This window comes from Condylura cristata, unplaced genomic scaffold, assembly GCF_000260355.1.
Source record: "Condylura cristata isolate star-nosed mole 26May11 unplaced genomic scaffold, ConCri1.0 scaffold00002, whole genome shotgun sequence".
Taxonomy (NCBI): domain Eukaryota; kingdom Metazoa; phylum Chordata; class Mammalia; order Eulipotyphla; family Talpidae; genus Condylura; species Condylura cristata.
In genome coordinates, this window is record NW_004567103.1 from 73,734,290 (window position 1) to 73,806,378 (window position 72,089).

General features: G+C 35.0%; 3 protein-coding genes across 10 annotated transcripts in view; 1 reads left to right on the top strand and 2 right to left on the bottom strand.

The window, feature by feature from the left end:
• The window catches only part of MAP3K19 (mitogen-activated protein kinase kinase kinase 19), a 33,657-nt gene extending 31,624 nt beyond the window's left edge, over positions 1-2,033 (top strand). For all 5 annotated transcript variants that reach the window (XM_004674696.2, XM_004674697.2, XM_012726064.1 and 2 more), the window contains one exon: positions 1,788-2,033. In XM_004674696.2, coding sequence (XP_004674753.1) covers positions 1,788-1,854 — 67 coding nt within the window. In that variant the 3' untranslated portion in view covers positions 1,855-2,033. The remainder of the gene's footprint in view (positions 1-1,787) is intronic.
• Positions 2,034-8,610: 6,577 nt separating this feature from the next.
• On the bottom strand, positions 8,611-45,464 carry CCNT2 (cyclin T2). Of its 3 annotated transcripts, XM_004674699.2 has the most exons (10): positions 45,289-45,464; positions 44,399-44,480; positions 25,714-25,842; positions 24,254-24,314; positions 22,766-22,828; positions 19,682-19,727; positions 17,826-17,989; positions 12,905-12,975; positions 11,249-12,407; positions 8,611-11,147 (listed from the first exon to the last, which is right to left on the bottom strand). In XM_004674699.2, the coding sequence occupies exons 1-10, from the start codon at positions 45,444-45,446 to the stop codon at positions 11,080-11,082; spliced, it is 2,001 nt and encodes a 666-aa protein (XP_004674756.1). In that variant the 5' UTR covers positions 45,447-45,464; the 3' UTR covers positions 8,611-11,079. The 3 variants fall into 3 exon arrangements, 2 of the variants coding, with proteins under 2 accessions (XP_004674756.1, XP_004674755.1); XM_004674698.2 differs by having other exon boundaries at positions 9,462-12,407; XR_001145686.1 differs by lacking the exons at positions 8,611-11,147; positions 11,249-12,407; positions 12,905-12,975 and having other exon boundaries at positions 17,911-17,989; positions 19,363-19,727; positions 45,289-45,455.
• Positions 45,465-53,938: 8,474 nt separating this feature from the next.
• ACMSD (aminocarboxymuconate semialdehyde decarboxylase) overlaps positions 53,939-72,089 on the bottom strand; it is a 61,466-nt gene continuing 43,315 nt past the window's right edge. For both annotated transcript variants that reach the window (XM_004674700.1, XM_012726208.1), the window contains 2 exons: positions 56,658-56,756; positions 53,939-54,001 (listed from right to left, as the gene is read on the bottom strand). In XM_004674700.1, the coding sequence (XP_004674757.1) occupies positions 53,939-54,001; positions 56,658-56,756 (162 nt within the window). The remainder of the gene's footprint in view (positions 54,002-56,657; positions 56,757-72,089) is intronic.

Genomic DNA, 72,089 nt, shown 5'->3' on the forward strand with positions numbered 1-72,089 from the left:
GGGAGAATACTGATACACCTTACCTAACTAGTGTCTATACAAGCTTAACCTCTTGAAATGCTATATAGCAAAGGCACTATGTTCTCTAGAATGTTACATGATGTCTATAACAATACTCCTTGGAGGTATGGATAGTCAGAAGGGGGTAAAGCACTCAAGATTTAGTAGAGACTGTCAGGTACAGACCAAGAACAAGGACAAAACAGAAATAGGGAAGCAGTAAGGTGGGTACTAGGCAGCTCTTAAATTTCCAGTAGTTTAGCTTCATTGCAATAGGAAGTGAACTGGGGACCACAATTGATTTAGGGGAGTAAATGCCATCAAACAAAAAGATCTTTAGGATCTGAATGACCTTGAATGGAAGATGCTTGAGATTGGAAGGCAATTTGTGAATCCAGAGCTTGAACTCTGATGATGCAGGAAGAGGTCTGACTATGAAGAGGATTTCAGAATATCTCAGAGGAAGTTGAATCAGGATTTCCTTCATTATGGAGGATGAATGGGGTTTTGTGATTTTCTTCAATAATACAAGAAATTACAAAACTGTGGATGGGAAACAGGGAAGAATTTGAAAAAGGTCTAAAGAAACGTTTGAAGGATATTAGAACCCAGGAAAACAATTAAGACTGGAGATACACATTTGAAAATCATGAAGTTGCTATTGTCTGAAGCTTAGAGGACTGAAGAATATGTTCTTGCAAATGCTTACTGGAGAAGATTATAGACCCATAGCTTCAAGTCTAATATTTAACAAGGAAAGGAGGGAGGACAGAAATGAGGGAGAAAAGACAATTTGTCCCAAGGTGGGAGAAGAATCAAGAGAAATTCTAAGTCTAACCCAAGATTATTTCAGGAAAGAGGTGGTGAGTATATTCAAAGCTGCATGATAAACTCATTATGTGGTCACGGTTAATTTTGATAGGATATTTTCTGCAGAGAGGAGTGGCCAAATAGTTAAGGATTAAAGATAGTGAAAGTACCTAGATTTGGCTATGTTAGAGAAATCTGGCAGGATGAGATATATAGCAAGGCAGCTAGAAATGATAGGTTAATGAAAGGATATTCATATGAAGAGAAATTTCTGCATATTTTGAAAGCAGGAGAAAGAGCATTCGGAAAAGGTTTTAATTTTGAAGTAGTTTATTGTCACTTTTTTGAAAGTATTTTATTTCTGCTTCATCTGGGTTATTCTTGGTCATTTATTTCCAAAATTGTCAAAAGATGGCCAATTTAACCTAAGAATGCTTTGAGAATAAGTCATTGCAGATAATTATCGACCAACTGTGTGTCTACTTTTTGTTCATCCAATAATTTCACTAGGGGTTACTGTAGTTAATTGCCAAAGCACATTTAAAAGTCTACTCCTTGAAGGGTTTTCAACTCTGAATTCCAGGACTTCTAAATTTGAAAAATTTAACGTCAATTAAAAATGTATTTAATGTACACCCAACAAGATGAATTTTACTGTGTATAAATTACACCCAAACTGAAGTACACTAGAAAAGAAGGGCCTGGTTTTTAATCATAAAAAACATACTTCTTTTTGAGTAATTATTGTGAGTCACTGTTTAAAAGCTTCATCTACTTTATTTAATTCTCTCAACAAGTGAGGTACGATTATTCCTATTTACTGAAGAGTCATTTGCCTAAAATCGCGGAGCTAAAAACTGGGTCTGAACTCAAACTTGTTTGATGTACTTCCATCTTTAAAGTTGGTGTTTTGAATTGAGTAGATCAAGTTGGCAGGCACATTATTGAGTGCTGCTTCTAATGTGTTTTTCCCTTAGGGATCAGCATGAACGACCTTCTGCTGTTCAGCTCCTAAAACACCCCTTCTTGAAGAGAAGTCACTGAACATACATCAAGACTTTCTATTCAGTTCCATTATAGATACTCCATTATTGCTTCATTGTGGGAATGATGGTTAAGGGATCTTTATTTTCCTACAGGAAAGTGAATCTAACCCAATTCAACCAGATCCTGCAGTGCCACGAACTGAAAAACTTTAGTTATTAGCCTTCTCAAACATCAGACATTTCAACCCATGTATATGAGAATAAAATTCTTAACAACAAAAAACCTATTTCAGTGTTTACTGTTTTGATTATGCATTCTCTATTGGTTTATACAATTGCTTATTTTTGGCCTATTATGTCATTAAATTATAAAAACATGGAAACTGTTTTTTTTTTTTTTTACATGGTGAAAAAAGATATTGTGAAGGAGAATGGAGACTAAGTAAGAAAAGTTTAAAACAGTAGAGATGTTGGATTCCAATTACATTTATGGCAATCTTGCCTGGCAGATTAAGAGCATCGAGGTTTACTGATGAGCTAAGTGATTTGACATTAAGCTAAGTGCCTGAACTACCCAGTAGTCTCCATCTACAGAAACTGGGGTATTCAGGGTGACTCAATAAATATCAGGCTGCTTCCTATGTAACCGGTAATATGATCTGAGGTCTTATTTGCAGTTAAGACATTATACCTATAACTAGCTAAACTTAAGCTAGCTGGTGGGATTAAAGTTAGTAAGGGGAGTGTATCAACTCATAAATATTCTTTTTTTTATTACAAAGTATATTTTTACATCATTTTGCACATTTTTTTTTTCCATCTCAATTGTAATCCCGCGGGTTTCCCATCACCAAATCACCCCTGTGCCACCACCCTAGTCGCGTGCATTTCCCTCCCTTCCCCCCCACCCCCCGTTTTTGATTCCATTCCCCACTCCGCCCCCACAGAATGTCTCTGGTATATGGTTGTTCATTATTTTTGTTATTTTCTCGCCTGGTCCATTATACTCCTGCTATGAGTGAAACCATCCGGTATTTTCTTTCTCTTTCTGGCTTATCTCATTAAGCATGATCTTTTCCAGCTCCATCCAAGTTGCTGCAAAAGACATGTTTTTCTTTTTTGGTTGCTGAGTAATATTCCATTGTATATATGTACTACATCTTTCTAATCCAGTCATCTACTTTTGGGCATTTGGGCTGCTTCCATGTTTTTCCAATTGTAAATAAAGCAGCAGTAAACATGGGGGTACAAGTATCTTTTTCAATCAGTGTTTTTGTGTCTTTTGGATAGATACCTAGGAGTGGGATTGCTGGGTCATAGGGAAGCTCCATGTTTAGCAGCTTGAGGAACCTCCAGACAGTTTTCCATAGTGGTTGTACTAGTTTGCATTCCCACCAGCAGTGCAGGAGAGTTCCTTTTGCTCCACATCCTCGCCAACAATTGTTGTTGCTAGTTGTTTGAAGATGTGCCATTCTCACTGGGGTGAGGTGGTATCTCATCGTGGTTTTAATTTGCATCTCCCTTATTACGCAACTCATAAATATTCAGGCACCTTTTTCACTTCACCTGAGTAAAGTACATCCTGCTGAAGTTACTCTTCATTTTCATTTCAGAACACTGATAAACCTCACAAAACTAGGTAAGTTTTCAGAATTATTACAAGTTCTTGTAAATTGGCTAAGCATGTTCAGACATTTTTATTACTGCCGACTCTACCCAACTATTAAATTCTATTGACACTGTTTTATGCTGTGTCCAGATTTTTACTGGCTGCTATCGTTTTAAATGGTGTAACTACAAATTAGAGGTATATTTTAACAATTACAAGCTTGCTTTGTCAAAACCAAGCTGCTTAAGTTTTTGAGACATCGGCATGAAAAGTCCTGCTGAGATAAAAGATTAATTTGGGCCATTATGTTTAGATGAGTTTTGTGTTTCCTTTTCTTCCTTCTCTCTAAATTGTACACTTTTTGTTACTATTTGGTAAGAGTTTAAGGGGTGACTATGTCCCTTTATTTTACTAGTATACCATTTTGTTAAGTTTTGCAAAAGTAGGGCTTAATTTAAAAATGTAAGGTGCATTGGTGGTATAGTGGTGAGCATAGCTGCACTCCAAAAATATATCTTAAGCATTCTTCAAAGTCTAAATATATATATCTGAATTTGGGTTAGTTAAATATTTTCACTCAAGCCTGCTAAATTCCATGGGGAGAGGTCAGGAGTTAAGACAAATATCATGTATAGAAATCACAGTAATTGACACTTGATGTTTGTATTAACAAGACTACACTTCTTCCACTGATATATAATTTTGGAATAGTAAATAGAACCTTCAAAACATGAAATTTTCAGTAGGCAAGCCTTGATCTCAAGTTTTCTTTCTATCTTTATCATTGTGTTTGAGACATGATTGTTTGGAATTATGCTCCTTCCAGACAGGTGAGAGCTGGTAGGGCTAACATTAAGTTCTTTATAGAAAAAAGCACATCATTTAATTCTAAATGTTGTTTGGGTTGGTTGATAGTATTTTTGTTTTATTAATGAACAGGACTCAGAGCTAAATCACTTTCTCAAGTTTATCCAACTGTAGGTGATAGTAGGGACTGTCACCAGATTTGTCTGACTTCAGAACCTTTCCCTCCTGCTACCCAGATTTGTAATTCATTATCAGTTACATTATGAAGTTTTACCTGAGTCAGGCAAAACCCCAGAGGTGCTGATAAATTCACCAGTTCAAGATTTTGACTAAAGGTATGAAAGGCCTTTCATTTAAAAACCAAGTTACCGCCTCCTTGATACTTACATTTCTCAAGCAAAATGCTCCAAGTTTTCAATCATATTCCTAAGTGATTTTCACTAGACACAAATCTCCCTGTATGCTCTGGACTCCAAGCACAACCAAAGGAAATTTAATGCCTCAAGTAAACTTCCAACTTTACATGTCTCCTTGGCTTTAGCCCACACTGTGGACATCCTTCTGTGGCTGTATTAGTAGCATTGCCATAGGAAAGAGAAAGCTCTGGAGTATCGTAGGAGGGTAAGTGAACAATATCCTCTTTTCTTGCTTGTCCTATGCCTTCCAACACCTCAATCTGTTAAATGAGCAATCAAAATACTCTTATCACCTGCCAAGCCATGTCTTCTCCCCCACTTGCCGCACTTGAGTACTGAACTGCTATGTATTACAGAAACATACATAAAAAATAACTTTTCAGATGATTCTGTCAACTTTCAAAGTAGCCAGTATAAGCAGTCTATATTGTCATCAGTAATCAGTGTGTCTATGTATAGCATTTTATTGTAAGAAGTTGAAATAAGAATTAAGCCCTGGAGATTGTTCTATTGCCATTTCTCAAACTTGTGAAAAATCATGGTGGAACTCAAATACGAAATAGTTGCCTTTACAGAATGACCTAAATAAAAAACTACAGGAAAACTGACCTTTGGTATATGCATGTACACTAAGGTCTAATGAGGCTTTTAAAAATGTTTACTGAGATAACACTGTCTCTTTAATTTTATAACAAAGTCACTCAAAAGTGAGGTCCTGCATTGTTTTAGTGGGTGCCATTGGGGAAGGGGGCAGACATATCATATATGAGAACTAAAGTTAAAAAAAAATGTACTATTTTCCACTCACAATACTGAAAACACTAGGGGAAGAGGAAATGAATGAAATACTGATGCAATCACCAATTAGGTTAATGGTTTCACTGACTTTGTTAACATTTTTACAATAAAACTCACTTTATTATATGCTAGTAAAACAAGCCCTTACAGGTGTTACCAACTAAGATGGAGATAAGCATTTAGTGAGATTTCAAAATACTTTACATTTAGGTTTAAAATGCATGAGAGGAAGTAGTAACTTTTCTGTTATTAATCACTGCAGTTGACTTCCATTTTCTTTCAGTGTTAGAAGTAGGAAAATTGGTAGCAGAAAAGGGGTTGAAGGGAGAACAATATTACAGCAATTTATGATTAGCTGTTCTTGTGGATAATTCCACTTCCAAATAATTGGCAATTATTTTTGTTGGGGTAGGTGGGGCTGCTACAAGAGGTTATAAAAAAACATCTCAAAAAGAATGAATATAAAGGAACTTAAACCAGTAAGTTTGCAGCGTTTAATACAAACTCAAGTGTAAGGTATTTGAACAGGCCTTTCATAATTCTCTCCAATATCCAAAATATATTCCAATTTGTCTTCAAGGCCATCTATTCTAGCATTCCTAGATCACCCAAGCCTTAAACCTCCCAATCCTATGAAGAGCCACTATTAAATTTTGTAAGGTAGAAAATTAAGGCAGAGTTAAGTAGTTCACCCATGTTGTCAGTTACTAAGTGGTTAGCTGAAATTGGAATGTGGGCATTTGATCCCAAAGGTCACACAATTCTTGATGATAAATGTAATTACTCAGTCACTTAGAGACCTTTTCTCTTAGGAACCGAGTTATTTCTGATTTGTATCAATAAGTTAAGACATTCTAGAGCCTTGAATTTGTCAACAAATTTTATTAGTAATTCCTTGTATAGGTACTGAGCTAAAGTTCAATGACTAAATTAATTCATGCCGTACACACATATTCCTTCTTCAGATTTTCTATTAGTAAATATCCTATTCACAGGTCTTGGGGATTTTGAGTACATTCCAAAATGAAACCCTTACTCCTGACAGTAAGTGAGCACATGTAAAGGTTTTCAAACCAAGTAAAGCTACTTGGAAAACAAACACTTTAAAAAGAAGAATGTACTCATTATTCAGCAACAGGCAAGTCCAATCAACCCACTATTATAAACAGATTCAGTGAGTCTTCTGCCAAATCTTAAAAATAGTATTTGATAGCCCTCAGAATTTACTTTAGAGATGAACCACAGCAAACCAGTTAAGACATCTTTTTAAGAACAGAATTACTCCTAGCCACACACCCTTCAATGTACCTTGCTTATCAACTTACCTGTATAGGTTTGTAAGTCAGGCAAAACAGACACTGGTAAATTAGAACAGAAAAAAAAAATTACTAAAGCAAAAGCTAGTTGTGCCAAGTTGACACTGTGGAATGAAAAAAAATGAATTGATGGTCTCAAACCTAAAACACTTATGCATTCCAGATCTACTGACATCATCACCCTTATTGTGAAGATACATGTTTCAGGACAAACTTCTTAGAAACAAGTAAACTTATCTGCTTACATGTCAAATTATAGTGACCAAATTTCAGTTATTAATGTACCTATGAACTTGAACTCTCAAATTAACACATTTTTATCCTAACTTGGCAACCTAGGACAGGGACAGAATGTGCTGCTTTTCCCATGCAAAATCACCTGTCTAATCAGCCTATTAGAAAAGGGTACATAAAATGATCATATCCTTGTGTTCAGTTATTGACATGTTTCCCAAAAGTATTTGTACCTTTATTTTTATAGATGCAGTTAGTGAATTCTGTTGTGTCCCAGGGCCTCCTGAACTAGACTGCTGAATCAAGAATTATTTGTATTAAATTTTCAAAATTTCTCAGAAGAGACATCTTAAAAATCACAGCAATTTTAAGCATGGAAGTAGCTAAGAAACAACTGTTTCTCTAGGTAAAACTTGGGAATGGGTAGGTATTTTGATAACAGAATTTTCTTCTGGAGATATTTACCATATTTTAACAAAAAGTCTCACTTACTTCCATAGTAAATGTAAACTCCTAAAAACAGCTTACCCAAGCAAGTATACTTACAAAGCAAGTATACTTAAGAGTATGTAATATTCAAGCACATGTAAGTACTTATGTCTAAGGCTGGTAAAGAAATAAAAAATCAGCAATTTCCAAATATAACCCAAATACATGCTTAAAATAGTTAACTGACAAACATTTTAAACTTAATTTCTCTGATATAGACTTCAACTAGCCATTTCTTTAAAGACAGGGCAAAACCATAAGGTGTCCTATGTAATTATAATTTATTGGTACCAAGTAATGCAAGCACTCATGCCATTCCACATGAAATTAGTTGTCATGGTAGAAATTTTTTTCAACTATGAGAATGTGCATACACAGAAGAATAACAAGATGTACTTGTAATTGCTTTGCAAGATAAGCTTAGAAGTGATCACATGGCTTTTCAGTATTTAAAAATCTGCAACAAGAACTGGACCTATGGTTAAACAAAAAAGTAATGAGGACACTTTAAAGGTCTTACCACCAGTTTTGTAAAGTACATCTGCAAGAATGTTTCTATGAAAAACACTCCTTCGCTTTGGTCCTGAAAAATGTCCTATTTTAAAGTAGCTAAGGCAAATATTTACGGGGCACAGCTCAAAATTGGAAAGTTAGTTGAAAGAGGTAGAAGTAAAGCCAGTCTTTGTAATGTGCTTCTGCATACAGGTTAACAAATCTACTATCTAGGGAAAACACAACTAAAAAACAAATCACTCTTTTATAGGATGTTTAAAGATAATGCTTTTTAATATTTCAAATATTTAAAAAATTTCATCAAAATGAATCACCTTAACAGTACTTTGCACATGTGGAATTTCATACCTAAATTTGATACTATTTTGGTTTATTTATGGCTACTTACAAGAAGACTCAGTAATCAAGTCCATTCATTGGAGTCTTTTTCTTTGGTTGAGCCTATTGGGACCAGGCTGATGAATTATTCAATGCAAATGAGATGGTTAAAACAATATGGTTATGAATTATAAGGGTTTTCATTTAATGGAAATGAAACTTATATGAATTTCCATATTTATTTCCATGTGGTTTTAGGAGTTTATATCCTGATCAGAGGTCAAAGAGTTTGAATAGCTCACACAATCCTGGAAAAATTACAACTGGCTGCCCTTTAATAAATAAAGTCATTGTAAAGAATTACATTTACAGAGTGAAAAGTGAATACATAGCATTTCAAATTTAATTTCGGAAGTACTAATAAGTACTGACCCATAACAATATACACTAGCTACCTTTTTAACTGTCCATCATTAGCACCAATAAAGATTCAACAAAATTACCTTTATTCCCACATCTCAAAACAATTCTGCAAATTCTTAGTGAAGTTTAAGTATAGTCACAGACCTTAAATATTCACATTGTTTTCTATGTCATACTGAAAATAAATTCACTACTTTTCTGGATATTCTTTACAAAATCTTATTAAAATTCCTGGTAGTATCATCCCCAATTACACAGTAGCACAACCACCTATGTGTTTCACATGATAGCTCCTTAGAAGTTTCACATCTAAATTACCAAGAACAAAACCCTTCCCTCCCTCATCTTGCACTTAGCTTAATTCTATACTAGTCCTTGGATTATTGTACCACTGTAAAAGTATAACTGTATCAAAATTACCATGTTTATGGATACAATAATGTCATACAGAGTAACAAAGTTACATGTAATGACACAGATTACTAAAGTTATGCAAGACAAGGACAAATGTTAGGACATGCTAGCTAGGCAAAGTCCCTCCAATGAGGCTCCTAGTATCCTAAGTTCAAAAACATTGACAAAATAATGAACAATTATCTTTAAAAAATTATAAAGTTACTGGCAAATTAGGTAATTGCTAAATAAAAGTAGAGCACAAGATTAAACTCTAATATTTACAACTGCAACGAGTAAAATTACAATTGTGCACATATCAGTGGCTTTGTAACAAAAATAATTCATATACAAAGAGGAAAAAGACAGTTTTCAGCTCAACAGAAGTTGAATTCAACCCATCTCAAAGATAGTCAAGAACTCAAAGATTTACCACAGAGTAAATTCAGTATTAGCTGATAAACAAGAGCCATTATTACTGATAACAATTTTTGACAAGTCAAATTCTATTGTTTGTTCAGAAGTCACAAAACTGTGCAAATTTGACCTCAATATGAATATACTAAAATGTGCAAACAAATGTAAAACCTTTATTAGCCATTCTACCTGGAGGCTGACCATTTCCCCCCCTGTTAGCGCTTCCTGGTAACAGTCACAAGCTACAAATACAGGTACAATGCACAGTCAGCAATCTTTTTATTTATTGTTAGAATATAAAAGAACTGAGAGAGTAATAGGTTTAATTCATTTTTATAAGGAAGACTGTATTTACCTGAAAAAGAAATATGGCATCACACACAAACACACTTCAGGGGAGGTGTATGTTCAAGAATATGGTGTCATTCTGATTGCTAAAGGAAAAGCGATCCCTGCTTACTGTTACAATATGTAGTGTTAAAGTTCTTTAAGAAAAAAACTTACTAACTCTTTACTATGTAAGTTTTTGTGAATTTAGTTTTCAAATCACAGTAATCTACATAACCATTATTAACAGTTCTGTGTTTATAGTACTGCAACAAGCCAACAAACATTTAAATGCACTTCACATCAAGAGTATGTAAACTTTATTTTTTCCTCTTCAAGCCTTCAGAAAATTAGGGGCTATTTGCACAGCCAATCTGGTCAGAACCTTTGAAGGCAAAAATTCAGTGCCTCCCAGTATAAGTGACCATCTATGGCACGGCATCCCCATCTGGTAGTGAAGTGTCCCCCTTCAGTGGCTTCCAGTAAGGCCTAGAGTTTAAGGTTAACATGAAAAAGTGCCACCTTTTTAGATTAGTGATGGACTCTGACGAGATAAAATAAAATTATTCTGTATATTGTTATACTTACAAGCAGCTCCAATCCTGAGTATTTATGGTAATATCTAAACATACAAAAATGTATGTACATTTTTCTCCACTTTCTTGTAAACAGTTGTCAGTATACTGTTTTATCCCTTTGTCATTGAAACATGCAAATCATACATACAAATATAAATACACGAAAGAAAACAATTTACACTCATTCAAAAGCCAAGCAACAAAATAGCTACAGTATTCAAATTATAAATAACAAATGCTTGAGGCATCTTATATTCCTAGAAGCAGCCAGCCATTCCTTCTAATGTTCTTAGCTGCAATTGTAGAAATACTGAGTTTTGCACCTTCCATGCTTTTACAGTATTTATAACACTATCATATGTGGAGATAAAGACTTGTTTACTATAATTCTCTTCTTTTCAGAATGAAGAATAAAGCAGCACTTACAAATATTGAAGCAGTGGCAGCAATAGTGGGTGTTACCACTGCTAGATCAGAAGAAGTTTTCCATTCTAACAAATTTTTAAATAAAAAAAGTAAAGGAAAAAATTGACCTAAACAAATGATTACATGTTCATTCCTTGGGCACTTAACAGCGAGTCCAGCATGTCGAATGTGTCTTTGTAGTCCATATGCTGGCTGTTTGTACTGTACTCGTGATTGACATCAGGACCGTTGGTCTCCACTGGCTTCTTGTCCAGTTTCACGAGGGTGCTGAGATGTCCGTAGCCCACCTGGTATGTGACAGGGGGAGGAGGGGGTAAGGGATGGTTAAAAACAGAGTTGTGAGAGGATATATACTGCTTAACAGAGGAGGAAGAACTAGATGAACTACCTGAACTTTTGGAACTTTTGCTCATTTTGGAGTGATGGTTGTGAGATGCATCATTGATATGCAGCTTCTTTCTTGAAGAGCTGGAACTAGAGGAAATGCCATCACTGCTCAGGCCAACAGGACTCCTCAGAACAGTGGGTGCTATTCCATCAGCACTATGTTTACTGCCACCACTGCTGCTGCCACTGTGTGAGTGGGAATGCTTGTGACTGCTAGGGTGATGGCGGTTTACAGGATGCTCCTTATGCTTCTCCTTGTGGTCTCTGCTAATGTGTGGGCTTGAATGCTTGCTCTTCCCGCTGCCTTCATCAGAAGAGCTGTGTCTTTCGGAGGAAGAAACTTTTATTTTCATTTTCAGTTCTTCCTTACTGGCATTTTTATCAGTGGGTGGTATTGGAATCCGTAACTTTAGTGATCCACTCTTTTCCTTTTTATCTGCCATGTGTTTGTCAGGTTTTTCAGTATTTGTGATTGGAATTTTCATTTTAATGGGAGAAGTTACAGAACTGCTACTGGCTGCCTGTGACTGGATGTGTTTGTGTTGCTGTTCTACCTGGGCAGCTATATAATGATCCCTCACATCCAAATCAAGGGTTTCTAGCTTACGTTTTTCTCTATATTTATCTAAAGACATTTTTTGAGGAATCACTCCAGTAGTAGTAGAAATTGGCCCATGGTGTTTACTGCCCCCTGTTTTATGAGTATATTCTTGCTTAACAGAAGAGTGTTCAGAAATTTTGTCAGGTCTGTGATGTAATCCTGAATGCAGTGATATAGAAGGTCCCTGCTGAAAGTTGAGGTTGTACTGGCTACCAGACAAAGATGTCTCCTGTTTCTGGGAATATATCTGTTCTGTCCTTGCTGATTCTTGATGCTGAGGCCATTCTTGGTGTGATGACAAATTGTATGAGGTACTTGGCATTCCTGTTGCTAGCACTGACAAGTTATCAGATGTATGGCTGTCTTGAACAGAAATATTTCCTGAATTTAGAGGTACTGGTGCAGGAAATGCTGATGTAGATGGTTTCTGAAAACTTGGGTTTGTCGGCACACCAGTAACACTATCTACTAAAATGGAATTCTGGACCAAAGATGAACCAAGAAGTGGCGTCTCTGATACTTGTCCGTCTACTTTTGGTTTCTTAGCCGCCTGATTAGCCTATTTAAATAAAACACACACACAAAAGCAATGACAGCAAAGGAACTTAATACAAATTTTTCTGCTTATAAAAATTCTATATTAAATATATGAAAAAAAAGTCACCTAGGGTCCAAGATTATTACGCCAATAATTATTATTTAGAAGCATAACATAATGCTATCAGAAGTTGAAAGCATTGGCTTTAAAATAGATAAAGGTTAAACTGCAGCTAACATCTGAGAAAGTAATTTAACTTGTCCAGGCTTTAATTTCCAAATTTGTAAAATAAGGAGATTATTTCCATCATAATTCTGTGACACTTAAGAAAATTATAAACTGTTTAGCTAAATCCACTGGACATAGTTGAATAAACTGAGTTAATTAGTTTATGATATACTGTAATTATTTAAAAATATTGGAGATAATATTTGATCAAAAATCAACTATATTTGTAATAATATAATTATTACATGCAGATAATCTGATATTCTATTAAACCCTATCAATTCTCTTACCCTCCAGTTTCGAATCCTCTTCAACCTACTAGGTGTTTTCTCCAATATTTGTAGAAACTCATGTGTTAGCTCTAAAAAAAATTTAAATTTAAGACTTAGAAGGTGCCTTTTTAATTTAAATTTCTCTCAAGTGGGTTGTATTACAAAGTAACCTCTAATATTCATCTATTTCACTATTACATATGTTCCTATATAACTTTTAGTACAAACAAAATTCTGAACTGATATTTTCAAAGATGTCTTTTAAAAGAAAAAAATCACATTTCCTGTGTCCCAATTTTACATTCTTACTCAGAATCTCTTGAAAATTTAATAGCATTGAAAAAAACTGCCCTCAAAAAAAAAAATCTCCAAGCCAAATATCATATCGTTAACTGTTGTTCAACAACAACAACAACAACAATAACAAAAATCTGTTGTGGTCAAGAAGCATCAAGATACTCTTTAATTAGTGAGCAGATGAGGATATTCTATTAAATGAAAAGGATTATTTGTATAATCTTTCCTTTCTGAAGACTTTATCACACGTGTACATATAATTATAATATATATAACGTAATATATATTAAGATTAAAATTATTTCAAAGTTAAATGCCTGTTTATCTCACGATAATTATTAATTACAAAAAGAAAATAGTAAACTTTACAATGGAGAAACCAGCACTTAATCATGTGACCATGTTTAATAGCATTAAGACATGATATGCCCCCCTTGAGTAGCGCACACCCCCATTCTGTGATATTCCTCCTGCTCAAAATACAAGGCTTCTATCTAGCAGTCAGAAAACAACAGACAAACTCCAATAAAAGGAGCATTCTATAAAATAACTATTTTCTTCAAATTGTCAAGGTCATAAAAGAAAACCTTCACATAGACTAAAGAGAGATTAAAGGGGCATGTCATCCAAATGGATGCAATCTCCTGTTACATAAAAACTGAGAAAATTCCAATCTGTAGTTTACTTACTAGTATTATACTAATATCAATTTTTTGCTTTTGGTATTACACACACACACAATGTTAACACCAGAGAAATTAGGTTATGGAATTCTGTACTACTTCACAATTGTTTTAAGTTTAAAATTATTTCAAAGTTAAAGGGAAAAAAAATTCTTCCACTTCTACTCATTGCTTCCTAGCAATCAACACACCACACCACTAACATTAGTAAATTACCCTGGTCATACTTTTATACTAGTTTTTTCTTAAATATAGGATGAAAGATAACCCACTTTTCTAAAGTGGTCTGATGATGATTACATAGACTTATACCCCAAAATAGTGTCATTAATAAAGTTAAAGGCCACTCAGAAAAAAATACTAAAATTAGTCAAAGGAATTATAATATCAATAAATATTAATACCAATTTAGCCACAATATTGGAAGGAACCAATGTCAATATAAATTATAGAGGCTGAGTCACTAATTTCTAGCAGGAACAGTCCCTCTTATAAACTATACGAGGGAAATGCTAAGACATATATTGTCTATATTAAGACAATATAGAATTTGTCTCAATGCAGCAAAGAACATGCAAAAACTGGGCATCACTGTATGTTCACAAGCTATGATAACTAAATCCAATACCCATTTGTTCATATTGAAAAGATATCACTTTTCCAAATAGACACTAGTAAATCTAGCAGACACATAATACTTTTGGGCAATATTAACAAGAAATTGTTTTAACTTCACTTCTTTACCAATTTGGTTGTCAAAGATTACATGCACAGAGTTCTGGTTTAAAACCTGGAATGTATCAAGCATAATTGCAAGCTTTATTTTACTTTCTTAAATATCCCACACAATTATATTTTATACGAGGTACAAAATTATCTGTGAAATAGTCACACATTGTAAATAATAAATCGCATGCACAAGTATCAGAGTATACTATTCAGAAGGCCAAAAAAAACAAACAACAAACAAACCAAAAACAAATGAGGGCTTGCTATTAATTGCTAAAAAAAAAAAATTCTGGGCCCTCCCTGGTGGTGCAATGGGTTAGGATGCAGCACTGCAAGCTAGCTGCTGCCGCTTCAGTGTGACTTTGATTCCCAGCCCTGGAGGATATCCACATGGCATGGCAGACCTCTCCTGACTTACCTGCTGCTCCCCTCAGCAGTGCACTTTGTGATCTGCCTGTTCTGCTTCCTACTCTGTCTCTGGTGAAGCCTCACACCATCCCTGCACCTCTGGCCTGTACCCCAGTTCTGTGTGTGTGCGTGTGTATGTATGTATGTATGTATGTATGTATGTGTGTGTGTGTGTGTGTGTGTAAATAAATAAATAAATCTCTAAAACAATTCTACAAAATAAAATAAAATAATAAAACCATGTCCAGTCAATGTTGGTTTTGGAACAGCCCTTTAAATGAATTATTGCAATAAATACTAAGGCCTCAGATGTCATGTTAAATTCAGATACATCTCAATAGTTTAAATTTTGTTATTTTTGTGATCAAAATTGAGAAGGGGCTCTCACATATTTGTAAAGTTTTTAGTGCGTTGTTTCCAATGGTTTTGCAATAATGAACTGGAACATTTTCAGAATGGTGAAGTAGGGATATGTAGACAATCCCCCTGTTGTGTAAACAAAAAATCATAATAACTTACCTATAGCCTAAAAGCTGTATATAAGACAGATTACTTGCTTTTTGCAGACTTTATTGCCATTTGTATAAACTATTTTTATTATAATTATTCCTGCTTTATCTGACTGGTAAAAATGTGTTGTAGATAACCTAACTTTTAAGTTACAAATGTAAAAAAGCTGCCACATTAATATTTAAAAGATACAATTTAAATTCATAGATATCTTTCCCTCTGGATATGCTTTAAAAAAAACCTGGACATAAAAGATAATTTCATTCATATGTGGAATATAAAGAAACAAAGGAACACACAAACCCAAACAAGCCTAGAAATCTGATTGCAAAGTTAAGTCTATCAGAGGGAGAGGGTTGGTGATAGAAACCCAATGGACTATGCTGGATGATTATGGGAGCCTTTGGTATAGCATACTGTTTATGGTTATACACACTGTTTATGAGACGTAAATCTATATTGCAAAATCAAATGGTGTTATAACAATACAAATATTTTTTGTTGTTGTTGGTGTCTGTAACCAAATTTATCCCTGAGGCCCAGAAGAGGAGAATCAGGGCCCATGAGTCACAGTATTACTGTAGCAGCCTTTTGGGCCCATGTCTGCCATGGTGGGGCAGGCATCGAATTTGACACAGCTGCACATAAAATGAGTTTTGTTTTTTTTTTAAAGAAAACTTGCTCACTTTATCCAGTAGCTTATCAGACTTCTAAAAGGATTAACCCATCCCCCTGCCAAAAAATACTACCTTTGACATTATAGGAAAAGAGCTTAATTATATAGCAGTACTCTGATATATCAATATGTAGTCTGGGATAATTTTTTTCAGAGAAAAGAAACCCCAAAAAAGAGATCTATCAAAAAAGCATTTTATCAAAAAGGGCGACAAATTGGCCAATGGCCCAAATATGGTCTAAATCCTACTTGTTAAAGTTATTTTTTACTGGAATACAGCCACACCCATTTATCTACAAGTCACCTAAGGCTACTTTCCAGTAACAGTGGCAGTTAAAAAGGTACACTAAAAATTATAGTTCACACATTTTAAAACAGTTTAAGGGTTACAGATCCTTTTAAACATCTAAAATTTTACTGGAAGACATCATTCCATTGCCATAAGGTTCTCTCACTTTATGTAAAGATGTCTTAGGCAGCAACAGAAATAAATCCTATTTTCTCATTAACTTAAATTTGATAAAGGACTGAAAAATGACCAGAAAAAGAATAGGTTAAAAACCTAAAATATTAGTTTAGGCTTATCTACTAGGAAAGAGGTATCACCTATTTCTTTTCTTAAATCTATAGCTCTGGTTAAAATGTTTCAATTCCCAAAATCTCCTACCGTTGGACAGCTTCTCTTAACTTCTCAACCACACAATTTTCTTATCAGGAGACCTCCAAATTCCAGGTTCATAAACTATAGAACCTGGAACCTCCAAATTTCCTTCTAAATATTTAAGGATGAAAGGTCATAATGGTATTTTGGCATCACAGCAAAGAAGAGAAAATAGCATTAACATGAAAACACTTCCAGCTCATTCTTCATTTTCTACAATGGATAAATACCCAACTTTTAGTCTAAACATCTGAAACCCAACAAAATTAGTGTACTCATAGCAAAATAAATCGTATTTCCTTGAAAAGTAATGAAAAAGTTTTAGGTGTACTGGTGGCTAATGCATATTCAACTTTTATTTTTCCTCTTTATGCTAATGAATCCTTATCATCATACTGTTATTTGTTCATATACCTACGCTTCTAAATTCTTTCTTCAAACAGTTGAAACAATTATAATCATATTTTAAAAGTATTAAAAAAAAAGATTTATTTATTTACCCCTGAACTGGGGTACAGGCCAGAGGTGCAGGGGCGGTGAGAGGATTCACCAGAGACAGAGTAGGGAGCAGAACAGGCAGACTGACCAAGTACACCTGCTGAGGAGAGCAGCAAGTAAGACAGGAGAGAGACACATCTGCCGCACCATGTGGATCACCTCGCACTGAAGCAGTTGCAGCTAGCTTGCAGTGCTGTGCTTTAAGCCACTGCACCACCAGGGAGAGCCTTTTTAAAGTCTTTATCTTTTGAAATATAAACTGAAATACTGGTAAACGAAATGGTATCTGGAACTAGCAACAAAATCACCAAAAGGGCAAGGACAGAGATATATTAACTGGCCAGAATTTATGAGTATTCCATAGAACAATGAGTAAATGGGAATTCACTATTTTTCAAACTTATACAGATGTAGATAGATTTTTCTAGTGTAAAAAGAAGTGTTGCTTAATGTGAAAAGATAATTTTCTTTACTTACCATCTAGTAATTCTAGAGTAACTGTAGGATCCACATATTCCCACCAATGTTTTCCATCAGTTGACACAGGAATCTCCCAATTGGACCATTTGCAAGCCAAATGAATGCACACACATGCTATCACTGTTGGTTTGTACTGAAGACAGAAGGTTGTAAGATGTAGACTGTTGTGGAGCAGGTGTGAAAATGAAGAGCCATAGAAATTCAAATATGTAAAACAAAGAAAAACATTTACCAGTAAGATTAGAGCAAAATGTAATTATAAAGATACCTTTTAAAATTTAGAGTACAAAATTTATTTTGCTAAATTAAAAACTAATCTACAAAATTTTTAATATATGCTATATAATACTATAAAAAATAAAACTACTATAAAAAATAAACTAAAAAGTATGCAGATAATGAACATTCACCACACTGTCACTCTAGATTATATTAATATTTTATCAAAACTGATATCAGTATCAACTAAGTTAAAAGTATTTTTATTTCTTTATAACAGAATGGAAGATGGTATATTTTCCCATAAATATACACAGATAACAATTTAATTTTTGTAGTATTTTTTGTTTCTTTTGTAATGTCAGGGCAAAAAGTAAACTGACAGTAATTTTAGCATTACATTATAATCAGGTATACCATTTTATGTGGCTCAACAAAGTCACTGGATTTGTTGGAAACATAACATATTTTCTATGCAAAAATGCATCATACTCTTCTGACAATCCAGTAATTCTCATAAGTTAAAAAGAATTCAACACTTATCTAAGTAATCCTATTTTTTTTTATAGCAAAGCCACAGGAAAAACTTACCTTTTGTTGAACAGCATCAATGTTCAATGTTGCTAAGTACTACTAAGTACTAAAGTGCTAAGTACTACTAGGTACTAAAACACTACCGTTCTTCTTCCATTATATGCCAAAAATGGATATGCAATAAATATGTTACAGCTAGCCTTTCTAGCCAAAGATTTAAGTTTGTTTTGTTGCTTATTTGCTCAGAATTTCTGGCAATAGAGGTTAAATCCCAACTACACATACATAAGATAATACATTGGTATCTGCCAATCCAAATATAAAGTAAAACTTGACATGTCACATGAAATTAAGGACCACACAAATCTGGCTTGGTCCTTCCTCCCCCAATGAAAACATTTAAAAAACAAATTTAACAGAATCAGCCCAGAACAAAACCACATATTAGATTATTAAAGCCTTTATAAAATCTATTTCAAATCAGTTTCAGAATCTGAAAATATTTACTAGTCAACCAAAGTCCACACCAATTTTCTTAATATAAACTTAAAAGGAATTTTTTTTTTAAGTAAAAATTGTATTTATGCAAATCCAGACAGTCACAGGACTTTATTACTAATGGGCATTTTCTGGAAAAAACAAAACAAAAAAACCCCCAAGTTACAGAAATTTTATTTATTAAAAACTTTAGATTATTTTAAAATTAAGACTGGATCAATGTGAAACTTAAGAAAATTGTCATTTAACTATAATTGTAAACTTGAAATAGCTTTATACTTACCAAGTTGCTCGAATTTCTACGTTAAGTTTAGCTCTTTGTAATCTTTAGCTGCTATTCAGGCTACCAATTTTAGACTTATGCACTCACATATCGAGAATATGTCATCAGAAAGCACCACTACACTTCACATTGTGCATTTAACCCCTCTGTGCCAAAAGTCCCTTGTACAATACACCGCAAAGCAGACAGGAAGGTACCACCACAGTAGATGGTCCAGTCTCCTGTTGCAACAAGGGTAAGAGACACATTGAGGGGGCCCTGCATTAAAGGAAGCTATAGTGTGCTACAACAGTGCAACAAAGAGGGTCAGGATAACAACCTGTTGGTAGCCATGAAATAGGATGTCTGTGCCAAATCCTTGCTTGCTGTAAGAAAAGAAAAGAAAAAAAAAAAAAAAAAACAAAGACAACACTATCAGCTTTGACATGCTAATAACAAAAAGTTCTCAACATAACAAAAACTTCAAAGATATGTACACAAAAAGTAAATTTTACTTACTACTTACAAATATCACAAGAGCGCCATCATTTTCTATACTACTGAAAATCTTCAACAACATTCACTCAAATGTTTCTTGCTATCCCCCAAAGATCTGAGAAACAAGCCGATTTGCTTTTAGCTAGCCAGTTACAAGGGCTAAACTTGTTACTAAGTTAAGCATCTAGTCAGCTAAAAGTTGCAATAAAGCATTCTCCTGGATTTAAAAAAAAAAAAGAAGAAGAAGAAGAAAAGATTTTTGAAGTCTAATACAAAATACAGAGTTGCCTGCCAGACTTAACCCTCAATCAACATATTTAAATTGTCTTAAGTATGTCATCAAAACAAACCACCCCCCCATACACAGAGCATAAACTGCTCAGTTTTTCATGTTACTAAGCATCAACACAGAATACATAACCTAAAGAAATAAGATGTATGAAACTCCACTGTATTTTTTGGTTACATAATCCAATTAAAGACACCAAGAAGAAATGCAGGTATTCTAGGGGGCATCAAGATGCTTCCATACTAGTTATCAATAAAAAAGCAATTTTTACTATCTTAAGACATTAAAAACTGTCCCCTAATTCCCTTCTGCTTCTTATCCTTCCCAGCAGGAATACCTGAGCTATAGTTTCCTTTTTTTCAAATAACATTAATGATTATTGATATATCTTCCCCTGGCTCAACAAGGATCAGATCACTTAAACTCCACCCCTCTCTAATAAGCCTCAAGTTCCTTCCCCACTCCTATTTTTATTTATGGCACCTGTAATCCCTGCTGCCTAATGTGGATCATCAACATAAGATATATAAAAAGGATTTGGGCTTAGCAGAGTTGTGCTATGGAAGTGTGTCAAAGCATCTTATCGGATGTCTTGGAGGCAGAGTGACTTTAATATGGCATTTCTTTCCTAGTGAGGAGGGAAGGAGAAATCACAGACGTGAAAGATCCCTATAAAATCTTATTAGCCAATTCTGTAGCAAAATAGCATCAGACCAACTTTCTCACCTCCATTTTCTGAATACGTGGAGGGCCTTAACAGAATCAAGTTTATTAATTCTCCCCCCAAAAGAATCAAAATATGTATAGAAGTAAAATTTTACATTGCCATAGCAAATGTATCTAAATCCAATAACCTAATAACAGCCATTGTGCAAGAGGAATAATGTAGGGAATGTTTTGTTAGCTGAAAATTGTAATAGAGCAAAGAAAGACACCAAACGTGAAAGAACATTATTTTAAAAAGAGTGAGAGGTAAGCTATAGTTATCTGAAATATTAGTAAGTCATGGTCAAGTTAAACACATATATGATTTGAGTTAAAATTTAAGAATTGGTCACATTACAAACATTAACAACAAAAAATCAATTTAAATATTTTTGCCTGGATGATAAGATCAAATTTGTAGGTTCTGTAGATACTTTAAAACTTATTCAACTTTGCAAAAGAACTGATGATGTCTTCAGATTCTTTAGATAAGAGAACATATACAAAAATATAAAATTTTGAAAAAGGGCTTAAAAGAAGCTGATTTAAATTTTGAAGTACTAAGCCTAAAAATCTGTTTCAATTACTATTAAGTATGTATATATATTACTCTTCAATATCCTTCATCAAGATCAGTTTTAGAGCAAATTATATGTCTATGCATTATTCAGGTAAATACCCTTTCAAGAAAACAAAACTATACTAAAGTTTCCCCCACCTTAGTTCAACATTGATACTATACAACATTTATACTACACACTTCTATACTACACTGTAATACCAGGGGGTAAGAATATCCCATAAAATATATTCACATTACCATGAAGAACAGGAACCATAATTAAATGTTCTAGTTTACAATAGGTAACGTGTTATCTTAGGGTCAAAAAAATTAAATGGAATTTTAGAAGTCCAATTCTGAATGATGGTACTATAGTATGAGACAACAGTTTATTTTTTTTAATGTAGCTGTTAACAATAAAAATTCTACTTAGGAAATAATAAATTCAATTTAGAATGAATAAAATGAGAATATTTAAACACACGCACACACACACAAATCCAAAGCCTTCAAAAGTGTTATTCATTTTGTTGAGAATAAATCTATAGAATTTTGATGAAACTATAAAATTTCCTTTTCAAAAAGAAAGTAACAGAAAAAGATACACTACCAATTCTAAGTGGTTACCATTAGTATATAACACTCCAAATGGGAAACAGGAAAGTAGAATTATGCAGTAGTATAACATGCAACTGTGTAAAAACACATTTCTAGGGATACAAGAACAGATATACAGATTCATTAAGAGGAGTAGAAAAATGTGTACCACATGCTTTATAAGCAGTAAAAAGCAAGTAATACAAAACTTACTACTCCTGTGTATGAAAGATTTAATAGCTACATCACATAAATATATCATGATGTATAGTTATTTCCCAGTAATACAAAAGGAAACCATTTTTAATAAATGTTTGTGGACAAAATATTTCCCCAAAAGACAATATTTTACCTGAAATATTTAAAGTTGGTGTTCAAATTCTTAAACTATTGTAATTACTTTTCAAGTAGTTAATGAAAGTTTGACATAAAACAGAAATTATTATTTCTGTATATATTTGTTAATTGCTCACATTTTAAACCTTAAATGAAATGGGACTGGCATAGACTAGTAGGAAAGAGGATAGTCCTAATACCTGGAAGCTCTCCAATTTTTTAGAAAAATGAGATGCACACCTAAATTAACAGGAAGTTAATTCACCAGGTAGAGCCACAAATAAAAGTAGGTAGGTAGATACTAAAAAACAATGCTCTAAAATAACATTTCTTACATTTAAAATAGAATGCAAGACTTGAACAAAATAGCATTCAAATGAATTATAGACACTAAAAAGCCTTAATATTTAATTTACCAAGTTTCAAAGATCACTTACCTCTTACTAACTGGGTACATTTCACCACATCTGTGTGTGGGTGTTCAATGGTGATCTCAAAACCTGAAATGAAAAGCACTTTTTTTCCCCAGTCACTTACCATTATGATACCTGCTGAAAAATGCCCTTCATCACATAACTGTAAATGTCTAAGTTATTTTCCATTAAAATATTTTTAAGAACAAAGCTAGAATTTCTCACCACTAATAATGTTCACTGTACCCCCAATGATGGGAAATAATTTCAAAAACAATATTCTAATTATGAAAATAGTAATTTACAGACAAGGGGATTAATTTTTTCAAAATTGTCAGTTATAGAGATTATTTTCAAGTTAAAAACAAATCAAAATCATGAAAATTATTAAACTTGGAGGGAATAACTCAATTATGTATTTCCTATATGTACAACAACTTTATTTTAGAAGGCCAACAAAGAACACTTTTCATAAACATAACTTTTGGTGTCACAGTGTTAGAAACTATTTTTAAAATGACATGATCCTATTATTTTCCCAGTATGCCTTAGGTCAAATGGTTTGATGAGTTAGCTTATAACTTTATTTTATTAATAAAACTGTTAAAGAAAAATGAAACTTGTAGGTATCAAGATTCATTTAAGTACTCTTTCTAGGGCCCTCCCTGGTGGCGTAACGGGTTAAAACACAACACTATGAAGCTATCGCAGCCACTGCTGCACGAGTTCGTTCCCCAACCAAGGTGACCCACATGGCATGGCAGACCTCTCCTAATCTACCCACTGCTCCCCTCAGCAACGTACTTCATCAATCTGCCTGTTCTGCTTCCCACTCTGTCTCTGGTGAATCCTTTTACCACCATACCTCTGGCCTGTACCCCAGTTCTGTATGTATAAATAAAATTACTCTAAAGCCAAAGATGTAATGTTGAAAAACTTTCAAAATCCAATCAACACCCTCCCTTTTAAAAAAGTAGGAGTTCATACCTAACACCTCCACAAGCAGTAAATGACTAACATCCTAATAAACTGGATTCATAATATTATTGTGTGGCCTATTTACATTTTGAATATAATTAAGTTTACAAAATAACCCTTTAAAGAAACTCAGAGGTATATCCTGTAAATCTAAAGTTTCCCTTTAAATGAAATATATTAACGAATTACTAAGTATAAGCTTGGAGAATAAGGACTACACTGTGCATCTGTATAGAATTCTATGTAACAACCCTAAGGTACCAGTTTATCTCCAATGCAAATCCAGAATGAAGTACAATAAGTATCTCAACTACCTAAAAAATATCTAAGAAATCACACTGAAGATTATGTTCACCATTCAATGAAATCATGCCAAATTACATTATATTTTTTAATGAAAAGTTTCCTTATAACCAGGCAGTGTTACTCTAAAACCTTGTGTTAACTAAACTTTTTCAATGATAAATAATTCCAGAAATCCTTTATTTAGAATACTGCATTTTAAGAACACACAAAAATATGTGACATACGTACCTAGGGTTTGTAGCATTATGGTTTCAAGTAAAACCAGTTCTTGAGTCTGTTGAAGGTAAGCCTGGCAGGAAAAGATAATAAGATTAAACTACTTACGATAAACACAATACTACTAACACTACAAGACAATCAAATCTTATGAGAATTAAGACTATGAAAGAACCACAGTAGTCTGGAAGTAAGAAGGAAATAAAATGGTAAGAGGGTGATAGAGAAAACCTGTCTATAGTAAGTTTAAAAGGAATTACTTTTAATATAGAAAATGTAAACAAAGCAAACTTCCAAACAACCTAATGGTAATGACAATATAAGGGATAGGTTGGGGGGGAGGAGGGAGCAAGTTTTCCAGTTTGTAATATAATACTTTACCTAGGCAATGGTACTTCCTGTTCTTAATGTTCTATGAAATACCAAGTAAGATTCTTGTGGGGACACAGAATACCTTTCTCATCAACTTCCCCTCATTCCCCTGCTACAATTACTTAGGCATAAAGGTCATGAAACAATGTCTACCAATTTTTTGATTATGACATTTGACTAAGATGGTTAAAAAAAAAAGTAACACAAAACTATATACACTTATGTAAGGACATACTGCTAAATACAAAGTATAAGCAGCTTTTATTTTATGTATGCTCGATCATGAGGTCACTGAGCCTATTTTTTAGACACTTTCTATTATTTGAATACTTTATATTCACAAGAAATAATTATGATTTTAAAAAGTCAATAGGTTAATATAAACTATCAAAACTAACTCTGAATAACCACACATTCTCTATTATTGAGTGGTTATACTTAACTCCCTCATAGCCATCATTTAGTATAAAAGTTGCTATTATTAAGATATGCTTAACCTAGGCCTTAAAACTTAATCTAAATCAAAATGATATATCTAATAGTTACTTAGCAGTTACAAGTTCCTCATTAATTAATATGTAAGAATTCTAAAAGAACAATTCTGAAGTTTCAGAATTCTAGTTTTTGCTTTAATAGCATATTCTTAAATGATGCCTTCAAACAAAATCGATTAATGTTGATGAAGAATAAATTATTTGGAAACTAGCATTACTTTTTATGTATCACAGAGTTAAGTAGTAGTACATATAATGTATAGACAAAATTTTGTAAAAAGACCAAATCCTTATCTAAGGGTAAATTCAGAGGTTTTCCTATCATTTGCTGACAAATTGATTAAGAAAGTTATTTATCTTTGGTCTCAAATGTACTGAGGTGGAGGTGATATGGTGACTTACTCTCTACATATACTAGTTTTGCTAGGAGGGTAAAAACCAACATATTTACCTATTTACCTATGATCAAAGTCTTGATTCAGAATGACATTCAAATTACATGTAAAACACATGCACAATTATATAAATAATGAAAAGATATTAAAATTAGAAAGAAAAAAAAACAAAAAAAAAAAGAAAAAAGAAAAAAATCCAATTTTTACATACATCGCATTTAGTATCCAGCAGTGGTTCTAGAGGATGAAGACAAGCATGTGCTACTTTGATAACATGTTCAAGTTTTCGGGCCTGTTCTTCCACTTTTGCAGCCAAAAATAATGCAGTAGGCGATATTATCTATAGAAAAGATAAAAATTGGGTGATTTTAAAACAAACTTTGGATAACTCTTCTACTAAGGGAAGGATGTAATATTAATAGTACAAAATACAAGCTGGACTATGATAATACTGATGTTTTAATAATAAAGTTATTAAATAAAACAAATAAAATCTGTCTTATATTTTTGAAAGTTGAACACTAAAGGGAAAAGACACTTTAGCTAATGAAGATAAAGTAATTATTAATGTACATTGTGGAATCAGGCAAAATAGTGAAGCCACTGCATACTCAGATCTTCCCTCTTTTTTAAGCAGTCACCACTTTCTAGAGTTTTTAATTTAACTATAGGTTCATTTGTGGCAAACAGCTACACATTATTACTTAAGAGTGAAAAATAACCCACAAAGGGGGAAAATAATTTAGAGTATGAAACTGTTCCCTAATATCAGCAGTATTAAAATTAGCTTTAAATCTCCCAAAAATAAACAATATGTAATTATATTTAAGATAAAGTAATAGAATAAAAACTGTCAAAAAAAAAAAAGGTCAATAAATTAGAATATTTTAAAAGTTTTAGTAAGTTAAGTTCTTGGCCTAAAAGTACAAGAACACAGACAAGACACTAAGACAGAGAAAAATCAATTTTCTGCAAATATTTACTCAAAAAATAAATAAACCAAGTATTTGCTAACTCAGAAAACAGGCATATCTTAAATTCAATAATTTGAACAGATGTTCTGCTAACTCAGAAAATAGGACATAGGACATTTCTCATTGAAAGATAATTTCTAAGTATCAAGATTCAGGTACATTATTTTTCAAGAGACAAACACCCGAGTTTCACTTTATTTTAGAGGTCACCAATCACGAAGCAGAAATAACATCAGAAAAGAGGGACTAGATGAGCAGAAGGCATATATCAAGCCACAAGATCTGGGTCATTAATATAAAGAGAAATTTCTGATATAGGGAGGGTGGACCTTCTTTGAAAACTTTTAAACCAGATTTTAACATTTTTGCCAAGACATGAAATTTAATCATTGAATTTTAAATAGAGGCCTAATATAGTCCACCTGCATTTGCAGATAAATAAATGCAGTAAGTATAACTTCAAGAAGTTCTCTTCCTGTTGTGTAAATCTTTTAAAAATAGACCTAAGGGTGAATTTGGTTCCAAACAACCAGGAATATTACCTTAAAAGTGAATAATTTCAAGTTGGACTTTTAACTTATTTTCATCTTTAAAAATCAGAACTCTAATAGGGGAAATTTTACAAAGTAAGAATGTTTAGAATAAAATTTAACTTTTATATTAACTTTCTTAGATTTAGAATAAACCAGTTATTTCTTAATTAGATTTAGTATCAAAACTAGTTAATATTCTTGAATTATCAGTTAAATAGCAGTCACCCAGAGCTAGGGATTTTCTGAGATGTAGAAATATAAAGTGACTGAGAATGACAGTATTTCCTTTCAGTTATTTTTTCCAGTTAAAATTTCTTACCAATGCTACCAAATTTGTCTAATCCCTTTTCTATTTTAAAGATTTAACTCAAAGATCAATTCCTCTGAATGTAAAATTGCTTAGAGAAAATGCCTCCCCTCCAGAGGAAAACGAGCACCCCTCTATCAAAGTACTAACACTGGTTCCAACTAGTGGCTTCTTAATTTTGTCTGTGCCACCAGTGTAGAAGCAGCTTGAACACAGGCTGAATTATTCATTCTAATTCCCACTACCTAGAATGGTTCAATAGTTCACCTGCTGTTATTTGCTGAATGTTTATGTGGATAATCTATATTAAAAAGTACCATTATTAACTCAAAGTATGCTAATGCCATAGTATCTAAGAGTCAATACAAAGGTAAAATATGCAAGAAACAGTTAAAAAAAATAAAATATATAAAAATGAAGATAGTCCCTATTTTCCCATAATCTCCCATAAAACAAGTCAAATTACAATAAATTTAACACAATCTTCCTTCCAAACTGCTAGATAATCCAAGATTTCTCTTTTACACACACACACACACACACACACACACACACACACACACACACACACACACACACACACACTATAAAACTTCCAGTAAGTTTTTCTTGGTAAAAGTTTATAGGCTTTCCAGTCATAGCTCCATCTCTTTAAGGTTTCCAATAGTAACAGGAGCAGTAAATCTTAATATAAAAAAATACATTATAATAGTGTTTCTCCTTAGAAAATAGTGCCAATGGAAACAAAGTATGCATATAGTCAATGCTTCTAAGATTCTAAATAATTAAAAAAATTAAGAATTGAGGGAACTAAATAATTATATTCAGGGTAGATTCCTGGTTTATTTACCCACACTTCTCAGAGAATTCTTTCTGTTCCCTCTAAATAGGGCTCAATTCTCACCCTCCTCCAGTGCAACACTAATACCCAACACTCTTCCAAAGTTCCTGGTGAAATCCACTAACTCCATTCACATTTTCCTCCTCTACAGCCTGCAAACATTTTACTCCATCAGGGCTGTAAAAACAAAACAAAACAAAACATCTTTTTAGATAAATACTTTGTGAATATCTATGTGAGGCTTTAATTTTAAGGATGACTAAGTAGGTAAGCAATTTTCATGAGAAGTTGTGTGGTTTATTAAGAAGAAAAGAACTACAAAATTTTGAGGAATGGCAATCTTATCAGTTGGTAAACTTTAAAATGAGTATATCTCTGAAGGCAACAATCACTGGCATATATAAACTTCGTTATAAGCCAAAGAACTCATTCAGTTGATACCAGTGGCCAATTACAAACTGAGATTAATCTACTAGGGCTAGGGATCATGCAATATCCATCTGTGTTCTGGAACCTAGTTTAATAAACTTCTCAAATTACTATAACTAAAGGGAAGAAAAACTGACTTTCAAATAATGTCCAGAATTTGTCACACTGGCAGATATAAAACTATTTCAAGGAATATGACATTTTCAAAATAAGACAAATTTCTACAGAAATACACCATACAAATCATGGAGAGGGGTAGGAAGAGGTGATGAAGCCAGTTGTAGCATAGTAGTCAGATTGTCTCAGTGGAATCCTGGCTCTGTTATCTGACTAGCCTAGGCAAATAACTTATTCTTTGTGACTCAGTTTTAGCATCTGTAAAACGGGAGAAATACTATCCACTTATACAATTGTGGTGAGGTTTAAAAGAATCAATTTATGTAAGTACTAAGAACAGTGGTCCATTGTAATGTGACTCAAATTATCACTATTTTGAAAAAATTGACAGTTTTATATTTTTAGTGTTCTTAAGATAAAGATTTAACACACCTTAAAAAATTCCCTTCCTTGCTCACCTTCTTCCATCCATGGTAAATTTAATGTTTTAAAGGTTCTCTTGTAGTATAAATAAGTAGATTCAAACACTGGAAGCATATGTGACATACTTCAATGGTTATAGTCATCTTCCTTTCTTCCCGCCCCCCTCCCTCTTTTTCTGTTTATGTTTCCACCCTGTACCTTTTAATCTGACTCTCTTTTCTATCTTATCTCTTGCCCATTCCCCCGCCACTGTCACCTTTTGTTTATGATGCCCTCAATGCTCACATTCTTCAATCTCCATTGCTGGCTTCAACCTTAATAGTGGGAGGCAAGAACAGTCTGCTTTCTTAAAATTATATATTTTTTTAATTAAGGCAATTTCTTTTTAGTATGCCCTGTATGATTTAGTAGTATAAATTTATACATTTTCAGATCAGCAAAAGTCACTGTGAATTAACAAAAAACTTAGATAATTTCTAAAGTCACTGAAGATGGTTCTCAGCAGTCAGTTTCAAATAAATCATTCTGATCTTTATTAAACTTTAAATCTCCTAATTGAGGGAGGGAGAGAGGGAAGGAGGTAGTTAGGGAAGAAGGGAGGGAGGGAGAGAGGAAGGGAGAGAAAGAGGGAGGGAGGGAGGAAGGGATGGAAGGAGGGAAGGAAAAAACTGAGGGAGATCTTCCAAGTTTGATTACCAGTCCTATAGGCCAGGGAGGACATTTTCCCTTAAATGTTGCTTCTAGTACCTGTCCTCCCACAAACTATAGGATAACTAGATCCCATGCCTTGAATATGTGTTTCACTAAGAAATATTTAGAGCTTGAATTTAGCTAGGAATCAGAGTTCAAAATCACTTGCCTAAGGATATAGTTAAAGAAAATTGATAATGTATGAATTTAGCAGCTTCACAGAAAGACTAGGAAAAAGGGAAACAGAAACTTAGATATAAGGAAAAATATTGAAGGAAAAATATGAGGGACAGCTACAAATTAAGAAAATAGTTTGTGAAAAATTTTTAAAGTTTTTTTTTTCCATTTATTTACACACAAAAGAACTGGGGTGTAGGCCAGAGTGTGGAGGTGAGAGGATTCACCAACAACAGAGTAGGGAGCAGAAAAGGCAAGACAGAAAGCCTGGGTTAGCTTCCAGGCTAGGGATATAACTCAAGTCAGGGATTGAGTTTATGTCCCAGTGGCTGGCAATAGCTTGACAGCACTTAGACTTTAACCCTTGCACCAACAGAGACCCCAATAAGTGAAAATGTTAATCTGTTAATAAGAAAGATCACCAGGCTCAAGCTTATAAGACCAAAATTTCAATAATCTGTTAAAAGGTGGTTTAAATCTTTAAATATTGCTACAGTGAAAACACTGGCATTATAGCATTATAAAAAAAATGTCATTAACACATCCTGGCATTGTAGTTATTTTCCTCACTATGTAACTATGTGTGAGTGTAATACTATAAAAAAAAAAAAATTAAACTAGGGTTTTAAAAAAACCCAGCAGGCTGGGGGATCTCTGGACATCTAATTATGCTTTCATGAGAATTGGCTTAATAAAGGCTGAAAATTACTAATACTTAGCAATTGCTTAAAAATAGCATTGATTAAAAGACTAGGGCTTGACTTCCACAGAGTAATTACATGTTTAATTAATGTAACATGTTCAAAATATGGCATTTAAAAATTACTATGGGGCCCTCCCTGGTGGCGCAGCGGGTTAAAGCACTGCACTAAGAAGCTTAAGCCACTTCCACATGAGTTCGATCCCCGCCTGCCCCGGAGGAGCATGGCGAGGCAGACCTCTCCTGCCGGCCCGCTGCTCCCCTCAGCAGTGTACTTCGTCGATCTGCCTGTTCTGCTCCCCACTCTGTTTCTGGTGAATCCTCTCACCCTCCACATCTCTGGCCTGTACCCCAGTTCTGTATGAATAAATAAATCTTTAAAAAAAAAATTACTATGAAACATTTCAGCACTATGAATTTGTTTCTAAAATGCAAAAAAAAATCAATCTATACTTTTAAACACCAGTAGCATTTCATAGTGAAGTCTCTACTATCCCTTCTATACTTAGTTGTCATCCCACAATAAATTCTCATTCTGTATTAACGAATAAGTAGAATTAGGTTTCATTTCCAAAAGGTGTGTGTGTTGTATGTATCCATTTCTTTAACAATATTAACTTTGACATATAAATTGTGCATTTTTTCCCAGAATTATCGGGCAAGATAGGAGAGGTCTATTGTGCCATGTAGGTTACCTCCCTGTTGGGGATAGAACTTACGCTGCAGTGGCTGGTGATAGCTTGATAATGCTGTCTTTAACCCCTGTACCACCAGGGAGGTCTCATTCAGAACCATCAATTTGCTTGCTTAGCTAACAATAATTTGAACAGATGTTCAAGTCTACATAAAGTGAAATATATCATTAATTTGAATAGCCTACTCCTATTAAGCACTAAAAACACCAATCACTGAGCAAAGATAACAAAAACTATATAAAACATCTAAGAATGTGGGGAACTTATAAAAAAATCTGGTGTTGTTTCTAAACTATATCACCATTCAAAAGACTACCTCCCCAATTCTTACCATTTCCTTTGCTTGTTCTCAGTTATTTTTTTTCAAGCATCAAAGTACACGAGCTTTTATGATCTTGACCAGAAAAAAAACTATTCAATCATTTAAACTTCTAAATGAGTTGCTACACTACAGTGTGACTTCTAATAGCAATGTTAATTGCTGATGGATACAAATATCCATATTTTCCAATAGTTCACTAATACTATTTTTGATAGTGTGTATCCCCAAAGAGCTGTCAAGCAGAAATATAATGTAAACCACAAATGTAATTGCATTTTTTTTCTAGCAATCAACTAACATAGTGAAGAAACAGGAAATTAATCATACCTCGGTAGTGGATATATAGACATTAAAAAAAGACTTATGTTCAATGGTACTCTGAAAATTCATTAAAATCATAGAAGAGATAAATATGCTTTAAATGGTCAGAGACATCAAAATTGATTATTTCTACATTACTCAAGTTTAAAGGAAACCAATGAGTTTCCTCCCCACACTTAAGTTTCTTAGGAAAAGAACTATCTATGTCTTATTTATAAGAGTGTAAATCCCACCTTTAAATACTGCTTGCCACTAGTACAAACTATTAAAGCTGTAAGTTTAAAATTAAACAATGAACAAGTAGGTGAACTTTTACAGTACTCATTTGTTTCTTTTTGTATAGTAAGCTTAAATCATTTGGAGAACTACATATTACATGTTTCCTTAAATATGATCATACAAGGAACACCTAAAATTCCAACTTACAACCAGAATCTTAACTTATTTCACTATAAAGTAGAAAGATAATGCTACCCAGTACAACAGGGGAAAGGACGTTTCCATCATTTCCCCCATTCCTTAGATGTGTATACATGTTTAAAGTTGAATGTATAGTGATCTAATTAGATTTTCACTTAAAAAATTATCTCAATTGTATGTACTAGAATTACCTTTAAAATTCCCATTTTAAAGAATAGCACTAAGAAATGATCCACAGCCACTGCAGCACAAGTTCTGGCCAGAGAGGTGGCACACGTGGTGCAGCAGACCTCTCCTGTCTCACCCACTGCTCCCCCCTCAGCAGTGTATCAGTCAATCCTGTTCAGTTCCCTACCCTGTGGTAAATCCTCTCACTACCCCCCACTCCCCTCACCTCTGCCTGTACCTCAGTTCAATTTGAGAATAGTAGCTAAATCTATCTGGTAACTCTTTTGCCAAATCCAGTAAGCAAAGGGCCATATGAACTCTGAGAAAGTTAGAAAGGGGTTGAAGTTAACATCTATGAACTTTTCAAATAGATTTCTCAAAGATCTCTTTAAGGACTCCATAGTGAAGAGAAACCTCTGTGAACAAACATAATTGGCAGGAGAGGGTAGTAAAAGGGAAATGATGACAGAAGTGGGAGAGGGGAAAAGAGGAAATCTCAGGAAGCAGCAAGCTTCATTACCTCTGATTACACAAAATAAAGCAAAAATTGTTCTTGATTACAAAAACTACTTTAAAGCACATCTATTCGAAGCTAGTGAAAAAAACTGATCTTTAATAAACTGAACAGAGGGTATTTAATTAGTAAGAAAACAGCTGTCCCGAAAGCAACTAGGTCACACCAGAAAGAACCGCAAATAAATAAATAATAAAAAATCAACAACTGGTAGTGGGGAAACTGGGTATCCACATGCAAAAGAAAGAAACCCACCATAGGTAAACTCATAATAAATCAAATAAATAAATGTAATAATTCAAACTATAAAACTCTTAGAAAGAAATAGGAGAAAAACTTCATGACTTTGGATTTAACAAAGATTGCTTGAATATGACACCCAAAAGTACAAATGATGACCAAAAAAAATTAAATGGATGGCATTAAAATGAAAACCTGTTATGCAGTAAGTAGACTATGAAGAATAAAGGCTGCAGAATGGGAGTGAATGTTTGCAGATAATGTATCTGATAAGAGAGTAGTATCTAGAATATACGAAGAACTTTTATAATTTAATAAAAATACTAATTAAAAAATTGACAGAGGATTGAAACAACATTTCTCCAAAGATACATAGATGCTCAATAAGCATGTGAAAGATGTTCAACAATATCTGGGAAGCAGAAATCAAAATCCAATTAGATACTACTTTATCAGAAAACCAGAAAGTAACAAGACGTGGTAAGAATGTGGAGAAGATGAAAACTTTGTACACTACTTGGTAAGAACGTAAACTGATCTGTCACTTTAGAAAAGATGGCAGTTCTTCAAAAAATTAAACATAGCCATAATGTTACTAGATTTGAGCAGATACTGTACATACACATTTACAGCAGCATTATTCAAAACTAAGTAAAAAGACACCAACACAACCGTCTATCAAAAGACAGCTGGATCAACAAAATGTGACATGCATACACAAAATAATATTATTTAGCCTTAAAAAGGAAAGTAATTCTGACATGCTATATCACATGGATGATAGATGAACACTGACACAGAAAAGAATGATGGTTACCAAAGAGTTGGAAAGGTGGCATGTGATTAATGAGCAGAGCTTCAGTTTGAGAAGATGTATAGTTATCACAACAAAAAGCACAAAGATATTAAAACATCCAAACTAATAGACATCAAGAAAATGATCAAAAAGAAACATAACTCATTAGTCACAAGCTGAAAGAACACATCACATACCTGAATGTACAAGCCCAGCACAACTATAAAGACCTTTTTAATTAATGAATGAATTTTAAAGAAAACAATTTTTTGGCTATTTAGGCTAAAAAAAAAAAGGAAAGAAAAGAAAAATTAGATTACCACCTAGCCAGTAATGTTTTATGCCAGGAAAAAGAAGTTTTTACATCTTAAAGTGCCCCTAAAAATGTGAGCCAATAATTTTATATATAGCAAAACTAACTTTGACTATAAAAGGAAAAGACAAATGAGCAAATAAAAAGATTTAGAGAATACTGTTTCCATAATCTTCAAGAAAGCTCAAAACAAAAATTACTACAGATTTTTAATGTAAGCACCAGTAGCAAACAATAAATGTTAACTACTTGCAGAGCTAAAAATGAAACGAGGATAAAGTTTTCTAATGGTGTTTTACATAATGTACAAAAATATAGTTCAATTTTAAAAGTTGGTGAGAGAGCAAAGACATTTCCTCATAATTTGCAGTTATATAAAGGCATATTTCTCAGTAATTATTTTGGTAGTGGTGAAATTGCTGTTTTTAGACTTATTTGTATAATGGGTGAGTAAGTTAATAAGTGATTATGGAATCAGAATAAACCCAAGTCACTTGAAATGTATACATATTATACCAAGTCCAATTAATGTGGAAATGTGTATTTTACGCACTTAATGTATAAATGAGTAAATACTGACATACTGACATGCAAAGTGAATATACATACTTTCACTATACTACGTAGCTCCTGACTGTTCACTAAAGACACCTAGAAAAAGACTAATGTATTAACAATGAGCATCTCCAGTACCCACGCAATGGTCTGGCAATATCACCCCTACAAAAAAAAAAAAAAAAAAAAAAAACAGCAGAAATTCTTAAATAAATGGCCTTAAATAAAAGGTCCAGCTGTAACAATTTACAATAGCTAAGATATGGAAACAACCTAAATGCCTAAAAACAGATGACTGAGTCAAGATGTGGTGTGTATACACAATACTACTTATCAATCAAAAAAGATAAACTGCCATTCACAACAAAATCCGTATGACCAGAAGTGACTACGCTCAGTGTAGTAAGTTTGAAGAGAAAAATATCATTTCACTTATAGGAGTAACACAGGGAAAATAGGGTCAGTGGGGAAAAAACAAAAATAACAGGCAACCTATAAATTGGAGACATTATGTGGGGAGGGATCAAAGCATGGGAGAGAAGAGAGTAAGAGATTACAGTGATGGTTCATGGGTTTTTTGGTGGGGGTAGTTTTAATGGGGAATATACCTGAGAGGAAAATGACAATGTAAAAAGTATACTAAAAAATGCTCCAGAGCGGCAGAGTAGAAAATATGTAGGATAAACCTAGAATATCTTGCTGTGACAGGTAAGGAGGAAGTCATCTCAGATTGCTATAGCTCAGAGTTACCAAATGGGCCAGCAATTCTACTCTTTGGTGTGTACACCAAAGAAAAACCAAATATGTGTCCATACAAAAAAACACTGAGTGTTCACAGCAGCAATTAATAAAAGTCAAAAAGTGCAAACAGGTCCTCCCTGGTGGTGCAAGGGGTTAAGTCTCAGCATTATGAAGCTATCAGCAGCCACTGCAGCATGAGTTAGATCCCTGACTAGGAGCTAAACCACATGGTGTAGCAGACTTCTCCTGTCTGTCTCACCTGCTGCTCCCCTCAGCAGTGTATTTCAATAGATAGGCTCCCTACTCAATCTCTGGTGAATCCTCTCACACCACCTAGCTCTCACATGCATAAATAAATCTTAAAAAAAAAAAAAAAAAATTAAAAACCCAAATGCCATCAACTGTTGAATGGATATCTAAAATGGTCTGATGGTAGTTCAGCACACACACACACAAAAATAATGATATATGTTACAGCAATTAATCTTGAAAACATTAAGAAGTCAGTAGTAAAGGGCTTTATGTTATATGATTCCATCTGTTCCATCTGCAGGTAATGTCTACAGATAGGCTATAGGAAGGAAAGGAAAAATATAGCTTAAGATGTGAGGTGCTTTCGGGGTAATGAAAATTTCTAAAACTGATGCACAACTCTGTGAGTATATTAAAAATTTCCTGAATTTGGCCCTCCCTGGTGGCGCAGCGGGTTAAAGCACAGCACTGAGAAGCTAGAGCCACCTCTGCATGAGTTCAATTCAAGCCTGCCCTGGAGATGACCACATGGCGTGGCAGACCTCTCCTGGCCCGTCCGCTGCTCCCCTCAGCAGTGTACTTCGTCTATCTGCCTGTTCTGCTCCCACTCTGTCTCTGGGGAAGCCTCTCACCGCCCCTGAGCCTCTGGCCTGTACCCCAGTTCTGTATGTACAAATAAATAAATCTTTAAAAAAAAAAATTTCCTGAATTTTACACTTTTAGTGGGTGAAATGTACGGCATGTGAATTGTATGTCAACAAAGGAGGTACAATATACAGGGAGAATCAAGTTTATATCCTGCCTTTCACATATGAATTGCCCCACTGGGTATCTAAATAGTAGATGAATCATAGCATATCAGTATAAAAATATTTTAATTAATAAATGGATAGGATATAAAATAATTAGAGTATCATCAGTGAATGAATGAAGATATCTGGGTGTCAAAAACCAAAAGTAGCTAACACCACAAAGAGACAATTAGAATTAGGGGATTCCAGATGCAAGAACATAATACCACCTGTAGTCTTCACAAAGGAAATCTAACATGAGTCTGGTGAAATTCTTGGATCCAACTGGCAATGTGCAGGGAACATTAAAAAAGGAACACAATAAACAGTACTATGAATACACAAAATTAGTAAAATTCACTGTTCAAAGCTGTGCAAGTGTAATGCCCTACAACCTTTAATATATAAAATTGAAAGAAAGGGATAGAGATCATCTGTGTATTGAGAAATTAAAAAGACTGTCAGAGACTCTTTGTCCCCAATCATGGGTTATTGGGGGGCAGAACAAGCAGGGTATCAAGGTGGGAGCAGCATCGGAGAGCAGAGATTCCTAGAAAAGGGGAAAAGGGGGAGAAGGAGCGAGGAAGACATGGGAATCCGAGTTGGGTGCAAGTCTTCCTGCTCCGGCTTCAGCAGAGGTTTATTTTACACATTTCAAGCAAGCAGTGGGGTGACATCAGCATATGAATTGGGCTGAGAGATCACTATCATCTTTTCTCTAAGAATAGTCTGGGGTCGTACTGACCTTTAGTTGAGATTATAAGATTATTCTTAAAATCAATCTATCAAGGCACATAGATTTACAAAATTTAAGACTGATACTACTATAGTTACCACGGTGAAGATTAACCAAAATAAAGTCCCTTACACCTTATCTACTACTTAATGGCTTTCATGCTCACTTTGCCTAAATGGTAAAGTGAGGGCAGTCAGGAAGAGGAATTTTTGTAAATCAAGTCACAAAAGGAAGAAATACAGTAAAGTTCTTTGAAGACTAGTTAGAAAGCTTAAGTGAAATTCCTTAAAGTCTAGACAGTAGAAAACCTAATTAGCTCTGAATAGGAGACTTGGGTGAATTTCCTTATTTAAAGACTAGATAGTAGAAAGTTTAAGTAGTTTTTTACAAACTGAATAGAAGGCTATGTGGGATAGTGGAGTAATGAGATTTGGGTCCTGCCTCCAGGCAGTAAAGAGTATATTCCAGTACTGCCTTAATACTGACTTTGCTGTAATAGCCAATTGCTTTTACTAATCAGCCAATTGTAAAATCACTTTTGATTTTAAGAGGAATTCCTCGCTTGGTGCAGTGCTTGTTTGTCTGGGCCAGGCAGAGCCTTATGAGGCTAAGGCAATCCAGTTGTAAACCAAAGTTTGCTCAGAATATTCTGATATTATGATTATACAAAAAAGGGAGGTCATAATAAAAGTTAGCGTGGAAATTCTGATTTTTCAGAGCATTTCCTTTTCTATCCGGAATATGTCTGTCTATAGAAACTGCATAGCTTGTGTCATCTCCCCCTTTTTTGTTTTTTAATTGAAGCTGAAGCACCTTTAATCTGATGGGGGTCTTTTTGAGGGTTCTGAAGTGGGGGCAGACGAGGACTGGAAATATAAACAGCAGAGAGAATGATTAGGAGAGAACCTTTAATACAAAAAATTGAAAGAAAGGGATGGAGGATCATCTGTGTGTTGAGAAATTAAAAAGACACAAGAAGCTTTTAATAATGGACAAGACTAAACTGTAGTGATAAGAAATGTAGAGTTGGTTGGTAAAACAAGTTAGTCAAGTTCCTGACTTGCACGATGGCTATATGGTTGTTTGCTGTGGTTTTGTATGGCTGTTTTATTTTATAATTAAGACATACCACTCCATATATATATTTAGTTCTATTATAGCACTAAGGATACCAAATAGATGGCATACAACAGGATATGAATAGGATCCAAAGGATAAGACAGATATTTAGAACGGAAATGTGGAATTATCTGGGATAAACGTCATGAAGAGTTGAAATTTCTGCTGAGTCATAAAACCCAGTGGGTCATAGTTATACGGAAAATAAAGGGAAAAAAGCACCATTTAGCAAAATATGGCTACACAATAAATCTAAATGCAGAGGCAAAAGTATTACTGAAGAGGAATCTTGGCCATAATTCAAATGAGGGTCTAATTGGATTTTGATCCAATCCAATCAAAACCCTACTTTATTTTAGACGTGTCCATTCAACTGCTTAGAAATCACTGGTTCAAACAGTTATTCTGCTCTGTTTGCTAAATATACTAAGGTAAAACAAGAATGAGTACACCACAGCACCAATCAGGCAAAAAGTGGTTTCAAATGCCAATCACATAATGAGCTGTTTTAATTTTGGACATTTCATTTAGTAACTGCATCTATTTTATTTCCTCAGGAGGATAGTAATTTACCAAAATGAGTAAAGTTCCTGCCACAGTGATATATATATATAAATATTTATATATGCATACAGAACTGGGGTACAGGCCAGAGGTACAGGGGCGGTGAGAGGATTCACCAGAGACAGAGTAGGGAGCAGAACAGGCAGATAGACGACAAAGTACACTGCTGAGGGGAGCAGCAGGGAGACAGGAGAGGTCTGCCACACCTTGTGGGTCACCTTCAGGGTCAGAGATCGAATTCACAACGAAGCAGCTGTAGCTCACTTGCAGTGCTGCATATTAACCCCTTGACCACAAGGAAGGGCCCCACGGTGTGATCTTAAATTTTCATCCATGCAATTATGAAAAGAACTTAGAAGTTATCTATCCTAATAATTTCTAATCCATATACCATGCTGTTTGGTTAGTTTCATTGTGAACAGATACAGAACACTTTCATTACTAGAGAAAATTCTTTGGACAGCATTGTAGTATTAAGACTATTCTTGGACTAAATTGCATTATTAAATTAGAAGGCAGAAGTGAGCTATAATATAAACAATTGCTTGGACTTCACAAGATGCTTTACTCTAGAAGGCAGAAGAATGGAATACATGCTGACTTGATTCCTTTAAAACAGAATCAAAGTTAACAGTGGATGAGACAGACACACAAGGGAAAAAAGGGAAATTTAAACTATCAGTTTTCAAATGTAGCAGGAAGTTTGTTAAATACCAGATTCTACCACAAACATTCTGATTACACAGATCTATGGTAGGAAAGTGTATTTTTAATGAGCATGCAGTTAATTATGATGTAGGTAAATCATAAGTGGACAAAATCTTTAAGTTATATTGCCTTAGTTCAGAAATTTCAGGATTATGAAGAGATTCCTAGTAACAAATATGTGAAGGAGATAGTGCTTGTTGTGTAAGCAATGGGGTCTACATTTGGAGGTGAGTTTTGCTTTTTTCATTCTATTGTCTGTTATGTGAGACAGGTTACTCAATCTTTGTAATACTTATCTTCCTTATCTGCATTAAGAAAAAGAATATCAATTTCAACTAAATGTTTAGGAACTACATACCCAAACAATGTAAGAAGGATTAAAAATAGAGAACTGAAAAATTCTGCCCATGAAATCAATAAGCACAAGGAAACACTTATTTCGAGATATGCATAAAGGTGGAGAAAAGAAAACAAAACTGAAGACTAACTTGATAAACAAAAATACTTTATGTCAAATATCATAAAATTAAAAGACAAACAGAAAAACATTCACTAATATGAGAAATTCATAAACAAGCTCAACAACATAGTAGTACTTCATAGAAGGGCAACAATGAACATACTAAACTTAAACTTTAAATGTCAAAAACCTAAACCAGTGTCCCTAAACACCTCAATTGGAAAAATATTATAAATAGGATCATTTATGTTTAAGTCTGTGAGGAATTACAAATGGATAGGCCCCAATTTCTTACTAGATAAGAAATTCAGCAAACATTTAAAATTAATCTAGTGATAACATAGCTTTAGTCTCCTTCACTCAGTTAATTCTTTAAACTAGTATTTTCTCAACCTTACCACTACTGACATTTTGGACCGGTTCCACCTTAGTAATTACTTCCTCAGAAGCAGTCACACATAACTCAACTAGGTCCATTCTAATCCTTTGTTATCATATTGCTGCCGTGTCTAGAATAATAATGAAAACAAAATTTTCTTTTGCTGAGAAAAGATACATATATGCTATGAAGCAAAGTACTTTTTTTCAGTAGTATTTGACTTCAAAAAATTTTTATAATAGTTTATTTTTACATCATTTTGTGCCTTTTTCCATTTCAGTTGTAATCCCTGTGGACTTCCCACCACCAATTCACCTGTATGCCATTACCATAGTCTCCCGCACTTCCCCCTCTCATAAGCAAAGTATTTTAAAAAGGGCACACAAAAACCATTGATAGCAAATGCTACAAAGCAGGGGGCTTAAGACAATTGGGTCTGAGGGAGTTTACATCCCTTTTCTATCACAAAAGGTAACCATTTATGACAATTTTATGAATAACAAGTGTAGATTAGCAGGCAGTGTAAATGGGATAATACCCACTTTTAAAAGTCTTGAATATATGTGTACTGCAGAACAATGTTGCTAAAAATGTTAACAAGAGAAAGCACACATTTTATTAGCTTAAGAATGTGGATTGTGGGTACTCCTCTGGACAAAAAGAGGCAGGCCTTTCTTTTTTAAGACTTTGGGGGAGGGAAGGAATGTAAAAAGAACCCTCAAATTTTCAAATGACTTCTAGTCAAGAGCCAACTGAGAAAGTCTTAGAGAAAGACTAAAGAGACTAAGCAAAGAGTGGTAATCAAATTTAAACACAACCTTACTTATGTAGCAGCTGATCAAATGAGCTTAGATGCCATCACAAAATGACACATGGAGTCATTCCTAAAAATCATTAGTATCTATGTAGCATCCTTAACCATGTACTATTAGGACTTTAAACAGAACTACACTACATTTAAATATGGCATATTATATGCAGTTCCGATTGTTGGGGCTTAGAAAAGAAGCAATGGATCTAAGGGAGATTAAAATGACTCGATGACTTTTATGAGACTATTTCAAAAATGACCAAAAATAATCAGAAAAGAATGTGCTCTTTACCACTTGATCTTAAGAGAACTAATTAAATTTGGAATATAGAAACAAATGCATTATAAATGTAACAAACCAAATCAATAAACAGTTTCTAAGAGAAAGCTGGGTCAATGTCCACCCAAAGAATAACTGTGAAGATGCCGCTGCCACAGCAATACTGCTGGCTCTAAAGACTTTTTGTTTTACTAAATGATCTTGAACTTGATCCAGCAAGGCCATTCTTTAATTACTAATCCCAATTACATAATCTTCACTGTACCAAGCAAGCAAAAGTATATTTACCTAATTAGGTTACACAGAAATGTCAAATACTACTGATAGTGCTCCAAGCCTCCCCAGAGAAAGTGACACTAGAACTCAAAGATAAAAGTGTTTCTGGGTCACCAACAACACATATTCATGCTGATTTTATTCTTAAATACATCAGCACTTTACTTTTAGATGATTTTTTTTTTACTTTTAAACTTGTCAGTATGAAAAATAAGTCACATAAACAAAGCTTTCATATGTAAAGCACATATTTATTATAAACTTTGATATAGTTTACCCAAATTTAGTTTATTTTAAGGCGAAGACTCATGCATTTTGTAAATTTACTATGACAATCCATTATGACATTGTAGGAAAAATTTCCCCAATGATTCAGGGGGTATGAGTTGAAAAGTCACATTCAATTTGTGACCACCCACCTCACCCTAAAAAAGGAAGAAAAAAAAAGGGGGAAAAAGAATAAGGCTGTGTAATTAATGCAAATGCACTACATACATTAAAACTTTGATATAACAGCAAAGATGAAAAAGACAATGTTAGAAGAGTACAATGTTACTTTTCAAATTTGAAATTAATAATTTCAATTATTCTGTAAATAATGACTAATTGTAAAATGTTTCATGCACATGTTAGACACTAAGTAGGACACTAAAAATACATAGGCTTTGTAATTGAAAGGTGGTATTTACATAAAATTGTTAAAGTTAAAATCCAAGTGACCTGGGCTTCACAGTCAAGCTTAAATTTGAGCTGTAAACAAGTGTTTCAAAGCACACCAACCACAGAGACAAATTATGAAAGAAAGGGTGACAAAAGAGAAGCAAAGTCCCATGGTGAAATCATTTATTGGAAGTAGAAAAACCTGATTCAGCAAATAAGACAAGTGTAGTTATATAAAGTATCTCCAGGACTTACTGACTTTATTACTGTTGGCATTTTCCAGGGTCACTTAAGAAAAGCCATATTTATGTCAGTATCCATATGTTTGTTATTGCTTTGGAAAACAACCAAAAAGTGATTACCAAAAGGGTTACCTTTCCTTTCACAACACTATCATTAAGCTGTGCACCAAAAATAACTAGGAAAAATGGAAAAAAAACTTAAAAGAGGAAGAGTTCAAGGAACAGATTATAAGAGACTAAAATCAATACATATGTATATATTGTTCAAGATAAATAAAAATGCCAATCTGATAAACCAAGTTAGATTTATGGTCAGAAGAGATTAAAATGGGAACCAAATCATCAAGTTTTTCTTCTATTAAAAAAAATATAGCTTAAGGACCTTTGCAAAGATTGTTTTCTTAGCAAAAAAAAAAAAAAAAGTGCTAATGACAACCACAAATAGCATTAAGTCTTCCATGGTCCATTTTTCTACACACACTTTTCAGAACAGCATCCTAAAAATAGCTGTGATAAAAAGAGCAAAAAAAAAGTGAGAATTATGGTAGGTTTAATATTTCTAAATGAGCGATTTAACAGGTTCATGTTACTCTGAAAAGTACACATTTTCATAACTTAGTAAAATTCTCAACCAAACACCATTATACAACTGTCAAATTTTACAGACTATGTTCAAAACATGTACTTATATAGTTCTCAAAGGTTAATTTTAATGACAAAACAAAATTAACTACAAACACACCCCTGACTTAGTGTATTAGAATCAAGAGCTGACGTTTTAATCACCAAAAAGTCAAGTAGACAAATATTGCTAATGTGTTAACAGAAATATTTGACTTGCTAAGGAATTGTTAGTAAATGAACTCAAAGAGTTAACTCAAAGTCACTTCAAAACAATGTTACAAGCAAGTAAAATCAGGCCCAATTATAATATTTTGGGGGGAAAAGATGAATTCAACACAAGATGCACAAGAGAAAGACTAAACTTGCTGAAGTTACAATGTACACCACTTACTGAAATTACTCAAATTTTAAACATAAAATTTAAATAATGAATACGGATGTAAAATAATGCTGAGTAAAGATATGTTTCTCATTTATCATTGGGTTCAAAATACCTGGGAGAGTCTAATACAATGTCTGGAAATTAAGTCATCACAAATTAAAAAAATTAAAAACGAACCCCAAACCCTAGTATTTGAAACCAAACGATGCGATTTACCTTCAGTTAACTTTGAACACTACATCCAAAAGCAAAATCCATGACCCACCAACTTTTTTTTGCGTACCGATTTACCTTAAAATTTGGTGATAGAAAAGAAAAAAATAAAATAGTACTTACATTTCTATTGAATTTGGTGAAAGAATGGTGCATGTAAAACCTGTGCATATAAACAATCGCAGTGTTTATTGTAAGCTGAGAGCTGAAACATAACATTTAGGAAATATCCGAGAAAAATAAGATCTCATTTCCAAAACTATTTTGATGGAAAATTCCCCATCTCTGTTCTTTTCCATTGCCTCCCGTTCACTCAAAACCAAGCCAAAAATCGTAAAATAAATAAATACTCATAGGGTGTGTGTGTGTTGGGGAGAACGATGTTTGTGTAAGGGGGAGTGCTCGACGCCACATAAAGAGCCGTAATAAATGCTCAGCATTTCACTCCGATACTACAATTAAGCGAGCCCAGGAATGATTTATCAATGGCTCTGACCGACTCAACTTACAAACAGTTGAAACGCGCGCGCGCACACCCATACAAAACCACGCCAAGAACATAAAGACCTCCAGAGCGTTCCCAAGGTAGAAGAGAACCGCCATCAAAACGGCGAGGAGCGTGGGGAAAGGCAGCAGAGAGCACTTAGGCTTTTCAGCATCGCTAACACCTTCCTACCTTCTCAACCCTTTCTCCGAAGAGAAGTGAAAGCAGTTATCTCCTTTCTGCAGTAAGATTTCCTTTCGCCTAGGTAGCACTCCCATCCCCCGCCATCACCACGCGCGGCCCCAAAGAGATTACACAATCCAGTTTCCCAGTCCGCATTCTCGGACTCATTTCTTCCTTCGCTGGCCGTGTCCCTAGCGTAAGCTCGCCTTCCCCTACACTTCGGCCTAAGCCCTGCGAAGACTGAAGCGGCGGCGCCATATTCGCGGAGCACCAGGCCCGGCGACCCGGCGAGTAGTGAGGGGGGATAGGGCGTGAGCGATAGAGGGCCAAGAACAGGAAAGGATACACATTGAGACGCTGTCCCATGTCCTGGATGAGGTTGGCCGCCTGCTGGCGGTACGAGAGCTCTTTATCCGCTTCCACTCCACAGCGGCGGCTCGGCGTGTTCTCCAGCTGTTCCCGAGTAAAGAACCAGCGAGAAGAAGCTCCACGGCCCGACGCCATGACACTTCCTCCTCCGCCCGCTCCCTTCCCCACCCCCGCCCCTCCCTCCCAGCTCGCGGACTCCCCGCCAAGGCCGCGCGACTCCGCCCCACTCCGCTTGCCGTAGTTTACGTCCCGCCCCCCCCTTTTTTTAAACCCCGGTCGCCGTTCGTGCGCGTGCGTGGGAGGCCGCCCTGCCGGCTCGCCCTGGGCTTTGACTCTTCTACTGCTCCCGGTCTCGTTCTCATGCGCGGACCACAATCCTCTGCGCCAGTTGTCATTTGGAGGCGCCGAAGGTGGGGTTCGGCTCAAAAGGAAAAGGTTGGCGCGGTGCATGCTGGGTTAGGGTTGGCGGCGCGAAGGGGCGGGGAGACCCGGAGGGAAGGGCTGAGCCTCGGGTTTTGGGCGTGAACTCTGAAACTCGAGCCGGTTCTTTGGACCGGTGTCTGGCAACTCTTTAAAGACAGAGTACCTTCGTGTGCTGAGGCTTTATGTCAAAACTCTATTTTTTTGTCTTGCGTTTCTCCTAGCACTTTTGTGGGCCTTCCACACCAGTGTCGGGACGCCTTGGGCCTCGTTGGCACAGTGCAGTAGCTTGTACGCGATTGTGCCCCAAGGCAGGGCTCTTTGCCTATATTATCCTCCAGTTTGAAATGCCACAGCTTCTCAGGCCTTTATTTTTTCCTTCTCTAAGGTTATCCAGTTAGTAACTAGAAAAAACTGAATCTTTGAAGTAATTCTCGGGTGTGTATTGAGGTGTAATTTAAACACTGCAACGTGATTTAAAGAGAGGGAGGTTAAATCCAAGCAACACAAGGTGAACTGAAAAAAAGATTTTCTAAAATAGAGTGGGGTCAGTCTTGGTTTGAGTCAGTGCGTTATTGTGTGTGAAAAAGTTTCTACGTTTTAAGTCCTCTGTGTTAAGAGATTACAGGTAATCATACTTCTAAAGGGCAGATGTTACTCTTGAGTTCCTGGTTGAGGCAATAGGCCTTTGTCACCGTTTTGGGGCTCCTCTGCTCACTATACGATCTTGGCTCTGCCTACTTCCCCCACCCCCATACATTGCAGTGTTCAACTGTTGTAGTAGGCAGCTATCACTTAAGAGTGTAAATAACTTGGCTCTGCCTACTTCCCCCACCCCCATACATTGCAGTGTTCAACTGTTGTAGTAGGCAGCTATCACTTAAGAGTGTAAATAACTTCATTTCTTACCAACCTTGCTTTCCTCACCTCATGCCGCTTAGAAAAACTCCAGGATAGTTTGATTTAGGTCAACGTTTTTCATACTTTTTTTAGGCCAATGTCTACCTCCAACATGGGTTCATGATAAAAAAAAAAAAATTGTAAAACAATGAATAGAGAAAAATTGCCTTAATTTGACAAAAATATAAAAATCCTAGTATCATTCTTGTAGAAACTAGCAGCTTTCCTGTAAAACAAGGATGTCCTATCAACTTTCAGCTCTGAACTGTATAACCCTGTCTAATACCATCAGAGAAATAGAAGGTAAAGAGACTGGGAAGGAAGAAAGAAAACTGACTTAACAGATGATCTAATGACTTATGTAGAAAACCTTAAAGTATAGAAGAAACTGGAAATTTTAGCAAGATTGTATACAAAAGTTAGTTTTCCTATTATGCAGCGATGTATAAATGAAATTTGAAATTAAAAAGATAAGACAATTTATAAAAAAATACCCAGACAAAAATGTAAAACATGTACATCTATATGCAGAAAACTACAAAACTTTGATTAAGGAAATCAAAGAAGATGTAATGGAATGATACCTGAATTCATGGTTTTGGAAGATGTGGTATTGTTAAAAGTTCATCCCAATCTACTGTTTTGATTCACTTCAATCCCTATTTAACATGTTTTTTGTAGATATCAACAAATTGATTCTAAAATTTATATGGAAAGGCAGCAGACCCAAAATAACCAATATATTACCAGAGAAATTTGATTTATACTATCTAATTTCTGAAGTAGAGTAATAAGGATAGCAAAAGAATAAATACATAGATTGTTGAACCAAATAGAAAGCCTGTATAGACCCACAAAAATAAATACAGTCTTAAATGATTTTTGACAAAGGAGAAAAGTAAATCAGTTGAGAAAGGAAAGTCTTCAACAAACAACTGAACAAACACTTGAACAACTGCACGTTCAAGTGCCTCCCATTGCTCAAGGAATCAAAGCACACTTTTACCTAGCCCAAGATGTTTGGGGACTTGCAGGCCTTGGTGGAAACATGGCCACGTCCAGGAGCCACGTGATGCACAATATTTCCCAACATGACATAGAAATGTCATCAAAAAACCCCAATTACAAAGATATGATTCACTTAAGGAGATAAAACTCAAGTTCTTAAGGAACATGTTTTTGTCAGAAGCACAACAAGAAGGGCCTGAAAAGCAGACTAACAATGCCAAGGCCATAAGTGTATATGCTGGAGCTCTTAAGGACTTTGTAAAGCCCAAGGAGGTCAAGGCTAACATTACAAAGGGAAGCAGCCATAAGCTCAGTGGACTTGGTTACATCTTTCACCAAAATCTTGGGAAATGTGTATGTGATCTCATTGTCAAGAGTCTCCGCTCTCCCAGCCAGTGACAAAGGCTCAAACCCAGTCAAAGGATGTGGCCTAGGGCCTCAGAATATGTTGTGAAAGTTGTGCTGGATGTCACATGTGCTTGCTAGGGTTTATGGGGTTCAAGATTCCATTTCTCCTTTGTCTTGTAGACTGGAATGGGAAGTTTTGAACAGATAAAAGGAACTCAAGAGTTATCCTGGGAACCTGGCAGACTTTGGGGTTAGGGTAACCAAATTATTATTAATTGAAATACAGCCATAACCCTTAAAGGCTGATAGAAATTTTAAAAATGCAGAGACAAATCACAGTCCTGACACTTTAGTAGACGGCAGCCAGCCCAAACCAGCGCCCTATATCTTAGAAAGTACACAAATTCAAAGTATAAAATGTGCTTCAAACTCCTCTCTTTGGGTAATCAATAAATCTGCCTTTTCAACTTTCCATACTGTCTCTGGTGAATTTTTTTATGTACACACACATTCCCAGGACTCTGGTGTCCCTTCACTGTTATGTGATACCTGGCTTAAAGGTAATTACCCCCCAAAATGCTCCCTATCTGTCCATGTGAGGATAGAAGGACCTATGTGCCCCTTGGGCTGCTACCTGCAGAGTACTGGTGTCTTCCTGTGATATTTATGTAACATGGTGATCCCCAAGGAAGGATGGAGCTAAGCATGGAGGAAAAAGCTGGAGGGAGACTGGGAGAAAGAAGAAGATCGAGAAGGAAACCTGGAGGTGGCACTTGGAGCTGAAATGTTATCAAGAAACTGCTTGCTGCTTGGCTTTGGACTTCTGCCAGGAACTTGAGGGCTTGAAACTTGTGAGAGACCCATGAGGAGGTTAACAGTGGCAACATTTATCTTGATTTTGATCTTGCTCTTTTCCTTCCAGATTGTTTGGCCTTACACTTGTGGTAAGCTTTGGGCCTCAGTGCTCTGCCCTTCTTTGAACCAACCCATTTGGCTGGGCATTTACCCACAAGTTGATGGTAACTTTGGATGTTTTGTGAAAAATCTATCTTATGTATTTTTTCCCTTTTCTCTTTTTTTTTTTTCATAGAAGAACTGGATGTAAGACAGACATGATGGGGGTGGTGGTGGTGGTGAGTGGATTCACCAGAGACAGTGGGCAGCAGAACAGGTGGATTTACAAAATACACTGCTAAGGAGAGCAAGATGGGAGAGGTCTTCTGTGCCATGTTGGTTAGCTCCCTGGCCAGGGGGGATTAAACTCAAGGCCTAAGTGGTAATTGTGCTAAGAATTACACCCAGGCCACTGGGCAGGCCCACTTGTACTAGAGTTCCTTTCCATTAAAGGTCTTGGTAGAATATGTTTGTCTTGCTGTGGAGGATTATTTAGAACAGGCAGGTTTGGGGGCCCTGGGGCTCTCCTCACCCTGACTGATAACATTTGTCAAATAAACCTGAATCTATCAAAAAATAAATAAGGAATCTAGACAGAGGCCTTAAATGATTTTCAAAAAGTAACTCAAAATGGGTCATAGCCCTAAGTGTTAAAATGCAAAACTATAAAAATTTCAGAAGCTAAATTAGAAGAAAATATAGGGGACCTTGTGTTTGGTAATTAGCTATGACATACAATACCAAAAGCAATTCATAGAAGAAAAAGTTGGATTTTATTAAAATTTAAGATCTCTGTTCTGTGAGAAACATTATTAAGAGAATGAAAAATCTTTACAAAACACATGATAAAAGACATATCCAAAATATGCTGCTTATTTGATACTTCTCTACCTAACTAGGTCATAAATACAACTGAGGACAGGGAATTTGTTTGTTTTGCTTACATTATCCCAACACTGAGGATGTTTCTTGGCATGTAATAGTCTCTCAACAAATATTGTTGAATGAGTATGATAAGGTTAATGAAATCATTGTCCCTATTCTCACAGAAGTCACAGTCTAGTGGAAAGGTAATGACTGCAATTCATAATTAGACGTGTGCCCTAATAGAGATATCAACACAACATTTAAAAGGGGGAAATACTGACCTGTGGCACTCCAGTGTTTAGAAACCAGTTTAGATCCTGAGGATTTTCAAAAGAGTAATGTGATCAGATAGTTACTTTGGAAAATTTTCTTTGACAATAGGGTGAAAGGTAGATTGCACTAGGCTAAGTTTAGCGGTAGGGGTATAAATAAGAGATTATTCATAATCCCGGTGAGAGGTTAAACCTAAATTCAGTTGGAAATCACAGGGGAAAAGACTGCATAAACACACACACAATCCAGCCGCAGTGGCTGGTGATAGCTTGATAGCATTGAGACTTTAATCCCTGTGACTGGGGAGGTGTCAGTTTCACTTCTCAATACTTTTTCTACACTGATGAACTTTCCCCAACCTTTTTTTCTGAAATCTGTAGACTACTAAAGCCAATTGCTTATTGCACATTCCTACATAAATGTCTAGGAGACATTTGAAATCTAGCAAAACCAACTGTTGCTTCTCTTCCCTCCCAAGCCTTTTTCTCTCACAATCTTCCTCATAGTAAATGGTAATAAATCTACCCAGTTACTCAAGTAAGAAACAACAACAACAATCTAGCAGTCAAGGCATCTCTGTCTTACAATGAAATTTATGCCATTAACTATTGAAAGGTTAAGTATTGCAAGGATTATGTGCATTAAAAAGTCTTAGGGTAGTGCACTGGTGGTTCAGTGGTAGAATTCTCACCTGCCACAAGAGGTCTCCATTCAATTTCTGACCAGTGCACTTTTAAAAATTGTATGGATCTGAGTCTCAGCACTATGAAGTTTTCACCAACCATTGCAGCTTGAGTTTGATCCCCTGCCATGGCACTACCCACATGGCATAGCAGACCTCTCCTGTCTTGCTTGCTGCTTCCCCTCAGCAGTGTATTTCAGTAGATCCACCTGTTCTACTCCCTACTCTGTCCTTGGTGAAACCTTTCACCTCCCTCCCACTCTCAGCTCTCCAAAATCTCTGGCCTACACCCCAGCTCTTATATGCATAAAATAAAATAATAATAATAATAAAAAGTCTTAGAAATCTCCTCTCTATACGTATGTTAAAATTACTCAGGTATACTTGTATTAAAGATCAAGTCACTCATCTTTTCTCCTTGTGCCTTCAGAGTTCCATTTTCTTTCAATTAAATCTGATTTAGGAATTTTGTAGTCATCCTTATGTATGATGTGGGAATGCATCTAATTTTATTGCAGCATTTTTAAATTGCAAATATTGTAAATTATAATGCCTAAGGTATAAAAAGATTGAACAAACAATGTTCCATACACATGTACACATTTAGACACCTAGGAGTCAAAGTTGATTTCTTTTTCCCCCTTCCTCCCTGTTCCTCAAATTCAGTTCACCTACAACCACATTTCACCATCATTTTATTTACTCTTACCCAAATCACCATCATCTCTTAACCTAGACTCCCTCCTGCTATTCTTAAACCCCTTAAATAATTCTTTACACAGCTGCCCATGGGGTATATATGTATGTATGTATGTATCACAGACCTATTTTTAAAGCCCCAATGACTTAACATAAAAATTTAACTCCTGACCATAGCTTACTTAACCACCAGTTTTCCAGCATTATCTCCTACCTTTTTCCCTTGCTCATAAATTCTGCCCTAAGCTCTTTCCTGCCCTATCGTTTGTACTTTCCCAGCTTAATTTAACGTCTTTGAAGTCTATAGAGGCGGTCTCTCCCTGGTGGCACAACCGGTTATAGCACCACATTATGAAGCGCTTTTAAGCCACTGTAGCATGAGTTCAATTCCCAGCCAGGGAGCTGACCCACAGGGCTGGCAGACCTCTCCTGACCTGCCTGCTGCTCCCCTCAGCAGTATATTTCAGTAGATCTGCCTGTTTTGCTCCCCACTCTGTCTCTGGTGAATCCTTTCACCCACCACACCTCTGGCCTGTACCCCAAATTCTATAAGCATAAATAAATAAATCTTTAAAAAAAAACCCAAAAAACCTATAGAGGCTTCCCTAGCCCCACAATGCAATGCTTTATCCCTTCCCCTTCCTCTAGTTTTAGTTTCTTCTTTTTGTTTATGCACACAGGAACAGAAAAATTTCCTTCCTCTTCCCCTCCTCTTTCTCTCCACTCCTTTCACTTCCCTCCCTCACTCCCTCATTTATTTATGTTTCTTACTGTGCAGAATGTAAGCTTCATCAGAGAAGGAATTGTCTTCTTTTTATTTACTTTTATATCCATAGTGCCTGAAACAGTCCTACAGCCCTGACTTAGCAGATACTCTGTGAATATGAATATCCCGTGGTCTATGCATGTAACTGTATTTATGTATCTATCTAATTTGTCTATGATATTGAATAAAGTGATGAAGTTTTCATGATGAAACAATCATTAAGAGTATGTTGAACGGCCCTCCCTGGTGGCGCAGCGGGTTAAAGCACAGCACTGAGAATCTAAGGCCGCTTCCACATGGGTTCGATTCCCGCCTGCCCTGGAGGTGACCACATGGCGAGGCAGACCTCTCCTGACCCGCCCGCTGCTCCCCTCAGCAGTGTACTTCGATGATCTGCCTGTTCTGCTCCCCACTCTGTCTCTGGTGAACTCTCTCACCCTCCACATCTCTGGCCTGTACCCCAGTTCTGTATGAATAAATAAATTAAAAAAAAAAAAAAAAAAAAAGTATGTTGAGCATGTCCAAATATAGAACATTTGAAAAGTACAGCCATTTTCCCCCAAACAGCGAAGAAGGAAAGTATAATAACATAATGCTTCACATTGCTGTTTTGCTTAGATTTTTTTTTTTTTTTTAAGGTAGAGTGCAGAAATAAGCAAAGTAGTAGGTGGGTAAAATCCTAGAAAGCAACAGAAGGAGCAAGAAAGAGAATGTGCTGTGAACTAAATAAAGTAAAAATAAAGGGATGGATGTAAGTTCAACAAAAATTAGGTCAGCACAGGTTCAAGAGATACTCAACTGTTAATTTTCTGGGCGAATGTAAGGGAAAAGTATGAATGAATCAAAAGTGAGAGGTTAATTTTCAAATATTTAATTTTGAAACTCAGCCAAAGGTACATGAGCCACAGGTGTTCATCAGCCCTCCCAGGACCAAGGTTATTTGTAGCAGCCCAGGTGGGACCATAAGTGAAGGGATAGAACAGTAAATACCCTGGTGTCCTGCTTAATTTCCACAACTAGCATTACACATTTTGCTCTGTATTTTAAATTAAAACAGATTATGTAAAGGTAAATTATAGACTGGAACTCTGCTGGAATAAGTTAAGTTCTCACTAAGTCTAAAACTGTTCCCATAGTTTTGGCCTTCCTATCTTTTTGCTGCCTATCCTCTAGTTAAAAACAGCTCTTGTCTGTCTTTTAGCCCACTACTACTAAAGGAAAACTACTGTGAGAATCTGCCCAACACTTTTGAGGCTAGAAGGAAGTTTTCTTACTGAAACTGTGACACATGTTTTATTACTTAGTAATTATCCTATTTATTCTTTGCTTGCTTAATGGACTATAAACTCCTAGGGCTTATTTCTGTGGAATCTATAAAGCATTCCCAGCCCAGTTCTGGACTAGGGAAAGATACTAAGTTAATAAAAACAGCTTATCTAGGTCATATTCACAGGCACTTGCTCAGAGTGGAGGACCTCCCTGGGCCCTCTAGGGTGAATCTGATTTTGGTCGTCACCCACATAAACCATGGGTAACATAGTGCTTTTATTTCTGACATTAATTTAAATACCGGGGAAATAATTTTTTATTTGCACATGAAATAATATTTTCCTTTTCTGAACAAACATGTGAGTCATCTTTGTTATGAATGATTTAGGTTATAGGGGGTATTCTGTTTCTGGAAAAAGCATTCAAAATAGAATTTTAGTAGCTTATGTGTGAATCATACTAAAATTTCTTCTTGAAAATTTGCCTTTATAATAAATTCATTCATTCAAATTGTTTTCTCTCAAGACCCAAAAATGCTAGGGCATTGCCAGCTTTGAGTTTATCCTGAAAAAGAAAAAAAAAAAAAAAGTTTTATTTTAAAGTATTATTTAATATTTTACAAGTATTTTTTTTCTTTTTAAAAATTATAATAGTTTATTTTTACGTCATTTTGTGCCTTTTCCCCTATCAGTTGCAATCCCTGTGAGACTTTATCAGATTTTTAAAAGATCAACTTTCTGATGTGAGAAAAAAAAATATCAGGTTAAACAATGAATCTCTTACCCGCAATGTTCTTGACCTTTTACTGGCCTCTCTCTTTGAATTCTAAACTCAAAACTGTTGTAGGAGAAAGGAACTTTTAAGGGGGGAAGCCCCTTAAAAAAACACAAAATGTTTTTTTGAAACTTCTACAGGATCTTTTTTTTAAGGACTTTCTGGGGTTTAGGGACTACTTAGAGACAGCATAGAGACAAGGTATAATTTAGGTCTGTGTGACAAGAGAGCTGGAAGAAGTGCCTAAAGTTATCTGCCATCTCTGTTTTTAGGTGTAGTTGTTGTCCTTTTAGGTGGTCACCAACAACATGTAAGCAACATGGGAGAGGTATATATCAAGTCAGAATATTGTACAAATAAAATATGTACATTTATAAATTTTACATAAAAAAAGAATTTTTTTTCTTCACTTCTCCCTAGCAGTAGTATCTATTAGATCAGCTCCACAAAAAGAATTTCTGTAATCTGAGGAGCCATTTGTGATACCTAATGATAAAATATCCATTTTGCTGAAAGGGCAGGCAGATAGTAGGGGTGAAAGGAAACATGTATGGAGTTGTGTATCAACCACTAGTGTATACACCATGATCATGTTCTTACACAGCCGTGAAGAGTGGGTGATTTGAGATAGTTACCTCCTACTCCGGCTTTTGGGGCAGTGAGAAACCATTTGCTTTACTTTTAAAGTAGCTTGGTGGGTTTCCTTTGAAAAAGATAATTTGTTGTATAAATGGAGACTTGATCCTGGAGTTAGGAGATTAGAGGCTGGGTCTTTATGTTTAAACCTAATAATTTTATAATCTTTGGTAAATTGCTTATTCCCCAAGACTTGTTTTCCTTCTTTGAATCTATATGGTAAAACACCACCCAGTGTTGTGCTCATTGATTAATTCATTTATTTCACTAAAAAATTGTTTAGTGAAATTTGCCTTTACATGCCTCAAAATGGATGCTTTATTGGCCACCTAACCACTACTTTTCCTTCTCAAAATAATCAGATTCTGTTTGTTCTTTCTGAGGTATTTTATTGATATGTAAACACGGTCTATTGATTTTTCTTTTTCTTTTTTTTTACAAATGGATGATATACTATGTATATTGTTTCATCTTTTTGCTGTTTAAACTTAATATTCTTGGATATTGATTTTAATATACTTGAGGCTGTAGATATTTCCATCATATGGGTATACTATTATTTAATTATTTGCCTGTAGATTTTTTTTCAGTTTTTTATTACAAACTTTCACAATGAGTACTTTTGTAAAGAATGTTATTTGAACTTGTGATAGTATGAACTTTTTTTTTTTAATTTGAAAGTGATACACAGCACAAGAATAAAGGGCACTAGATAATAATAAATAAAATAGTCCATTAAAATCTTAATATATGTGGGTTAGTCTGGCTTCAGTTTATTTTTCATTAACTCTATAAAAACTTTCATTTTCAAGCTTTTTTTTGTAAAAAGAAAAATTAGAAAAACCTTAGTACAGTATACTACTTTAGCAGGTACTTAATAATTTAAAACTTAGTGACTCTTATAAGGTAGGTAAATGCCAAAATATATGCTTCTTGTGTAAAGCTGCCTGAGATTTTCCGCTTAATAACTTGCAACCTATGTATATCAGAATGGATTTTCTTGGTGTTTTTAATGTACTTCCTGCCAACTGAGTATATTTGATGAACTATATATCTTTAATAATTAAAACAGATTATAGTCCAAAGGAATTTTGCGGTTCTAATTTAGAAAAAGTACAAAAAAAAAAAAAGAATTATACCAAAGGATTATGACTCATACTTTTGTAAGATTTGTCGAGTTTATCTATTTCCACAGTTTCATTTTTGTCCATCCTTGACCTCTAGTAGTGATTGCTGGTATGTTCCTTAGGAAGAACTTATTTATTGGGGTTGGGGAAACACAGGAAGTGGATGGCAAAGGAGAGGAAGTTTGAGAACATTACATCTCACTTTAAATTCCTCTTGGTTGAGGAGCCTAGTGGGTAGATTAGGCAATGCAGCATTATAGCATAACTTAGTGTAATTTGCCCATCCTAAAAGAAAAATAATTCAATTACTTGAGGTTCACTAAGTACATTGAGTTAAGGTTTCAGTGTCAGTATCCAAATGCATAGAATTGTTACAACTTTTGAGATTACATATTTGTAAAAGAAATATTAAGCAAAAATTTATATTTCTTGTGATTCATCTGATGTGCAAACAAATATAGTTTTCTTCTTGGATTTTTAAATTTAGTTGTACTAGGCTGCCTCTCAGCTTTTTTGCTTCCATTTGACCTTTAATGGTGCAGCTATTTCTGAAGACTGAGTAACTAGAAATATTAATTGTACTAGTTCCTTTGCTCTTTATATCATATATCAAAGTGCTTCCAAATCAAACATAATTAAACTTGAAAACTCATGGAAAATATCATGAGTTAAAAAACATATACCTTTGTATCTGCATCAAATTCTTCCATGGAGTCTATCAATTTCCCAGGTTCTAGCTCACCTAGTGGAAAAGGGTAGTCAGTTCCCAACATGACTTTGTCCTAAAAAAGAAAATAATAATTTTATCATTAACTTTGTAGAACTTCCAGTAAACTTAATTGTGTTTACTTATTACAAGCAACCTTGTGGTAAAATCAGACATTTCTTCCTGATTAATAGAAACATCTAAAATTCAAAAAATGTTAGTGGATTCAAAATTTATTCTGACTTTTCTCCAGGAGGTGTCGCCATTAGTTCTCTAAAAGTGCGAGGCAACCTCCATTTTTCCTTTAAAAAAGATCACTAAAATACAGGGTACTCAAATACTTAACAAAACATGCTATATTTTTAGATGAAATTAAGAATTCTATAACTCATATATATTTCCACTGATCCCACAATTTTTGAAAACATACTAGAGTTGAGAAGCAAAAAACCAAAACTGAAAACCAACCCCAGAACAATTTCTATCTCTATGAATTGGATAGCCGCTTTTTTAGTGAATTTGCTTCAAGCTTCCTTTGACACTTTATACAACAAAGAAAATAGGAATGTCTATTTACAAATAATATGCTAGAATTTAGATTATCTTGGCAAGCAAAAAAGAGATGGTCCCTGACCGTAGGGAACTCAAACCTAGTAATAGAGACATTAAGTCAACAATGGCAGTTTACAAAAATAAAATTAAAAAACTCATATTTAGGCCCTCCCTGGTGGCGCAGCGGGTTAAAGCACAGCACTGAGAATCTAAAGCGGCTTTGCATGAGTTCGATTCCCGCCTGCCCCGGAGGTGACCACATGGCGTGGCAGACCTCTCCTGACCCGCCCGCTGCTCCTCTCAGCAGTGTACTTCGAATATCTGCCTGTTCTGTACACCACTCTGTCTCTGGTGAAGCCTCTCACCGCCCCTGAGCCTCTGGCCTGTACCCCAGTTCTGTATGCATAAATAAATAAATCTTTAAAAAAAAAACTCATATTTAACCAGAATTTTAACTTATGGAAATGTATTCCACTCATACACATACACTGCAGATATACATAGGAAGTTTAATTGCAACGTTAATAGGTTTTCTTCTTTTACAAAAGTGGTATCTTTATTATTGAGGTAACATTGATTGACAACATTGTATGTGATTTAGAGGGTGTAGGGTCACACCTCTTCATATGTATGCTACCTCAGCACACTCACCAACAAAGTACCCATAAACCTCTACCATAGTCCATTGGAGCCTCTCTCTACTTTGCTCTATAACCCCCATCCTTGTTTTCGTGTAGTCTCAATCCTGCAGTTAGGTTCCTAGTATTGATTCTGGTTTATTTTATCTGTTCCTTTTTTTCTTTATATGCCGTTTAGGCACAAAATCATCTGATATTTGTCTTTCTCCTTCTAACTTGTTTCACTTAGTATAATCTCTCCAGTTCTATCCATGTTGTTGCAAATGACAAATTTCATCTTTCTCTGTTTTATAATAAATATTCCATTGTGTGGAATACACACATACCACATCTTTATCCACACATGTGTTGTTGGGCACTTAGGTTGTTTCCATAACTTGGCTATTATAAACAGTGCTTCAGTCAACATAAGTGTGCATCTATCCCTTCAAAGAAGTGAATCAAATTAGGAGTGAAAATGCTGAATCGTAACAGCTAAAGAGCAGCAAAGTGAATGGAAGAAATGTCCCTAAGTAAAAAAGAATGAGAAATGCTTCCATACACTGAAATGGAGTAAATGCCAAATTATATTGTAAGAGAAATGTTTTTGAAGATATATTGTAAAAAGGGCATGAAAAGGCCAGTGTACTATGCTCACTGTTTTATTTATTTCTTTTTTAATTTCTGTTTTATATTTATTTCTGTTTTTAAAAGGGCTTATAGACACACAAATATATGTTTGTATGTATAGTCAATCCCACTACCTAGCTCCAGAACATTTACTCCATTCCCCAAAATAAACTCTATAGTAATTAGGATTCACTCCAAATTCTCTCCTCCAACCGGTCCCGGGAAAACTGTGTCTATGGCATTGCCTATCCTGGAAATTTCAAATAAATGAAATCACATAATGTGTTATTTCATTTAGTTTAATGTTTGCAATCACATAATGTGTTATTTCATTTAGTTTAATGTTGATATATGTTGTAACCTATCTATGTTGTAACCTGAGTCAGTAATTCCTTTTTAGGTTGAATATATACCATTATATAGATATACCACATTTTGTTTCTCCATCAGATGACAAACTTTTATCCTGTTTCTGCTTTTTGGCTATTATGATAATGCTGCTCTAAACATTAGGGCACAAGTATAAAATGAATATATTTTTTCTTTTCTCTTGGGTATTTATCTCGGAGTGGAATTTCTGGGTCATCTATTTAGGGAACTATATGTTGAGGAATTATTTTCCACAGTGTCGGCAGCGTTCTACATTCCTACCTGCAATGTGTGAGGATACAAACTCCTCGAAATCCTCACCAACAACTGCTATTATCCATATTTATTACACCCATTATTGTAGATGTGTGCGGTATCTCACTAGTTCTGATTTGCATTTAAACATTCTTTAGCTCTTTATTTAGCTCTATATATCTTCTGCTCTTTATTTGCCATTTACATGTCTTGTTTGGAGGCATAGCTCCACTATGTCTATTCAAGTCCATATGTTTTTTTTTTTTTTTTAGTTGTTGAATTGTATTTTTTACATTTTCTGAATATTAGGGATTTATCAGATATATGATCACAAATAGTTTCTCCATTGTATGGACTGTTTTTTCACTGTATTATTAGTGTGGACCTTCAAAACTGTTGAAATACATACATTTTAAATTTTGATAAAATACAGCTTCTTTTTCCTTTGCTTGGTTATGATTTTGGTTTCATATTTAAGAAATTACTGCCTAATCCAGGGTCTCAAAAATTTACAACTGTGTTTTCTTCTCAGAGTTTGTAGTTTTTCATTTATATCTTTGATACATTTTGAGGTAATGTGTGTGGTAGAAAGGATCCACTTTTTTTTTTGCATGGGGCTCTGTGGTCATCTCATATATGAGGAGGTTATTCTTTTGTTATAAAAGTAAATTGGCACCTTTGTTCAAAGTTATTTGATCTTTAATTCTGTCTTTATGTCAGTAACACATAGTTGTGATTACTGTAGCCTTGTAAAAAGGCTTGAAATTGAGAATATGCATTCTTCAACTTTGTTATCTTTTACAAGCATGGGTTCTTTATATTTCCATATGACTTTTAGGAATCATTTGTCAATTCCTGAAAAAAAAGTCTGAATTTTTGATAGATACTGTGTTCACTCTGTAGATTAATGTGGGCAACCTCACCATTTAACATTATTAAATTCCACATCAGTAACTGTAGATGTCTTTTCATTTATTTAGGTCTTCTTTAAAAATGTTTATAGTTTGCAAATCTTGCACTTCTTTGTTTAACTTACTTGCAAATATTTTATTCTTCTTAATGCTATTTTAGATGGATTATTTCTTCAAATTCAATTATGGATTATTCATTATTTGCATATAGTGATACAATGAATTTTCATACATTTATTTTGTATCTCACAAACTTGTTGACTGCTAGCCCGATAATTTATTTGTGCATCCCTAGGACTTTTAACTCTCCAAAGTTGTATTATGTGCAAATAATTTTGGTTATTTCTTTCCTGGGCCCCTTTAATTTGTTTTTCTTGCCCGATTGCCTCAGTTAGAGTCTACAGTACAATGTTGAATAAAAGTGTGAAGAGAAAAAATTTTCAACCGTTCATCATGTATATAATGTCTCTTGTGAGTTTTTCACAGATTCATTATAAGGTTGGGAAAGTTCCCTTCTGCTAGATAATGTTGTTTTATCTTTTATTCCATAAATATGGATATTTTATCAGTGAATTTTTATATGTTAAAATACCTTGTTTCCTGGGTAAATTCCAATTGGCCATGATGTATAAGTTGCTTAATTCATTTTAATAGATAGTGTTTGGGAAATTTACATTTATATTTATAAGGGATTTGGGTTATAATTTTTTCTTGATATATTTGCCTGGTTTGGTATCAGGGTAATTAACACTAGTCTAATAGAATAAGGTAGGAAGTATCTTTTCTGTATTTTATCAAAGAGGTTGTGAAGAATTGATGGTAATTCTTTTTAAAAAAGGTAGAATTCATCAGTGAAATAATAGGGGTCTGAGTTTTTCTTTGTGGAAAGTTTTAAAATCATTAATTCATTATCTTTATTTGTGACAAGTCTATTCAAATTTTGTTTCTTCTTGAGTCCGTTTCTACAGTCATATTTTTCTGAAACATGTAAGTTGGAGGCATCATGATCCCTTGCTCTGAAATAAACGATAACTTACTTCCTGAGACAAGGGACATTTTCTTATATAGTCACAGTACAACTTTCAAAATCAGGAAATTTTACTTTGAAATAGTATTATTATATATCTCCAGTCCATGACAAAATTTCATCAGTTGTTCCACTAATGTGTTTCATAGGTAATTATCTCCTTCAGTTTAGATTCCCACCGATGAGCACATATTAAATTTAGGTGTTCCACATCTGAAATTTCTCTTAATCTGGAAGTTACTTTTTTTTTTTGGTCACTCTTGCCCTGATTATCATTATTTTTATTAATTTATTCATGCATACAGAACTGAGGTGCAGGCCAGAGATGCAGGAGCGGTGAGAGGATTCACCAGAGACAGAGTGGGGAGCAGAACAGGCAGGTGGACGAAGTACACTGCTAAGGTGAGCAGTAGCTGAGACAGGAGAGGTCTGCTGCACCAGACTTCTGGAGGCAGGGATTGAACTGGTACTGAAGAGGCTGCAGCTAGCTTGCATACCTTGCAGTGCTGTATCCTAACCCTTTGAGCTGCCAGGGAGGGCCTTGGCCTTATTATTTTTGAAGAATACTGTCTTTTATAAAATGTCCCTCAATTTGTGTTTTTCTAAAATTTCTTCAGGATTTTGGTACGAGTATTTCAACAGTGTGTACAGTATACTACATCAGGGGCACATGATATAAGTTTGTGTTAGTATTGGTGATATTTGATCATTTGGTTAATTTTTTAAAAATATTTACATTTTTATGCATATAAGAACTAGTGTCAAGGGAGATGAGGAAAGGAAAGAGAAGCCTAACTTGCCTAATAGTTCCACAGCTAGTATGTGATAGAGGCAGGTTTGTGTCTCCACCTCTCCACTCAGCAAAAAACTGGGACAGAAACTGTTTCCCTAGCTCTGAGTATAGGCCTGGTTTAGTGTGCATATTGGTTGAATACATATGGGTCACTATTAGTAGTTTTCGAACTCATGTCCCTGTCTCCAGTCTTATCCATTTCAGTCAATACCAAACACTGCAAAGAATGTTCTTTCACAAATATAAATCTGCTCAAGCCAAGTTCCTTTTTAAAATCCTCTAATTTGTATAATTTCCTTTTGTCCAGAAGGTAAGGTCCAAATTTCTTACCACACCATAAATTACCTCCAAAAATTGTGAGGAAGAACATTATCTGAAACATGAGCTGGGTGTTATGATGTGAAAAGCTGCTCTTTTGGGGGAATAATTATCATTCTTGGTAAAATATATGAGCACCTTTTTGATAGACTTTAATGAGCTCAAGTGCACTGTCTAAGAATCCCACTTAGTTGACTGTCTTAAAATTAGCCTAAGTCCTTTAAACAGTAATGTCAGAGGCCTGCATGCCCTTAGTTAGATGACCTTTTTAATTTTAATTTACAATCTGGCAATAACTAGGTAATCATTTCTTTCCTCTATAAAATGTCCTTGCCAACATAGAATCTTTGTTTGGTCTTTTCAGAAAGCCTCTTGTTTTGAATCAACTTGAAATAAAACTCTGCCATATGATTATAATCAGTGTGAGAATTGTTTGAACAAATGTGTGCTGAAGGAATGTATGCTTGATTATATGAAAGTTGGAAGTCTGATTATTACTAGACCTGAAATATTAAATGTATTATACTCCAAATTTGAGCTGTTGTAAAAATAAGTGATTCCTTGATTTTTAAAAAAATTTAATCACATGATATTTACATAATAGAAACCTTAGAGGTCCAAAGTTATGTCTGTTCACATCTGTGCCAACAGCTGGTCTCTCTCTGAGATGCTTGCTTGGCATTCACTGGAGGTTCATTTGTTCTTATTTCTACTCCTCTTGCTAAATTGTTTACAATTCCAAAACACAACATGATTTTTTAAAGTTCCATGCTTAATTTGTAGTTGAAATCTAGATAGTAATTTTGATATCTAATGAGTAATTTTTTCGTTCTCAGATTCATGATATTTTTTGGCTATAACTATTTTCAGAGAAGGCAAATTGTTATTATTTTAATATTATAATAGTTTATTTTCACATCTTTTTGTGCCTTTACCCATCATTTTGTGCCTTTTTCCATCTCAGCTGAAATTCCCGTGGATTTCCCATCACCAATCCATCTGTGTGCCATTATCATAGTCCTGTGCACTTCCCCCACCCCCATTTTTTATCTCATTCCCCACTCCACTCCCAACCCCCATAAAATGTCTCTGGTATATAGTTGTTCATATTATTATTATTTCCCCCTGGTTCTTTCTTCTCCTGCTTTGAGTGAAACCATCCAGTATTTTTTTTTTTCTTTCTGGCTTATTTCACTAAGCATGATCCCTTCCATCTACATCCATGTTGCTGCAAAAGGTATGATTTTATCTTTTTTGGTCACTGAGTAATATTCCATTGTGTATATGTACCACATCTTTTTAACCCAGTCATTTCTACTTTTGGGCATTTGGGTTGAGTCCATGTCCTTCCTATTGTAAATAAAGCAGCAATAAACATGGGGGTGCAGGTGTCTTTTTGAATCAGTGTTTTTTTGTCCTTTGGGTAGATACCTAAGAGTGGGATTGCTGGGTCATATGGAAGCTCCACGTTTAGCAGTTTGAGGAACCTCCAAAAAGTTTTCCATAGTGGTTGTACTAGTTTTCATTCCCACTAGCAGTGCAGGAGAGTTCCTTTTTCTCCACATCCTCGCCAACATTTGTTGTTGCTAGTTGTATAAAGATGTGCCATTCTTACATCACACACATCTCTGGCATGAGGTGGTATCTCATTGTGGTTTTAATTTGTATCTCCCTTATTACAAGTGATGTTGAACATTTTTTTTCATATGCTTGTTGGCCGTCTGAAGGCAAATTATTTTAAAGTAGGAATGAAAACTGTTTCTCCACAGTTCATCCAATTTGTCCACCCTATTTAAGGTATTTAATTGCTTTCTTTCCCAACTTGATTTTAAATGCCTGTTACAGAACATTAAACTCAATGTTTGGCAGTATTTAATTATTGTTCAGTAATTATTATTCACAACTTCTCTATATGAAGTTAATTGTTCACTTGTGATAATCTGGTTTGTAAAATTTTTTCTTGTATCTATTATCTATTTGTATCCCTTTTACTGATATCTTCGGAAACTTTTTGCCATTTTCTAACTTGTTACTAGTTTCATAAAGGAGAAGGAAGGAGGCATAAAAGAGGTAGAACTGAAGTTCCTGTTAATTTGAGGTTTTTGTGTAGTGGAGAAGAGTTAACGTAGCAAGGAAAGGCAGGTAGAGGAGTTCCCTCAAGTTTTGTGGTCCTGTAGAATGAAGGTTGCATACTCTGTTGCTTTGTATCAATCTCCACTTGATATTTATTTTTTGCATTAAAAATAATATTACATTTTATATAAAATATACTTATTGCTATTTCTACGAACTGTTCTCTCATAACTGCAAATTAATTATGTTGTCAGTGGATTACTAGTTAAGGAGGCATATAATATGATCTTGGATCGCATTGCCACATTCCCCACTGACTTAAGTCACCTGGGATATATAAGACTGGTGATCTTGCTCAGGTTCCTGCCAGTGAATTGCCTGATCCAGAGTTCCTAAAAGCTAGAACTATCTTCTGTCTTCTTGTCTGTGATTCAGGATTCTATTCCATCATGATCATGAACCAGTTTTGTTTTGTTTTGAAGATTTATTTATTTATGCATACAGAACTGGGGTACAGGCCAGAGATGTGGAGGGTGAGAGGATTCACCAGGGACAGAGTGGGGAGCAGAACAGTTAGATTGACTAAGTACACTGCTGAGGGGAGCAGCAAGCGAACCTGGAGAGGTCTGCCGTGCCATGTGGGTCACCTCTGGGACTGGCAGGGTTTGAACTTATGCTGAAGTGGCTTTAGTTTCTTAGTGCTGTGCTTTAACCCAGGGAGGGCCCAATCATGAACCAATTTTAAAGGCCATCTGTACTAGCATAACAGTTGATAACATCTCCATTTTAGTAAGGTCTTTAGTCTAAATTTAGACTCTATTAAATCCAAAGGAGTAATTCTAATAGTGGTACCATAGATGCCTCTTCTGGTATTCTGAAATTATATCTTCTAGAGATACAGGTATCTTTATTAGGCAGTAAAGCATTGGATCATGCTGACTGATTTTTATCAGGAGTACTCTGCCCAGCATACATTTCCCTCCCAAAGCCAGAAGTACATGTTTCTGATTAAGGCAGAGATTTACTGAGCTGATAATAATAGTGATTGATAGTGCTTCCGGGAAAAAGAAATAAACTGCTCACCTGCAGGGATCCATTAATTTTTTCACAGTTTTAGGGATCCCTGCAAACACTGAAGATGTAATTTACTAAATAAATTCAAGTAGTGGAAGGAAGTTCATTTGTCTTCTGGAAAAGGAGCAATTAACCATCTCCTCATTAGTATATTTCATTAGTACCATTTGCAGTAAATAAAACATAAGTCTGTTATGACATAGCTTATTACAAAATATCTAGGACATCATTCTGTTCTCCAAGCTATAATTTCCTAAACAAAGATACTGGTTTTATTCCATAAATGAAGCAAGTTTACCCTTAAATCCTTAAGATCATTGTACAACTCAAATGTTAACACCTACTATTTGTAAAACACTGGAATAAATGATACAAATCACTAACATTTATACATTACTTTGTAGTAGGACTATAGTGGCTCCTCACAACAACTCTGCCTGGTTATCACTTCTATTTGATATCAGAGAAAATTGAGACTGATATGTGATTGCAAGACACCCAGCCATTAAGCTGTATAGTCAGGATTTAAACTCTCTCATCATGACTTCCTGAGAAGGTGGTATGTTATGCACTTATTCTCTGGAAGTTCCTGCTGTATAGAGGAAGGCTGTGTACAGTAAAACATCCTTGAGCCAGAATTTTTACAGACAGAAGTATAAAAATAATTTTAAATCCCAAGTCTTTAGAATTCCTGAAGAGAGCAGTCCTAAATGTTAAGTATATAGAAGACATATAAATCATGAACAGGGGATGAAGAATTTTTGACCTTTGGGTCTGAATGATCTCCAGTATAGATACTGCTTCCATTTCACAACATTACCTTTTTGCCTATTGTAAAAATTTGGGACATAAAATGCCCTAAATGAAATTGTTACTTTGAAAAGTAAGTCATGTTTTTTACTGTGAGGTAATATACTTTCAATTTTGTAAAACAGAAATTTCTGTATTCTTTTTAAAAAATAAAGAACATTTTAACAGATAAGGCTGAAGTGGTTGAAAGTCTAAAATGCAAAAAGTGACTTCTTCACTTAAAGAATATTGAGGTGAAATTGACATAAAATTGACACTGTACTATGCCATTTGGGGTACAATTAGCTTATATTCACAATATTGTGCAGCATTCATCTGTATCTAGCTCTGAAATATTTTCACTCCTCAAAGGAGTCTTGTGTATCAAGCAGTCACTCCTTTTCCCTTTTCCCCAGTCACTTCCTCTTCCGCCAGGGAACCCTTTTCTGCCTTTTGTCTGTAAATTTACTCATAATGGGTGCTTCATATAAATTGAATCATAAACTATGTGATCTTTGTGTTTGATTTTCACTTATGTTTTCAGGGTCCATTCATATTGTAACAAAAACCAGAATTTCATTTCTTCTTACAGCTGAATATAATATCCCATTATATGGCTATACCCTTTTGTTTATTCAGTCACCTGTTGATGGACATTTGGGTTTTTTTAACCTTTTTGGCTCTCGTGAATAATGCTGTCATGAAATTGATGTACCAGCATTTGTTTGAATACCTGTTTTTTTTTTGTTTTTTTGTTTTTTAAAGATTTATTTATTTATTTATACAGAACTGAGGTACAGGCCAGAGATGCGGAGGGTGAGAGGATTCACCAGAGACAGAGTGGGGAGCAGAACAGGCAGATCGGCGAAGTACACTGCTGAGGGGAGCAGCGGGCGGGTCAGGAGAGGTCTGCCGCGCCATGTGGATCTCCTCCGGGGCAGGCGGGAATCGAACTCATGCGGAAGTGGCTTTAGCTTCTCAGTGCTGTGCTTTAACCCGCTGCGCCACCAGGGAGGGCCCTGAATACCTGTTTTTAATTAATTTGAGTATATCCCTAGGAGTGGCCTTGTTGGGATATATGCTATTTCTATGGCTAACTTCTATAGAACTACCAAATGGTTTTTCTGAGTGCCTGCATCATTTTATATTTTGGCCAGCAATGTATATGAGTTCAAATTTCTTGACATCCTTCCCAGTATTTTTCATTTTCTATTTTTTTTTTACAGATTGTTTATTTATACATATAAGAGCTGGGTGCGGCCAGAGCTGGCTGGGGTGAGAGGATTCACCACAGACAGTGTGGGGAGCAGAATAGGCAGATTGAAATACACTGCTGAGGGGAGCAGTGGGCAACACAGGAGAGGTCTGCTGTGCCACGTGGGTCACCTCCGAGGCCAGGGTTCAAACTTGCACTGAAGCGGCTGTGGCTAAAGTGTAGTGCTTCATTCTAACCCGTTGCACTACCAGGGCCCTTATAACTCTGTTTTTCTATCTTAGCATTCCGTTTCTGCTGATGCTGAGCTTAAAGACATACCAGAGATTAAAACTTTTAGTTTGACCAAATCTTTTCTGAGCATGCATTATGCTCTGGTCATGTATATGATTTCCTACATTCTTCTATGCTTTTTCCTTCTTCACTTTTGATTAAGTTTCCACTAAGGAGCCAAGCCTTATTTTTTATGTCATTACTTCAGTCAAAGACATAATTTGTTTGTTGTGAAGTTTATGTAACAATTTTTCATTTGTATTGATTTTTCAGTGATTTTTTTACTCTAACGTTGCTAACATTTCAAGACCATTGAAAAATCTTGTAAATTGATACACACAAGTGTTTATTTTCAATGTAGCTTCATACTTTGATGTCTATATGCACTTATATATACATAAATATACCTATAAATTTATTTGTATAAGTATATTGAGCGCACACAATTAAGCTGGAATTGTATAATGTGTTATATGTGGCTAACCTTCTTAACATCAAGAGTTAGGTACTTGTTTTACTGGTAAGAAAACTGAGGTTTAGGGAGGTCAAATAATTACTCAAGATATCTCAACCTATGAATGTATAATGTAGTACTATGCTGTTAAGCATCACTCACAATTTGTTTCAGGATAGAATTTCCAAAACTGTTTTTTCACTTCATATCCATTCCTATTTTTATTTCAACTTTTAATTGTGCTACAGTTTTCAACTACCTTCCTCAGACATGTATAATAAACCAACAAAGTAATATAAATTATTGAAAAGAACAAGCTATAACAAAAGACGAATATCATGAATTCAATCTGGAATAGAATGTTATGAGTAGTTCTGTATTTTCTTGGTGTCCTGAAGAAAATTTCAGTATACTTGTTTGAAGATGAAGTTTGGACATTTAGAAGCTTAGGATATAGATACTCTCATTAAGATAATTTAACTATTGCATTGCTTGTATACTTTAAAAACCAGGTTTTTTTTTAAAGATTTTATTTATTCATACAGAACTGGGGTACAGGCCAGAGATGCGGAGGGTGAGAGGATTCACCAGAGACAGAGCGGAGAGCAGAACAGGCAGATCTACGAGGTACACTGCTGAGGGGAGCAGTGGGCAGGTCAGGAGATCTCCTCCGGGGCAGGTGGGAATCGAACTCATGTGGAAGTGGCTTAAGCTTCTTAGTGCTGTGCTTTAGCCCACTGCGCCACCAGGGAGGGCCTAAAAACCAGTTTTAATGCCTTAAATGCTGTACCTAATAATGACAAGTGCAACTATATCAAAGATGCACATTTGGACAAAATTGTTCATGAAATATAAATATGGAAATAATATTTATAAATTAGCAAGTTATGTGATGTACTATGTTGAATTAATAAATCAAAATTTAGGGCCTCCCTAGTGGTGCAAGAGAGTAAGCGCAGCACCAGGAAGCTCTCCGCAGCCACTGCAGCAAGAGTTCAATCCATGCCAGGGAGCTGACCCACATGGCAAAGCAGACCTCTCCTGTCTTGCCAGCAGTGTGTTTCAGTACATCTTCTTTTTCTTTTCCCCACTCTGTCTCGGGTGATTCTTCCTACCCCCTGCACCTCTGCCCTATACTCCAGTTATTGTATGCATAAATAAATAAATCCTTAAAAATAAGTTAAATTTTAGAAATAGAAAAAATCTTCAGAATCTAAAATGTGCATATCATCTCTTTTGCCTCAATCAAAACCATTGAGATCATTAGTAAATTCTTAGCTTTTGAAATTCCTACCTGACTCCTTCTATTGGTATAATATCTTCTGGTCTGTAATTATAACTGTGAAAATGACTTCAGGGAGCTGCAAGCTGAGCTACGAAGGGATGCAATATAGATAAGATAAATTTTGTTAGAGAGAGAACAACTCAAGAATCAATAGATTACTGCATCTAGTGTTTGAATGTACTGAGAGGAGAGTTATAAAATTAGTGGAGAGTATAGAGTTAAGTTACTCTTAGTAACATGCCAAAGGTAGTGAACGATAAACAAGTGAAAGGAAAGAAGGAAAAGAAAGGAAGGGGGATGAAGAAAAGGGAAAGCTTTCCAAGCCTTACAGCCTGTGAGTAGGCCGCTTGTAAGAACTTTAGGGAGAATGAGGAAATGTTACTGGGAACTTGAGGGAAAGAGATTTCTTTATGTAATAGCAAAAAACCCCAAAAACCAAAACCAAAACAAAACAAAACTACACTGTTAATCTACATGATATGCAAATAGAAAATATATTTAGTAAACTGAGTGATATAGTTGAGGTGTGTTCAAAATGTTGCATGGCTGCTACATGCTACTTAAATACATACAAGCATTGCATAAAACCAAAGATTCAGGTGTGCATCTTTAAAAATTAACATGAGTATACAACATTTAATTCACCACTAAAAGTCCTACCTCTATCCTTTATCAGACAGTTGTCCCCTTTTTTCCAATTTGCCTACCCTTCATCCCCTTTACCTTACTTTGATTTTGTAATGAAAACTTTATTTTTGTTTTACTTAATTCATCCATATATTTGTTTTCTCTCTATATCACATGTGTGAAATGATACGGTGTTTGTCTTTCTGTCTGAATTATCTCACTAAGCATAATACCTTATAGTTTCATTCATGTTGGGGCAAATGATAGGATTTCATCTTTTTTCTATAATTGAGTAGTACATCATTGTGTATATATATACTTCTTTATGCAATCATCTGTCAGGGGGCAATTAGCTTGTTTCCAACTGTTTGCTACTGTAAACAGTGCTGTGAAGATCTTGGGACTGCATATATGTCTTTGACTTAGTGTTCATATATTCTTTTGGAAATCATTAAATATGGGGTAACCATATCATATGGAATTTTACTTTTAATATTTTGAGGGTTCTCCATATTATTTTCTATAGTTGCTATACCAGTTACATTCCTACCAACATTGCGTAAGGGTTCCCTTCTCTCCACACCCTCTCCAGTACTTGTTTCTTTTCTTTTGGATGATAGCCATACTTAGTGAGGTGCTCTCTCGTCATTTTCTCTTATGTTCCCCTAATAATAAGAGATGATGAACATTTCTTCATATGCCAGTTGTTTGCCTGTATATCTTTGGAGAAGTGTTCATTTAAGTCGTCTTTCCATTTTATTTTATTCTTTTAAAAAGCTTTATTTATTTATGTATACAAGAGCTGGGGTGTAGGTCAGAGGTGTAGGGGCATTGAGAGGATTCACCAGACACAGAGTGGGGAGCAGAACAGGCAGATTGACTGAAATACACTGCTGAAGGGAGCAGTGGGCAACACAGGAGAGGTCTGCTGTGCCATGTGGGTCAGCTCCCTAGTCAAGGATTGAATTCATGCTGCAAGTGGCTGCAGATAGCTTTATAGTGCTGAGACTTAACCCCTTGTGCCCCGAGGGAGGGAGGCCCTTTCTCATTTTATACTGGGTTTTATAGTTGAGTTTTATAAGTTCTTTATATATTTTGGATATTAATCTCTTATTGTAAATATGATGTGTTCTCCCACTCAGTAGGATGTTGTTTAGTTTGGCAGCATGTTTATTTCATTGTTCAGAAAGAAGCTTTTCAGTGTGATGTAGTCCCATTTTACCTTGGTTTTGTTTTGTGTTTACTTCGTTTGCTGTTGGAGTTGAGCCCTCAAAGACATCCCTAAGTCTGATGTTAAGGAACACACTGTCTAATTTTTTTTCTATGTATTTTATGATTTCAGGTCTTACATACAAGCCTTTAATCCATTTTTACTTAATATTTATGTATGGTATAAAACAATGGTCTAGTTTCATTTTTTGCATGTGGCAGTTCAGTTTCCCAGCACCACTTGTTGAAGCAACTTTACTTTTTCCATTGTATGTTCTGGGCTTCTTTATTGTGAAATAATTGTTCACATATGTGTGGTTTTATCTTGGGCTCTCAGTTTCCTTCTATTGATCTGTGTATCTGTTTTTTATTTCCTCTAAAATACTAGGTGTTTTTTCAATTATTATTTTTGGTGTGTGTGTGTGTTTTTAGGTAACATTACTTTACAACTCTATATGATTCAGAAATATAGATTCACACCTCTTCAGATGTATGTTACCACACAAAGCCTACCACCAAGGCACCACAGACATCCATCATAGTCCATAGGTCCATTCTTCCTTCCAGTAGCCTTAATTCCATAGTCAGACTTCTAGAGTTTGTTTTGGTTTCATTTTGTCTGTTTCTTTGTTTCATTTCTTAATAAGTTAGTGAAATCATCCAGTATTTTTCTTTCTCTTTCCAACTTATTTCACTGCGCATACTCTCCTTTAGATCTATTCATAATATGAACAGAATAATAGAATAGTACTCCATTGTGTATACATACCACATCTTTGTAATCCACTCATCTGTATTTAGGCACTTAGGTTGTTTCCATAATTTAACTATTATAAGTAGTACTTCAGTGAGCATAAGAGTGCATATATCCCTTCAATTAGTAGTTTTTCATTATTTGGGTATATACCAAGGAGTGGAATTACTGGATGGATTGTAGAAC

Excerpts from the sequence above, each read along its gene's own strand:
- CCNT2 (XM_004674698.2), bottom strand. The coding sequence starts at position 45,446 with ATGGCGTCGGGCCGTGGAGCTTCTTCTCGCTGGTTCTTTACTCGGGAA. Across the intron at positions 22,829-24,253 it reads CATAATGCTACAAACCCTAG|GTTTTGAGATCACCATTGAA; the intron begins GTACGTATGTCA and ends TTTTCATTTCAG. Across the intron at positions 12,976-17,825 it reads TACTCTAGAATTACTAGATG|AGCTAACACATGAGTTTCTA; the intron begins GTAAGTAAAGAA and ends AATTTTTTTTAG.